The sequence below is a fragment of the Triticum aestivum genome, chromosome 5A (assembly GCF_018294505.1).
Source record: "Triticum aestivum cultivar Chinese Spring chromosome 5A, IWGSC CS RefSeq v2.1, whole genome shotgun sequence".
Lineage (NCBI taxonomy): Eukaryota > Viridiplantae > Streptophyta > Magnoliopsida > Poales > Poaceae > Triticum > Triticum aestivum.
In genome coordinates, this window is record NC_057806.1 from 16336788 (window position 1) to 16408876 (window position 72089).

The following is a 72089-nucleotide window of genomic DNA, read 5'->3' on the forward strand; positions in this document are numbered from 1 at the left end:
ATCATGTAATCGAGTTAGTTTTGTTAGGGTTTGATCCCTAGTATCCACTATGTTGTCACTAGGGCCCGAGTGCCATGATTTTAGATCTGAACCTATTATGTTTTCATGAATATATGTGAGTTCTAGATCCTATCTTGCAAGTCTATAGTCACCTACTATGTGTTATGATCCGGCAACCCCGAAGTGACAATAATCAGGACCACTCCCGGTGATGACCATAGTTTGAGGAGTTCATGTATTCACTATGTGTTAATGCTTTGTTCCGGTTCTCTATTAAAAGGAGGCCTTAATATCCCTTAGTTTCCAATAGGACCCCGCTGCCACGGGAGGGTAGGACAAAAGATGTCATGCAAGTTCTTTTCCATAAGCACGTATGACTATTTACGGAATACATGCCTACATTATATTGATGAACTGGAGCTAGTTCCGTGTCACCCTATGTTATGACTGTTACATGATGAACCACATCCGGCATAATTATCCATCATTGATCCGGTGCCTACAAGTTTTCCATATACTGGTTTTCGCTTATTTACTTTTCTGTTGCTACTGTTACAATCACTACAAAAATACCAAAAACATTACTTTTGTTGTCTTTACTTTGTTACCGTTATCACCACTATCATATTACTTTGCTACTAAACACTTTGCTGCGGATACTAAGTTTCCAGGTGTGGTTGAATTGACAACTCAGCTGCTAATACTTGAGAATATTCTTTGGCTCCCCTTGTGTCGAATCAACAAATTTGGGTTGAATACTCTACCCTCGAAAACTGTTGCGATCCCCTATACTTGTGGGTTATCAGTCCCTTGAAGAATTTGATGGCTGACAGAGCTGTGACCTTCCTCACTACCTCCACCTCTGGCCACTTTGTGAACTTGTCAATCGGGACGTACAAGTACTCAAAGCCCCCGACAGCACGGGGGAAAGGGCCCATTATGTCGAGCCCCCAGACCAAGAAGGGCCAGGAGAGAGGAATGGTTTGAAGGGCTTGAGCTGGTTGGTGAAGTTTCTTTGAATGGAACTTACACGCTTCACACCTGGTGACCAGTGTCGTCGCATCCTGGAGGGCAGTGGGCCAGAAGAAGCCTTGCCGAAATACCTTGCCGGCAAGGGCTCTTGACCCTATGTGGGATCCACATATGCCTCCATGTATCTCTGCCAACAGCCCCAGTCCTTCCTCTTGAGGGATACACTTCAATTTCACGTTGTTCGGTCTCTTCCTGTATAGGACGTCATCAACGAACTGGTACATAGCAGATCGATGGGCTACTTTTTCCGCTTCTTCCTGCTCCTCGGGAAGTTCCCTAGTTTGGAGGAATCGGACGGTATACTATGCCCACGCTGGAGCCTGGGGCTCGACGGCGAGGACTAAAGGCATTTCCTCCGCCATAGGAGCGGCTGTCTCGACGGCAAGAGCTTGACGCTCCGTCGGACCTAGCCGTCCCGTGGTGGGCTCAGTGTCCCCGGCAACATCCTTGCCAGCGGCTCCGGGGAGCTCGGCGGGAAAGTACTTGCCGGGCCCTGATTTCCTCCTCTTGTTTTGCTCTGTTGATGGATCAATGGATGGCTGAGTTAGCTGAAGCACAAAGGTACCTGGTTCCACAGGTAGCTTGAGGGAAGCGCGCTTTGACAGGTAATCGGCGATGTCATTCTCTGCTCAGGGAACATGCTCCGCCTGTATACCATCAAAACGCTCTTGCAGCTTTCTCACTTCATCGACGTAGGCCTTCATCAACGGGCTCTGGTAAAATTTATTGACTTGTTTGACGAAAAGCTGCGAATCGCCCCTGACAATGAGTTTCTTGATTCCGAGGTCTGCCGCGATCCTAAGACCAGCAAGCAGCCCCTCATATTCAGCAGTATTGTTCGTTGATACCTCCCTGGGGAAGTGCATCTGGACTACATACTTGAGGTGCTCTCCGGTGGGCGCGACAAGCAGTACGCCAGCCCCGGCGCCCTGTAAGGAGAAAGCTCTATCAAAGTACATGATCCAGTCGCAACTTGCCTCTTTGCCGGGGAGAGCAGTCTCCCGGGCTTCTTCATTAGGCGTCGCGGTCCATTCTGCAACGAACTCCGCCAATACTCGGCTTTGAATCATCGAGGTACTTTCAAACTTGAGGCCAAAGCTGGACAGCTCTAGTTCCCACTCTACAATTCTTCCCGTTGTATCTGGATTGTGCAATATCCGTTGCAGAGGGAGGCGAGTGACGACAGTGATCTCGTGTGCCTGGAAGTAGTGACGTAGCTTCCTGGAGGCCATAAGAAGGCCGAAGAGAAATTTCTGCACACCGGAGTACCTTGATCTAGCCCCCTGCAAGAGGGAGCTAACAAAGTAGACCGGGTGCTGCATCATTTTCTTCCTTGGCGGCACTTCAACCGGCCGTGTCGTCTCTGTGCCAATGGTATCAGGCTCTGTAACTGCTATCACCTCGTCATCAATTTCTCTCTGTGCCACTAGTGCGGCGCTGACCACCTAGTTTGTTGCCGCCAGGTATAGCATCAACGGTTCTTGTGGCCTAGGCGCAACTAGTACTGGCGTGGAGGAGAGATACCTCTTCAAATCTTGCAATGCTGCTTCGGCTTCGGGCATCCATTCCATCGGGCCCGCCTTTTTCAAAATCTTGAAAAAGGGGAGGGTGCGCTCGGCGGACTTGGAAATGAACCTGCTCATGGCGGCAATGCAGCCAGCAAGCCGACGTACATCCTTGACCCACTTGGGCGCTTCAATATGCTCTATAGCTTTGATCTTGTCCGGATTGGCCTCTATCCCACGCAGTGACACAAAGAACCTGAGAAGCTTGCCGGACGGGACGCCGAAGACGCACTTCTCAGGGTTCAGCTTGAGATTGATCTTGCGTAGGTGTGCAAATGTTTCTTGTAAATCCGGTATGAGGGTTTCCCTGTTCTTGGTTTTGACCACTATATCATCAATATAAGCTTCCATATTTCTATGGAGCTGGGGTTCAAAACCAATCTGGACCGCCCTTGCAAACGTTGAACCAGCACTCTTCAACCCGAAAGGCATCCGTATGAAACAATACGTATCACATGGGGTGATGAATGCCGTCTTCTCTTCATCTTCTCTTGTCATGAAGATCTGGTGGTAGCCGGAGTAGGCATCGAGGAATGATAACAGATCACACCCAACCGTGGAGTGAACAATCTGGTCGATGCGCGGCAACAGGAAGGGGTCTTTGGGACAAGCCTTATTGATATCTGTGTAATCAATACACAACCTCCACTTCCCATTTGCCTTGCGCACTACCACTGGATTGGCCAACCATGTTGGATGGAACACTCCTCTTAACAAACCCGCTGCTTCCAGTTTCCGGATCTCCTCTGTGATGAACTCTTGCCGTTCCAAGGCTTGTTTTTTGACCTTCTGCTTGACGGGCCGCGCATGAGGACAGACAGCAAGGTGGTGCTCAATCACCTCCCTGGGAACGCCGGGGATGTCAGATGCTTGCCATGCAAACACATCGACATTTGCCGGCAGGAAAGGTGACGAGCGGGTCTTCCTATTTGTCGTCAAGGGTGGAGCTTATGGTGAAAGCCCCTCCTGTGTCGTCCTCCTTGACAGAAAACTTCTTGGTTCCCGGCGGTGTGGCCCTGGACTTCTTGTTTCTGCCGGTGGAGCTCTCTGGCACGTCCTCGACGGGAGCACTACACTCCGAAGAGGTGCGCTTGCCGGAGTGGGTGTCCGAGGTCTCACAGGTCTTCTTCTTCTTCTTCTTCCCTCCCGGGGCTCCAGTGGCAGGAGCAAGTGCCTTAGCAGTGGCGGCTGCTGCAACTGCTTGTTGGTATAGTTGGTCAGCGCAAATCAGCGCATCTTTCTTATCGGAGGGGATGGTGATGATCGTCACAGGTCCTGGCATCTTCAGGGTGTTGTAGGCGTAGTGTGACGCCGCCATGAACTTGGCTAGCGCTGGGTGATGAAGCTATGTACCTAGGGTAGGGGCACGGACCTGTCCTAAGAGCCCTACCCAAGGACATCCTTAGAAGAAGTCACCTTTCAATCGACTTGAAGGTACCCACTCGATGGGTTCAAGACATTCGACCAAGAAGCTATCACTCGACCATGAAGCCAACCACTCGACTGCCAGGAGATCTAAAGTCACTCCGCAGGCAAACGGTCGGTCATTAAGTAGCCTTTATGGTCATCCTAGCACTTTATTAGGGGCGTTACCAGTAACACCCAGACTTAATGTACTTTAAACCCTGCATTACTGAGGGCAGGAGAGGGCTAGCGAACTCTATATAAGCCACTCCCCTCCTCAGTATCAAGGGTTCGCACCCCTGTCATTCTCACGCGTATAATCCAGTCGACCGCCCCCGGGCACCGAGACGTAGGGCTTTTACTTCCTCCGAGAAGGGCCTGAACTCGTACATCTTTGTGTGCTTACAGCTTCTACATAGCTAATATCTAGCCTCTCCATACTTACCCCCCTACATCACTGTCAGACTTAGAAACACGACAGTTGGCGCCCACCGTGGGGCAGGAATCTTAGCGCTTGATTGTAGGAGTTGCGATTTTTCCGATCTCCTTGATCATGGTTTCGAGCGGAGTTTTGGTGGAGGGCCGCGAGATCTGTCTCGGCGCGCTCACGTTCATCATCGACGACTCCGCTTGGCTTCAGGAGGCTCCACTCGACGTCGACGCGCTCCCCGTCCGCGGGGCGACGCACTTTCGCGCGTGTGTTTGTGGCATCCTCCTGCGGCAGCCGTCGACCCAGTATCGGTCGGCTCCCGTGTCATCTCCCCACCTCGTCTCTCGCCGGCGCAAGCGCTCTGGTCGATCGAGACTTCAGAGGTGGGTGAGGCATGCGGTGGCTCGCTAGTCGGCCACCCCACAAGTCGCGGCAATCGAGCCCGACGAATCTCTCTACGGCCTGTTCAACCCGTCGACTGGCTCCGCAGAGACCGCATCCGAATGCGACAGCAGTGACCCTGCGGCAGAGGTTCTGGCAATTGATGGGACACGCAGCCCTCCTGGTTTTCCTCGTACCGATGGAGGTGCAGGTGGGGGCGACCCGTCACATCCCCACGAAGAGTATCTTCCCGAGCCTCTCACGTCGCTGCAGCGAGAGGAGCTTCGCCGCCGGAACATGGGTGCACTCCACACTCCTATCATTGGAGAAACCCCCGAGGCTCGGGACTTGGAGGACGCGCGCTTGGCTAACTTGGCCGAGCGCACTCGACTGGAGAATATCCAGTGAGCACTCGACGAGCAAGCGCGTCAGCGGGCACCCGAGTCTAGTCGATGCCAGCTCTTCCCGCCTACGCAGGTATATCGAACTCCCGTTCCGAATTTGGCAACCGCGGCTCGAATAGCAGAATCAATTCAGCCCTCCCAGTCAGAGGCCGGCAGGGGCTTGTTGCAAATCAGAGCGTTGCTCCGAGCAGCGGGAAACAAGAATTCCGCTGTTTCTCAGTCGCGGAATAGGATCCACAGTCGATCCGTTGCAGCGGATACAGTGCAATCGGCTCATAGCCCAAGATCGCCTCCGAGGCGTGAGGGACGTGGAGACCAACACGATCACTACAGAAGAAATGAGCAGTATGATCACCTATTCGATCGTGATGATCGACGTCGAGTGCCAACCCCTCCCCTGAGGAGTGGGTCATATGCGCCTCGACAACAGGATGACAGACGCCCTCATAGTGTTGGGCGGAGGATTCCAATCGACCCCAGGGAACCAGGCTTTGACGCGAGATCCATCCTCGTTCAAGGTTTGGTCGACAGGAACAGGGCTCACCGAGAAGGACATGACAGAGATGCGCCTGCCAGCAGCAGAGTACATTTTTCAGGGCCAGAGTGTTTCAGTCGAGCCATCAGAGCCGCAGTGATTCCTTCCAATTTCAGGTTGGCGACTGGAGTCAGCAAGTTCACCGGTGAGTCTAAGCCTGACACTTGGCTCGAAGAATACCGAGCGGCTGTCCAGGTTGGCGGTGGCAATGATGAGGTGGCTATGAAGCATTTGCCTCTCTTGTTAGAGGGCTCAGCCAGAGCGTGGCTGAATCAGTTAGCACCCAGCAGCATCTACACTTGGGAGGACCTTTCTCGAGTGTTTGTCACAACCTTTGAAGGAACATGCAAGCGACCGGCAGGCCTTACAAAATTGCGGTCTTGCGTGCAGAAACCGAGTGAAACTCTGAGGGATTACATCCAGAGGTGGATCACTTTGCATCACACAGTTGAGAATGTACCAGATAACCAAGCAGTTTGTGCCTTTAAAGAAGGCATCAAGAACAGAGAATTGAATCTAAAGTTCGGTCGGACCGGAGAAATGTCTCTGAATCGGATGATGGAGATTGCCACCAAACACGCTAATGGTGAGGATGAAGATCGACTTTGGAGTGCAAGCAGAAAACAGTCGCCCAGGAAACCGGAGGCAATTCCAGTCGGAAACAGAAGCGGAAGGCCGAGCCAGCCGCTCCTGGGGAGGCCCTGGCCGTAACCCAGGGAAAATTCAAGGGAAAACCCAAGGGGCCCTGAAACCCCAAGAAAGTTAAAGATCAAGATGGAAATGATGTTTTGGATCTGCCGTGTCACATTCACACCAAGAAAGATGAGGAGGGTAAACTCATTTATCCAAAGCATACAACTCGACAGTGTCAGCTCCTGATCCAGCAGTTTCAGGGTAAACAGTCCAAAGACAAGGAAAAAGAGTCGGACAAAGTTGAGGATAAGGAAGATAGTGACGATGGGTACCCCCAAATCAATTCCACCTTGATGATTGTTGCTGATGTTGAAAGCAAAAGTCGACTGAAGGTCATTAACCGTGAAGTGAATATGGTTGCACCGGCAACACCCAGTTACCTGAAGTGGTCTCAGACTGCCATCACGTTCGACCAGTCTGATCACCCTACACACATTGCCACCCCTGGGAGGCAAACTCTGGTGGTCGATCCAGTTGTCGAAGGCACTCGACTGACAAAAGTCCTGATGGATGGTGGCAGCGGCCTGAACATACTGTATGCAGAAACGTTGAAAGGGATGGGCATTCTGATGTCCAGGATTAGTACCAGCAACATGAGCTTCCATGGAGTCATTCCTGGAAAGAAAGCCGAGTCACTCGGCCAGATTGCTCTCGATGTGGTTTTCGGTGATTCAAAGAATTACCGCAAGGAAAAGTTGACATTTGAGGTTGTGGACTTCCAAAGTGCTTATCATGCTATTCTAGGCAGGCCAGCCTATGCACGCTTCATGGCTCGACCGTGCTATGTGTATCTCAAGTTGAAGATGCCTGGCCCCAGAGGTGTGATCACTGTTACAGGCAATCGAAAGAAAGCATAAGAGTGTTTTGAGAAAGTCTCAAAGATTGCTGATGCTCAGATGGCAGTTGTCGAGTTGCAAGAGTACCAGAAGACTGCTGATCCGAGTGAATTGCTGCGAGCCAAGAAGCCTGCTTCAGAATCAGCTTTTCAGTCGTCCGGTGAAACTAAGCCAGTCCACATTCACCCAACCGACCCCAATGCCGCTCCGACTCACATCTCAACGATGCTCGACTCCAAATAGGAAGAAGCGCTCATCCAGTTCCTCCGTGAGAAGTGGGACATCTTCGCATGGAAGCCTTATGACATGCCTGGAGTTCCCAGGAGGCTGGCTGAGCACCGTCTACGAGTCGACCCAAAGTTTAAGCCTATGAAAGAACATCTTCGACGGTCCGCCGTCCAGAAGAGGAAAGCTATTGGCGAGGAGGTGGCTCGGCTCTTAGCAGCGGAGTTCCTCCGAGAGATTTACCACTCCGAGTGGCTCGCCAATGTTGTCATGGTCCCTAAGAAGGACAAGTCACTTCGCATGTGCATTGACTTTAAACATATCAATCGGGCCTGCCCGAAAGATCATTTCCCTCTCCCCCGCATCGACCAGATAGTCGACTCGACCGCGGGGTGTGAGCGTTTGTCTTTTCTAGACGCCTATTCAGGGTACCATCAGATCCGTCTGTATGGACCCGACGAGATCAAAACGGCTTTCATCACTCCATTCGGGTGCTTCTGTTATGTCACCATGCCCTTCGGCCTCAAGAATGCTGGAGCCACGTTCATGAGGATGATTCAGAAGTGTTTGCTCACTCAAATCAGTCGGAACGTGGAAGCTCACATGGATGATATTGTGGTCAAGTCACAGAAAGGTTCCGACCTGCTGACTGACCTTGCTGAAACCTTTGCCAACCTCAGGAGGTATGATATCAAGCTCAATCCATCAAAGTGCACATTCGGAGTTCCAGGTGGAAAGTTACTCGGTTTTCTCGTTTCTGAACGAGGAATCGATGCCAATCCCGAGAAAGTTGGCACCATACTCCGGATGAAGCGCCCTGTGCGTGTGCACGATGTCCAGAAGCTTACAGGTTGCTTGGACGCTCTAAGTCGATTCATTTCTCGTCTCGGTGAAAAGGCGTTGCCTCTTTACCGACTGATGAAGAAGTCTGACAAGTTCGAGTGGACTCCAGAAGCTGATGCAGCGTTTGCAGACCTCAAAGCTCTGCTCTCCACCCAGTCGGTGCTTGCTGCCCCAATCAGTAAAGAGCCTCTGCTGCTTTACATTGCAGCCACGGGACAAGTTGTCAGTACAGTACTCACGGTCGAGCGGGAAGTAGAAGGAAAGGCCTTCAGAGTTCAGCGCCCAATATATTATGTGTCTGAAGTTTTGACTCCTTCGAAGCAAAGATATCCCCATTACCAGAAGCTTGTATATGGGATTTACATGACCACGAAGAAGGTTGCACACTACTTCTCTGATCATTCCATTACAGTCGTCAGCGACGCTCCACTGTCAGAAATTTTGCACAACAGAGATGCAACTGGTCGAGTGGCGAAGTGGGCGATTGAACTCCTTCCCTTAGATATCAAGTTTGAAGCAAAGAATGCTATCAAGTCCCAAGCAATTGCAGATTTCGTCGCCGAGTGGATTGAACAGCAGCTTCCGACTCAAGTTCACTCGAAGCACTGGACCATGTTCTTCGATGGATCTAAGATGCTGAATGGTTTCGGTGCTGGGGTAGTATTGGTCTCCCCCCGAGGAGATAAGCTCAAATACGTTCTCCAAATTCACTTTGATTCCTCCAATAATGAAGCAGAATATGAAGCACTTTTGTATGGGTTGCGCATGGCCATTTCACTCGGCGTCCGTCGCCTCATGGTCTATGGTGACTCAGATTTGGTGGTTAATCAGGTGATGAAGGAGTGGGACGTCAGAAGTCCAGCTATGACTGGTTACTGCAACGCAGTAAGAAAGCTAGAAAAGAAATTCGAGGGGTTAGAGCTTCATCACATGCCCCGACTGAAAAATCAAGCAGCTGATGATTTGGCAAAGATAGGCTGCAAGAGAGAAGCCATTCCCAGCAATGTGTTTTTGGAGCACATCCACTCGCCGTCAGTCCAGGAGGATCCTTTTTCAGAAGAAGCCCCGCCGCTGAAAAGTGCCACAGATCCGACTGAAGTCGAAGTTCCTGCTGTGGTCGACCTAATCATGGAAGTCTTGGCAATCACTCCCGACTGGACGATACCATACATCGCGTATATCTTGAGGAAAGAACTCCCACAGGACGAGGAAGAGGCTCGACAGATCGTCCGTCGATCCAAAGCCTTCACAGTCATAAAAGGACAGTTGTATAGAGAAAGCGCGACTGGAATCGGTCAGAAGTGCATAACGCCAAAAGAAGGTCAGATAATCCTTGATGATATCCACTCGGGGACCTGTGGTCACCATGCGTCCTCTCGGACCATTGTGGCCAAAGCATACCGAGCGGGTTTTTACTGGCCCAGAGCAAATGAAATGGCGAAAGAGATAGTCGACAAGTGTGAAGGCTGCTAGTTCTACTCGAACATGCCGCACAAGCCAGCATCAGCCCTGAAGACCATTCCACTCGTCTGGCCCTTTGCTGTTTGAGGACTGGACATGGTTGGTCCACTGAGAACAGGCAGGAGCGGATTCACACATGTGCTTGTGGCAGTCGACAAGTTCACCAAATGGATTGAAGCTAAGCCTATCAAGAATCTTGATGCTAGAACTGCTATCAGTTTCGTCAGGGAATTAACATTCAGATATGGAGTCCCGCATAGCATCATCACTGACAATGGGTCAAACTTCGATTCAGACAAGTTCAGAAATTTTTACGCCTCTCAAGGCACACGAGTCGACTACGCGTCGGTCGCACATCCCCAGTCGAATGGACAAGCTGAAAGGGCAAATCGTCTGATTCTCAAAGGACTAAAGCCTCGACTGATGCGTGATCTCAAGCATGCAACAGGCGCTTGGGTTGACGAGCTTCCGTTAATTTTGTGGGGATTGAGGACCACCCCGAACCAGTCGACTGGAAGAACTCCGTTCTTTCTGGTTTACGGAGCCGAAGCAGTCCTGCCGAGTGATCTACTTCACAATGCACCCCGAGTCAAACTTTATACCAAAGATGAAGCAGAGCAAGCCCGGCAAGACGCAGTCGACCTCCTAGAGGAGGAGAGGGAAATGGCTATGATCAGATCGACCATTTATCAGCAAGACTTGCGTCGATTCCATGCCAGAAATGTGAAGAGTCGAGCCTTCCAAGAAGGAGATTTGGTCCTTCGAGTGGATCAACAGAAACCACACAAACTTGCTCCTACTTGGGAAGGTCCCTTCATCGTCACCAGGGTCCTCCACAATAGATCATATCACCTCTACAATGTTGATCGCCAGGTCGATGAGCCTCGAGCTAGGAATGCAGAACTACTCCGCCCATTTTACACTTGAATTCTCACTCGGATGATATGTAATAAGAAAAACTTCTTTAGTTTATTTTTATCAAAGACAAGAGTGTTCCAGTTCCTCCTATAATTGCTGTCACTTTTGTTTGCGTATGAAATCCCCCAGTGGGTGACTTAGCTGCGAATCCGTTTCGCCTAAGTTTGCAAAAAAAAAAACCTACCGATTGGTGAGCCAGACTCCCACTCGGGGGCTTAGCTACAGCCCAGTGCTTGCCTAAGTGTATAAAAATCCTACCGAGTGGTGAGCCAGACTCCCACTCGGGGGCTTAGCTGCAGCCCAGTGCTCGCCTAAGTGTTTAAAAATCCTACCGAGTGGTGAGCCAGACTCCCACTCGGGGGCTTAGCTGCAGCCCAGTGCTCGCCTAAGTGTTTAAAAATCCTACCGAGTGGTGAGCCAGACTCCCACTCGGGGGCTTAGCTGCAGCCCAGTGCTCGGCTAAGTGTTTACAAATCCTACCAAGTGGTGAGCCAGCCTCCCACTCGGGGGCTTAGCTGCAGTCCAAGTACTCGCCTAATTTTGAAAAATCCCACCGAGTGGAGAGCAAACCTCCCACTCGGGGGCTTAGCTGCAGTCCAAGTACTCGCCTAAGTGTATAAAAATCCTACCGAGTGGAGAGCGAACCTCCCACTCCGAGGCTTAGCTGCAGCCCAGTGCTCGCCTAAGTGTATAAAAATCCTACCGAGTGGAGAGCAAACCTCCCACTCGGAGGCTTAGCTGCAGCCCAGTGCTCGCCTAAGTTTGAAAAATCCTACCGAGTGGAGAGCAAACCTCCCACTCGGGGGCTTAGCTGCAGTCCAAGTACTCGCCTAAGTGTATAAAAATCCTACCGAGTGGAGAGCAAACCTCCCACTCGGAGGCTTAGCTGCAGCCCAGTGCTCGCCTAAGTTTGAAAAATCCTACCGAGTGGAGAGCAAACCTCCCACTCGGGGGCTTAGCTGCAGCCCAGTGCTCGCCTAAGTATGGAACACGTCCCAATCCGCAAGGATGGCAAGATGCGAATCGACTGTTGCCTTCTCCTTCGGAGCTGCACCACAAATACGAAGTTATTTCGAGTGAAGATCAAGTTCCACTCGACAGATAATTCACGAAGATATTCAACGATAAATCAAGTTCGGATAAGACCCAAAGGTCCCAGACCTCAGATCAAAGTACTCGAGCCCTTGGCTCGACAAAGTTTAACGGTTACAAAATCCACTCGGCATTCCGAGGCAAATTTAAAGTGAAGCATAAAAGTTTTTTACTCCTCAGGCGGAGGACTGGAAGGGGCAACGAACTCGTCCAAGTCGATCCCGTCTGCAATACGGGTGGCCGCAGCAATGAAAGTCTCCATGAAGTCCTGAAAGCTGAGCTTCCTGGTATTGGCAACTTGGATGGCGGCCAACTTTTCCTCTCGCACCTCCTTGAAGTGGACGCGGACGAGAGACAAAGTGACATCGGCACCACACCTTCCGGAGGATTTCTTCCATTTCGTCACTCGACCAGGAACATCATTCAGTCAAGTCATCAAAGACTCGAGATCATTCGAAAGCGTCGCCCTGGGCCAGAGAGACGTGTCGATCCGCGACACCGCAACCTTCAGCCGAGCCAGATAGTCAACCATGCTGGCAATACGAGACTCCAGACGGAGCACGTTCATCACAGCCTCGTCCTTCACGAGAGAATTGGCGGGGTCCAAGCCTGGCTCCACTCGACTGGTCTCCTCTTCAAAGTTCTGGCAGAATTCTGTAAACACGATTCAAGAATAAGACAGTGGCTCTACAGGAGTTTGGTTACTGCAAGCCAGTCAAATGAAGATTGTTACCCTCAAGCATGACGAACAACTTCTTGGCGAGTCCCCCGAGATAAGCCTCAAGATCGTTCTTCTTCCCCACCAACTCGCTTGCCTTGTCATTCAGAGCAATCTTGTCGTTCTTCAGACGGCTGACCTCCTGATTAGCTGCGTCGAGAGCAGCTTTCAGTCTGGAGTTCTCCTGTTCAAGAGTACCGACTGAAGCCAGCTTTTCTTCAGCAAGCTTCATTTTGTTCAAGGCCACCTTCTGCGCTTCAGCAAGATCTTGATCCTTCTTCTTTAGAGCTTCTTCCAGTTTATCTGCGGCACGTCGAGTGAGATCAACATCAAGAATGGACAAGAAAGAAAAGTCACTCGTCAAGAATGGAGAACCTCACCAGCCATACCTTTTGCTTCTTCTCACGCCTTCTGCAAGTTCTCTTGAGCAAGCTTCAAGGCAAGGTTGAGCTAGATCTGCTTATTCTCCAGCTCAGTATAGCGAGCTACAAGTTCACAGGATTTCTGCAAAAAATCAGTTGACAGACATCCAAGATAAGTTGCTCCCGAGTAACTAAGAGACAATGATGGCGTTTCTAAGACTACAGCTGAATCAAAAACATTCGACAGTAGTCTCGGGGACTACACACAGTGGGTGCACTCAGCGTGCCCCCACTGTTTAAAAAAAAGTCGACTGCCCGCAGTCGACCGGATACAGTTCCATTCGACATGGCTCGACCAGACCGAGTGACGAAGTACAACTACAGCAACACAATATAAAGACTATAGTCGACTGCCAGCAGTCCACCGTAGTCTCAGGGACTACACCCAGTGGGTGCACTTAGCATGCCCCCACTCGTCCAAAAGTTGGCAGACACACCCAGTGGGTGTACAGATATAAAGATCTTCGGAAAAGAGATTCTTCAAACAGCATATCGTAACAGACCAAGTGTTGAGTCGAATGACCTGGACGTTGCTCTGAAGAGCCGAACTCACGTCATAAGCTGCTTGGCTGGCTTCCCGAACCACTTTCACTTGCTCCATCATGATCCCCGCCTGGCGTATAGCCTCTTTTGCAGCCCCCGCTTGGTCCTCAGGGACGGGATATGTGGCAAAAAGCTAAGGTGGATTTGTAGTCGACGTCGAAGGCCGCACGCTTGTCAGAGGAACAACGAAAGTCACGGAAGCCCGAGTGGGGTCACCACCATCCCGAGCTACGGCCTCAGACGCCGGAGCAGATTGGGGGGTCTTGCCAGCCAACGCCCTCCTATTCCTTCTCACTCTCAGCGGCACGTCGTCGTCTTCATCCGGGAGGTGAATAACATGAGGAGGAGCTACAAGAAAAAGTCAATCGACCAGAGTTACAATAAATATCCAGTCGACTCAAGGCAGAACATCAGTAATCGTACCAGGGTTGGAAGTAACAGCATCCTGCATCTCTTGATCGTCGTCCTTGGCGGAGAGCTCAGAAGTAGCAGCACTGCAAATCTCGAAAGTCAATCAGTTGGCTCAATGAATCGACCAAGGATCTGTCCACGGTCGACAAAGGAAAACCAGTTCTATTATTACCCAGAAATGGTGGGGACGGTCATCTTCATCTTGGGCAGGGCCTTGGGCGGCTTGGACGGCGTCGCACGTGGGTGCTTGGGAGCCTTTTCAATCGGCGTAGGAGAAGAGGTCCGAGGGCGTTTCGACGACTGCCCAATAGGAGCAGTCGCCTTACCACGTTCCCGCGCCGGATCGTGTGTAAGCTTGGATCGCCTCTCCGAGCGGGGGGGGGGGGGGTTCAACTTCCTCCTCCTCCTCTTCGCTGGAGTCGATGTCCTCGTCTCCCTCTCCTTCGCCGTCGGATTCCCACTCGCCTTGTTCGTCTCCGCTTTCACCTCCGCTCGCCTCCCCTTCCTCAGTCGGCTCCTGTGCTCCGTTGGGTGTCGAGTACATCTCAGTAGTTGCCTGGAAAACAATAGACGAGACAAAAGTCAATCGACCAATTCAAAGAAGACCAATGAGGAAAGCAAGATCTTAGTCAGAAACATAAGGTCAGACCTGGTCCACTTCGTATGTGTTGTCGAGTGGAGGAACCCTCCTGGCTCCTCGGGGGTTGTCTTTGTTCCCTGTGATGCTCGACAACCACCCTTCCAGCATCTCATTAGTGACCTCCTCCGGGTGAATCCGAGTGGTGTCTTCAAGACCCGAGTACAGCCACATCGGGTGGTCACGAGCCTGAAGCGGTTGGATGCGCCTCCGAAGGAAGACCTCCAACAAGTCCATGCCGGTCACGCCCTCGCGGACAAGCTGAACCACTCGACCAACCAGCACTTTGACTTGCGCCTTTTCTTCCGGCGCCACTTTCAGAGAAGCAGGTTTTTGAGCTCGGTCCAGAGAGAAAGGGGGAAGCCCAGTCGACTGTCCTGGGGTCGCCTGGTCTTGACAGTAAAACTAGGTCGACTGCCAACCACGGACCGACTCAGGGAAAGTGATAGATGGAAAAGAACTTTTTCCCCTCGTCTGGATCGCCAGGCCCCCGCACAACTGGATCACCTGCGTCCTTTCATCACTCGACTTGGCCTTCTTGACCGACTGGTAGCGGCAAGTGAAGATGTGCTTAAAGAGTCCCCAATGGGGGCTGCAACCCAAGAAACCCTCACACAAGGAAACGAAAGCAGCAAGATACACGATGGAATTGGGAGTGAAGTGATGGAGCTGCGCTCCGAAGAAGTTCAGAAAGCTCCAGAAAAAAGGATGAGGAGGTAGAGAAAACCCGCGATCGATATGAGTGGCGAGGAGGACGCACTCACCGTCAAGAGGCTGGGGTTCGACTTCTCCCCCCGGGAGACGCGCAGCTTCATGAGGAATGACTCCCCCCTCGACCATATCATCAAGATCTTCCTGCCGAATCACCGACGGCATCCAGTCGCCCTGGGTCCAGCCCTTGGGCAGAGCAGTCCTTGAGGAAGATCCGCCCCGAGCGGACTTTTTCCCTTTCCCCTGCGCCGCCGCCTTCTTCGCGCGCTCCAGAGCGAACGTCTTGTCCTTCACCATCGTCGCCGGCGAAGCTCGAACGGGCCTACGGCGCTAGGGTGAGAGCGGAGGTGGCGGAGGACCTTGTGAAGGGGGAAGGAAAAGAGAGAGCACGCTGTTTGGGAGCCCCGAGCCGGCAGCTTATAAGAGGCCGCTTCCGAGTGGTTGACTGGTAGGCCCAGGCTATCCCGTCAATTCCCGCAGCAGACGCGAGCGCAGTACGTGGCGAAAAAGGTGGCGCGGAAATCGAGGAGCTTCTGCCTTATCACATCCGATTACTGCGGCCACTCCCGTCCCGCGCATTTCCCGAAATTCAAATCCCGCGAAATCCGCGGGTTGCAGAACAATTCGTCAGACAGAAGATCCCTTTCGCACCATCATTCGGAACTTCACAAGCAAAGAAATTCACTCGACAGAAGGCCTGGAATGGATCAAGGCGACTGAAAGAGGTTGACGATGTCATCCGTGACGATTGATCCAAAACAAGGCACTCATGTAGCACAAAGAACCGGTCGGAAAGATCCCCAACTCTTTCCCCACTTTAACCTCAATCCATTCGGGGGCTAATGATGAAGCTATGTACCTAGGGTAGGGGCACAGACCTGTCCTAAGAGCCCTACCCAAGGACATCCTTAGAAGAAGTCACCTTTCAATCGACTTGAAGGTACCCACTCGACGGGTTCAAGACATTCGACCAAGAAGCTATCACTCGACCACGAAGCCAACCACTCGACTGCCAGGAGATCTAAAGTCACTCCGCAGGCAAACGATCGGTCATTAAGTAGCTTTTATGGTCATCATAGCACTTTATTAGGGGCGTTACCAGTAATGCCCAGCCTTAATGTACTTTAAACCCTGCATTACTAAGGGCGGGAGAGGGCTGGCGAACTCTATATAAGCCACCCCCTCCTCAGAATCAAGGGTTCGCACCCCTGTCATTCTCACGCATATAATCCAGTCGACCGCCCCAGGGCACCGAGATGTAGGGCTTTTACTTCCTCCGAGAAGGGCCTGAACTCGTACATCTTTGTGTGATTACAGCTTCTACATAGCTAAGATCTAGCCTCTCCATACTTACCCCCCTACATCACTGTCAGACTTAGAACCACGACACTGGGCGGCCAAGGATCCCGTTGTAGGGCAAGGGGATCTTGGCAACATCGAACACGATCCTTTCTGTCCTGTAGTTCAGATCACTTCCAAAAGTCACGGGCAGCGTGACCTTCCCCTTTGGTTGACTTCTTCCCGGGTTGACCCCCTGAAACGTGCCCGTTTCTTCGAGGTCTCCGTCAGGAATCTGCAGCTTCTCAATCACGGTAGGTGAGATTAAGTTCAGACCGGCCCCGCCATCGACTAGCATCTTTGTCACCTTGAGGTTGTGTATTGTTGGTGAAACCAACAATGGCAAGCACCCGACCGCAGCAGTGCGATCGGGGTGATCCTCAGTGTCAAAAATGATAGGTGTGTTGGACCACTTCAGCGGCTTTTGGGCACCCAACGACGGCTCCGCCGCTGTAATCTTACGCGCCCACTGTTTAAGCTGGCGGTGAGAAGTATGCAGCGAGGTGCCGCCATCGACGCACATGGCCTCCGTAGCTTTCTGAAACTCTTGGTCGCAGGACTCGTCGTCCTCTTCGTGATCGTCGTCTTCTGGCTTTCTATCACGGCCCCGGGTGGGCCTCTCCTGCTGTTTATCTTTGCCGCGACGGCCCGCCTGGCCATCACGCTTCTTGCCGGACCCCTCAGCACCGTCCTGGCCTTTCTCCTTGTCCCGCCTCTCATATTCAGCCCTCTGCTTCTCAGCAAGGAGCTCAACCTGTCGACAGTTCTGGAGATCATGGCCTTTGGTGTGATGGATCTTGCAGTATTGCTTGTCGGAGTTTCCTAGCTTCTCGGCAGCCGCCAAGGCCCGGCAGATGACACACCCGACAATTTCCTTGCCGGGGTCATCTGCCTTGGTTTTCTTGGCGGAGCCGACGTCATCAGATCCCTCGACGGCAAGCACGGCTTTACCTTTGCGGTTCCTGTTGCGATGCCGGCCTTTCTTTGCCGGGGCGGCAGCATCCTCATCTGAAGAGTCGGTTTCCACACCGGCATCTTCGCCGGGGTACTTCCTTCCCTCTTCAGCTCGGGCAGATCTGTCAGCAAGAACATAGAGTTCTGCCACATCTTTCACCTTGTTCATTGCCAGCTCTTTGCGCATCTTGCGGTTATGCATGTTTTGATGGAACGCGCTGATGATGGCGGCAAGGTGAACATCAGGGATATTGTACTGTACCCGGCTGAACCTCTGTATATACTTGCGCAGACTCTTGCCTCCCTTCTGGGGAATGACGTGCAGGTCGCTTGCTTGGCCATGGGCTTGGTGACCTCCAGTAAAGGCGCCCACAAACTCATGGCACAAATCCGACCAGGAGGAAATAGAGTCTACCGGCAAGTGCATCAACCACGACATGGCGTTGGGTTTAAGAGCCAATGGAAAGTAATTCGCAAGCACCTTATCGTCGTGGGCTCCGGCAGCTTGCATCGCAATGGTGTAAATGCTGAGGAACTCAGACGGGTGGGTCTTGCCGTTGTACTTTTCATCAATGTCAGGTTTGAAGGTGTAGTGAGTGGGCCACTGGAACTGCCGCAGCTCACGGGTAAAAGCCGGACAGCCTACCTCGTAAGGTAGGCCTCCAGGGCTCTCCGGGGCCGGGTGGTTCGCAGCAGGCCCTGCTCGCCTGTATGACTGGTGGCGTGCTCCGCGCCGGCGCTCGATAGTGGTTCGAGCGTCTTCATGGGCTCGTTCCCGAAGAATTTGGCACTGGTCATAGTGGGTCCGTGGGTCAGACGACGCTATGGAGATGTCGTCGCCCGTGACGTCGCGACGAGCTGGCGTCCACGGTACCGAGTGAGGAGGAGGCGAATGCACTGTGGTCGCGGCGCCGCCGGCTTTTCCGCCACTGGTGCGTGGGACTCCATCGGAGCGTCGACCCCGGGGCTCCACCGGACTTGGTTCGTCTTTTTGGCCACTGCAACAAGGCTTCGGATAGTGGATCTCCATTCGTTGAGTTTCCTAGTAGTGGAAGGAAAGTCGAGGAGCAACTGCGCGCGCGCCAGGGCCTCTACTGGCGTCGGCGGCAGCGGAACTTGCACGGATCGCGACACGCTTCGACTTCTGACCATGTCAGAAGGAGCTCTATCACGATCCCGCGGTCGCATGCCGTTTTCACCAGCGCTTCGACGAGCGGGCAGGTCTTCTATATCCCGGGGGTGGTGCTCGGGGCTCTTCCCGCGGCGACGCCCGGGATCTCCGACGTGATGACACCATTCGTCGCGCGCTGTCTGGGAGGAGCACGCTGTTGGCGCCGGCGTGGGAGTCTTGGAGGTCCTCGCGTCGCCTTCGGGCGGGGCGGTGGTGACCTTGGAAGGCCCCGCTCCACCCGCGGAGGACCTGGCTCCACCTTTGGATTTGGCGATGTGTGGCCCGTTACCAGGCGCACAAACATCGCCGCCTCCCAAACTCCGGCTGCTGGGGTGGTGCTGGTGTTCGCGAGCAGCGCCCTGGGTCCTTTCTGCGACCGGTCCGCTGCTCGCCCGCGTCGGGACGGGCTGTCCGGCTTCCGACTGGCCAACCGCCACCATCGTCTTCTTCTTGGGCGCCATGATGATGAAGAAGCATCGAACTAACTGCTAAAGCCGATCCTCACAACTGCGCCCCCTACCTGGCGCGCCAAAGATGTCGGTGGAACGACACCTATGGGATCACAAGAATCCCTACTACAGTTATCGGGGCGCGGGGTCGTGAGAAGAGCGGATCAAACAGATAGCACACGGTTCGCTTATCCAGGTTCGGGCCGCGAGGATGCGTAAAACCCTACTCCTGCTTTGGTGGATTGTATATCTGTGTTCTTGAGCTAGCTACGGGGTGTGAGGAGCTCCAAAAAGCCGAATCCTCCTCCTGGTCGCCTCGAGCCTCCTTTTATAGAAAAAAGGGGTTGCCACAGTGGCACACAGAAGGTGGAAAGGGTACAGTGATGCGAGGTTATCCCTCGTATTACATGACAAGCCGCATTTAATGCGTCTTGCTTAGGTGTCCTTGCTTTATCGGGGACGGAGGAGAGATCTGTCTTGTCCGTCGCCGCTCCTCCTCGCGTCGAAAACCGCCCTGGCCAGCGGTGCCCGTGGTGCCATGTAGGCAGGCAGGCAGCTGAGGTGGCGCGTCGGTGGTGTCTTCATGAAGATCTGCATGCCACCACGCAGGTGCCTGCCCAGTCGGATGGGTCGGCAGCTGTACGCGAACGGCGGTGGAGACTTGGTTGGTGTGGGCCTGATGGTGGCCTGTAGACGTCCTCGGCAAGGGCCTTGTCGGGGCCCCGGAACGGGTCTTGTCGTGGCGCCCGCCATTGTCCCCGGCAAGGCGCTTGCCGGGGTTCTTGTGGTCTTCCTTGGCTAGTATCTCGACAAGGGTCGTCGTCTTTTTAGTGCGCATCTGATCTTGAATGTCTTCACAAAGATCTGCATGCCACTACGGGGATGTCTCCCGAATCCTTGCCCCATGGGAGCAGTGGACTCAAGGGTGATTTGCTCCGTAGGCGTGGGGCGAGTTGCCGGGGCTGCTAAAGCCGGCCCCGGCAAGGATCTTGCCGGGGGAGCCCGCCTCGTCCCTTGGTTCTTCGTGGTCTTGGCTTTGGTGTTGCTCCAGTTCCATCAAGCTTCGGTCTTACCCTGGCTCACCCCCCTTGCCTTGCTTGGTGTGGTCGTGGGCGTGGCTCTGACTGGCCGTGCACAGTTATAGGGGTACAAAAAGATGCACCCCTCTTTTTGTACACCGACAGCATGTGTCCAGAGAGGTGAATACTTTGGCCGATCTGTGTGCCAAGAAGGCTTGCGCCTTATTGGCTTTGGAGTGCTGGCTTGAGAATTGCCCTCCTTTCCTAGTTGAGAGCCTAAGGGCTGATTGTAATTACATGCTACTTCGTCAATAAAGCTCCCATAAGTTTCTGGCAAAAAAAAAGATCCTGAATTTCAATTTCGTGAGACCGCTCCATCCGCATTAAATTTTAGCATTCCTGGAGGAGGTCGTTGCCATGTCTTAGCTGCCGTGCCTCTTCCTGTATTTCCACTTCCTGAAGCTCGTTGGGGCTGCTTTGGAATGCTTTGAAGGCCCCGGATAATAGTTTTAACAAACATGTGAGTTGTTAATGGTGACTGGAATTCACTCTCACTAGGTCTTGACCATCAAATTTATAATCTAATCGCTAAATTAATTTTGATAATGTGGATTAACATGAAGCCTATTATGATGCCTTTAATTAGTAAATATAAGATTGCATACCTTGATATGTATGTATACAAATCCTGATTTGTCTAGCATCTTGATCTGGACGGAACAACAGTCCAGGTTGCGTGCATGGCCATGATGTCGAGAATGCTGGGCCACCTGCGTTATTGCTTGCTGGTCATGGGACTTGTCGCAACGGCCGGCTGTCGGGGTACTGCAAGGTGGATTGGTGCTAACTGACCTTCTAATGCACCTGTGTGTGTTTTACGCCCATTTGGATCGTCAACGGAGTCCGACACGCCCGCATGCACAATCAGCAGTTGGAGATTGAATAACAGCGGGAGAAAAGAGAGTTGGTAGACAAATATTACGGAACGTCCAAGCATCCTAGAAGGCAGACCATTGTATCCTTAAACGAATAAAACTACTTCGTTACCTTTTCCAGACCAGAGCACCAGCGGACCTGGCTCAAAAAGGAGATCACAGCCATGGGACACAGCGATGGCTATCGTAAAATCTGAGTTGGACCAAGAGAATGGCTTCCGATTCAATCAAAGTTCTCAAAGGACCTACTCCATCGTTGCATCAACCAACATGAATTGCAGTATGTTGGGGGCACGTAGGATTGTACAATTGGAGAGAAGGGAATCACCAAGGCCGTAATATAGCGTGGTAGTTTAGAACGGCGTGGGGATCTGACAGGAGGAAAACAGGGAGGAGACGTCAATGTTTCCTGGCCCGTAAAGATATTTTTATTTGAGATGGCCCATGCAAGAATTGGCTACGGAGGCATGCATGTGGGATTTTTCAAAAAAAGGCATGCGTGTGGGACAAAAGGCATGGACTCTATGTATAATTCATCTAACGGTTGTAGATAACTTCCATGGAGATCAGATGGACAGTAATTACTTTTTCTAAGAATTAACGTTGAGCTTTCGTTGGTGCTTCCGATTAGTAAATATAAGATAAGATGTATTGTCTTCCTTTGCGCTGTCCAAATCACCCATAAAGTGACAACCATTGCGATGGAATCGTCATGTGATAATGTCTCCATCAACACAAATATCCACTATTTGGCATTTGGTTCTCTCACTGTTGTGATGTGTTCGGTCACCAATTCGTCATGCAGCGCCCATATAGTTCTCACCATATAGCACTCTAGTAATGAGTGACGCCAAGAGTCTTCTGCTCCACAAAGGGCACATCTATCGCTATGGGACATATGTCTATGTTCAAGCTAGTCTCCAGAGATACATCTTGATCTTTGACGGGATCTGTATCTTCCCCAACATCGTCCAACCTTTTGCCTCTGTCCCTGAACTAGAAGATCCCGAATTTCCATCAAGCCAATTCTCCCGAACCATCTTTGTTGCGACCAGCATACGATAGGCAGATCGGACTGTCAGTGATCCACTTTTCTCAAAATTCCAAGCCTAAAAATCATCCATGCGACGTGTACACAGCGGGATGCTCAGAATAGAATCAGCGTCCATCTTCACAAAAGTGTTTCTCATAAGCTGCTTATTCCATGATGCTGATGTTGAGTTAATAAGCTCTTTAACCAACCGTGGAGGTTGATTACTGAGATATGCAATAGGCTTCATGCGCTCGTCTCTCGGTATCCAATTCTGCTCCCATATATGTGTTGATGCACCATCTCCGATTCTCTGTATTAGTCCCGGGCTAACACGTCCCATCCTTCCACCAGTTCACGCCATATTTGGGAGGGGCGTGACCCAAGTGTAGCTTCCATAATTGAAGAATCAGGAAAATAGTGCTTTTAAAATTCTGGAGCTCAAAGTGTTTGGGTCTTGCAAAATCCTCCATACCTGTCTTGCAAGGAGTGCTAGGTTGAAGATTTCCAGATCACGAAAACCTAGACCCCCCAAGAACTTAGGCCGTGCCATCACTGCACATGAGACCCAGCTGCATTTTCTTTCTCCTCTCTTACACCCCCACCAAAATTTCCTAATAAGTGAGTTTATATGCTCGCACATAGCTTTTGGAAGTTTGAAACATGACATCGACTATTACCGGGATGTCCTGGGCCACTGATTTTATAAGAACATCCTTCCCTCCCGCCGAGAGAAGTTTTTTCATCCGTCCCTGAATCATGCTCCATATTCTATCCTTCAGGTACTTAAAAGCCCCATTTTTGGAAGATCCAACATCAGTTGGCATCCCAAGTTACTTATCACTGAGAGATTCATTCGAGACATTCAGCTTTAAGTTTACCTAATCCCTTGTGGCTTGAGAAACACCCTTGCTAAAGAAGACTGAAGATGTATCATGGTCAATTCTTTGTTTGGATGCTGAACAATAGGAATCAAGCAGGTGCGACACTTCCTCTGCCCCTGTAGCATTTGCCTTGAGAAACAGTAGGTTGTCATGCGAAAAGAAGGTGGTTCACTGGCGTGGCCGATGGTGCAACCTTAATCCCACTTAGATTAGATGACTGAACACTCGATTTTAAGAGGCACAAAAGACCCTCTGCTGCTAACAAGAAAAAGGTAGGATGAGAGAGGATCCCCCTGACAGATACCCCTTGTAGGTTTGAACTCTTCCAATCTTGTACCATTAAACAAAACTGAGAAGGTCGCCGAATTGATCATGCTCATGAGCACCTGAATCCATTGGTGGTCGGAACCCAATTTTTCAATTATTCCATGAAGATAGGGCCACTCTACTCAGTCGTACGCTTTCATCATATCCAGCTTCAAAGTGCGAAAACAATTCTTCTTTGCTTTATTCCTTTTCATGAAATGCAAACATTCATAAGTTGCGATGATGTTGTTAGTAATGAGCCATCCTGGTACAAAAGCGAAGTAAGCAACATGTTGGATTAGTTAGCATGAAGTAGACTCACATAAACCAGCCCAATGGCGCTGGCCAGTTATACCCATGTTCAAGATACGAGGCCTAATAAAAACCATGCACACATGTAACCTAACAAATGTTAACCAACTTGTGGTTGGATGGTTAGGAGGACAGTGGTATCGCTAGCTCACCCGAGTTCAAATCCTAGTGTTGACATTGGTACTCGCCTTATTCCTGGATTTATTTCAGACATCCAGTGGTGTTCGTTCAGTGGGAGGAGACGTTCCCGTCGACTGCGAGATGTCTGTGGTGACTTCGTAATTCAGATCTCAAGATGTTGTGGGCCCAGTCTTTTGGAGATGCTCATAGGGATAGGATGTGCGTGTGTGCGTTCATAGAGGTGAGTGTGTGCTCGTGTATGTGAGTAGGGCTGGAAAAAAAACTCGAAGCTCGCAAGCTAAACGAGTAGCTCGTGACTCGGCTCGAATCGACTCGAACTCTAAGAATAACGAGTCGAGCCAAGCTTTATTTTAAGATCGTTTATAGACCAAGTTAAACGAGCCGAGTTCACGAGTGCTCGTGTAACTCGTTAGGCTCGGTATAAAACTCACCCACCCAGCACCACCTTGCATCCTAGGTCAGTCGCATAGGCACAACACAGGGCCCATCCGCATAACACTAGGCCCAACCACCTAGGAGACGCACGCCACAATAGCGAGAGACCAGTCTGTCGGTCCCCGTCCCGTCTTATCTATTTTTGAATCATGAGTTCACGACAGGGGCAGTGCCGCATAAACCCACCTCTCGGGTCATGTTTTGCTAACTTGTTGATTATTGTGGTCATGTACCATTGTATATGTGGAATTAGGGTCATGTACATGTTACTGACTTGCTGATTATTGTGGTTATATACATGTTATTGACTTGCTGACATGTTGATGATACTAACAATTGTAAGTTAAGCTACTTACAATCGTTTGTGAACATCGTACATGCTTAATATGTACATGTTACATTTTCAGTTAATATTTTTTTATCATATTCCTAAGGTTTTATGTTCATACCTATAACGAGCTTAACAAGCTAAACGAGCTAGCTCGCGAGCTAAATGAGTCGAGTCAATCTTGAATTTGAGCTCGTTATAGTAACAAGTCAAGTCGAGCTAGCTCATTAACGAAACAAGCTCTAGCGAGTCGAGCATAGCTGGCTCGACTCGGCTCGAATTCCACCCCTATATGTGAGCGATTTTGATTTTTCCATGTTCAAAAAAAAGTGAACTATACAAATGTGTATTCATAAAATAAATCCGCTCCCCCGGTACAGTTCCGCAGCCATGTAAGAAGTTCCACTAAAAATAATTTAATTTAGTGTATTATCTAAAAAATGAATTTTTGATGGAACCGTCTTCAACTCTCTTTATACTTGGTGCATATAATATTTCACAAAGTTTCTCTATAAACAAATTTCACAACATTTTTGACATGGTCCGGTGATTTCTTAGCAGGAGATATTCAATAAATTATCAGGCCTAAAAACCATTTAATATTATTTGTTGGATAAACCTCAAAGGCCCATTGTTATAGATATACGACATTTTAAAGAACATTTTTTTCTACTTCCAACATGTTTTATATGAATTACAAATTTACAAGACACATTTGTACCACAACTGCAGAGAGGCAGAGAGCTAGTGAGCAAATTTCTACTCCCATATTAAGATGGAACGCACGCTTATGTGCTTGAACGTTACTACAACAGACTTGGCAATACATTAATTAAAGGCTACCGTCCTTTCAGGGGTGAGTTACTCACTTCTTCCAAGTATAGAGCAACCGTAGTTATCTATTTGTAAGGGCATCTCCAACAGCTGTAAGATAGGTATTGGTAAATTTGCCACCTAGGACAAAGTGATGATGTGACATGTAATAAATGTGGAGAGAGAGCAAAGTTGTATGTAGAATAACCAACGACCTTTGCACAAGCTCCAAGGTGAAATAGAGAGCAATCACATTTATTTTCTTATCATATATTGAATACCTTAGATACAATCCATTGGAGTAGTTGTATGATAGCTTGTTGGTTGATGAAATGGACATTTTACCAACAAGACTAACATACAATCTATTGAAGATGCCCTAAACGTTACAAAGTTCCTTCTTTTGCCGGAATTAATGCTTGGACGTTACAAACTTATCTTCTTCCAAGTATAGAACAATGAATTAATTAGTCCTTATCTACTTGTGAACGTTATTAGCAATGAATTAATTGGTGCCATATATTGGAGGGAGCATTCAAACCGCATGACGTTGCACATTTACATAGATACCTACAAATTATCTATATTTGGCAATCCAGGATCGAGCTACAATTAGCCTATAAATACCGTCAGATAGGCCTCCAGTCCACATCGGTCACTGCATACACACACACCACCACCACCATCATCAATAACAACCGCATGGCGTCTTCACTCTTCATCATTGCCATCCTCCTCACCGTCGCCGCAACCGACGCGGCCACCATCACGGTCGTGAACAAGTGCTCCTACACGGTGTGGCCAGCTGCTATCCCGGTGGGAGGCGGGACCAAGCTCGAACCGGGCCAGATGTCCACAATCCACCCGCCCGCCGGCACAAATTCTGGCAGGATCTGGGCGCGTACGGGCTGCAAATTCGACGCCAGTGGCAAGGGGTCCTGTACCACGGGAGACTGCGGCGGCGTGCTAGCCTGCCGTGTCGGCGTGAAGCCACCCGCCTCGCTCGCCGAGTACACTCTGGGGACAGGCAGCAATGCTGACTTCTACGACATCTCCCTCGTCGACGGATTCAACGTGCCGATGAGCTTTCGGCCCCGTCGGCGGCAGCTGCCGCGCGGTTAGCTGGGCCGCGGACATCAATGCAAAGTGCCCGTCGGAGCTGAAGGTGAACGGGGGCTGCATGAGTGCCTGCGGCAAGTTCGGCACCCCACAATACTGCTGCCCGGCGCCAAGTACGCCGGCGACCTGCGGGCCGACGAGCTACTCGCGTTTCTTCAAGGGGCTCTGCCCAGACGCCTACAGCTACGCCTACGACGACAAGAGCAGCACATTCACCTGCGCCGCCGGAACAAACTACCAAGTCACCTTCTGCCCGTAGATCCGCGCCATCATCATGGATATTCATGCATGCTAGGAACTGAATTTGGTTTGATGAATAAATATGTACTGGAAGTCTGGAACTAGAATTGGAATGAATGAATGAATGAATGAAGTAGTTTCCCAAAAAAGTCTTGCCAAATAATTCATAAAACTGAAGCAAATTTCTTCAACGATGTACCACCTCCTCGGGGGCTGACTGCATCCGCACCGATAATGGCCCACGCGACTGCCAGCAAGGAAACTCCGGGTCGACCACGAGAGCCCGATTCCTCAGCAAGCTGCATGACAGCCCGGTGGAGCCCAGTTCCAGACATGGCGCCTCTCAAACTGGTTGTCGCCGCCGAGTCGACGATGAGAATGCGGGCCGGGCATCGTCGATGTCGAGAACAAATTCTTATGAAAACAAATTCCTATGCAATAATTATCATTTTATTATGCTACTCATATTTAATAAACTTTTGCAACTATATAGTAGATGGGCAAATATGAAAAACTCTCTAGGACGCAGAGACATCACACACGTCATGTCCAGATAGTTCTCAACGAAGAAGACCCACCTGGAGAACTATAAAAAAAATTGCAAGCACATATTATGCACTACTTATATTCAGTAAAGAATTATGACTATAGACATGCATTTTCAGTTTAAATTAACATAGCATTGATCCAACCATTCGTCTACTACACAACCGAATATCATCCAAATGTATTTGCAACCAATATTCATCCAACTATCATCCAACCATTGATCCAACCATTCGTCTACTATACAACCAAATATCATCCAAATGTATTTGCAACCAAATATCATCCAAATGTATTTGCAACCAAATATCATCCAACTTATATTCAGTAAATGTGTGTGTGTGTGTGTGTGTGTGTGTGTGTGTGTGTGTGTGTGTGTGCACCGGCGGTGAGCTAGGTCTTGCAGTGGCACCGGCAGGGCTCCTACGCCGAAGATGGACGGGGTGGCGGCTCTCGGGCGTCTAGGGGGCATCTAGTGGTGGCTAGTTGGGGGATGGGATCGGCCTTGCCCGAATTTAGGCCGAGGATCGTGACGGCCATGGCGGCAATGGCGGATGGGGAGGGGGCTTCGAGGGAGGAGAGGGACGAGAGGCGCTCACAACGGGCTCGCCGAGGTCGAGGCGATGCTCTCAACGGGCTCGAGGAGGGGCCGGAGCGAGCGGGACGGCGTCGGCGATCTCCGGCGATTGGAGGTTGAAGACGAGAGGCCTGGCGGCACGGTGGTCGATCTGTTTCGGGCGGTGGCTGGCCCCCGGACAACAGTTATATACGTGGGACATTTAGTCCCGGTTCCAGCCATGCACAGGGACTAAAGGTACCTTTAGTCCCGGTGCGTGCCTGGAACCGGGACTAAATGTGTTTTACAGCGGCCCAAAATACGCGCGGGAGGAGGACCTTTAGTCCTGGTGCGTGGTGGCAACCGGGACTAAAGGTGTTTTTACTTTTTTTTTTGCTTTTTTTACTTTTGTTTCTACTTAATTCTAAAATGATCATAACTAGAGTTTTATAGTTGGATAAATTTTATTTAATTCTAAGTTAATATTGTTTTGATCATAACTAGAGTTTTATGAAATCTTTTTAGTTGATTCTTGATGTCTACTATACAACCTTCTTCTTGTAGACGTTGTTGGGCCTCCAAGTGCAGAGGTTTGTAGGACAGTAGCAAATTTCCCTTAAGTGGATGACCTAAGGTTTATCAATCCGTGGGAGGCGTAGGATGAAGATGGTCTCTCTCAAGCAACCCTGCAACCAAATAACAAAGAATCTCTTGTGTCCCCAACACACCCAATACAATTGTAAATTGTATAGGTGCACTAGTTCGGCGAAAAGATGGTGATACAAGTGCAATATGGATGGTAGATATAGGATTTTGTAATCTGAAAATATAAAAACAGCAAGGTAACTATTGATAAAAGTGAGCCTAAACGGTATTGCAATGCTAGGAAACAAGGCCCAGGGTTCATACTTTCACTAATGCAAGTTCTCTCAACAATAATAACATAATTTGATCATATAACTATCCCTCAACATGCAACAAAGAGTCACTCGAAAGTCACTAATAGCGGAGAACAAACGAAGATATTATGGTAGGGTACGAAACCACCTCAAAGCTATTCTTTCTAATCAATCCGTTGGGCTATTCCTATAAGTGTTTAAACATCTCTAGAGTTCGTACTAGAATAACACCTTAAGACACAAATCAACCAAAACCATAATGTCACCTAGATACTCCAATGTCATCTCAAGTATCCGTGGGTATGATTATACGATATGCATCACACAATCTCAGATTCATCTATTCAACCAACACATAGAACCTCAAAGAGTGCCCCAAAGTTTCTATCAGAGAATCACGACGAAAATGTGTGCCAACCCCTATGCATAGGTTCATGGGCGGAACCCGCAAGTTGATCACCAAAACATACATCAAGTGAATCACGTGATATCCCATTGTCACCACAGATACGCACGGCAAGACATACATCAAGTGTTCTCAAATCTTTAAAGACTCAATCCGATAAGATTACTTCAAAGGAAAAACTCAATCCATTACAAGAGAGTAGAGGAGGAGAAGAAACATAAGATCCAACTATAATAGCAATACTCGCGATACATCAAGATCGTGCCAAATCAAGAACACGAGAGAGAGATCAAACACATAGCTACTGGTACATACCCTCAGCCCTGAGGGTGAACTACTCCCTCCTCGTCATGGAGAGCGTCGGGATGATGAAGATGGCCACCGGTGAGGGTTCCCCCCTCCGGCAGGGTGCCGGAACAGTGTCCCGATTGACTTTTGGTGCCTACAGAGGCTTGCGGCGGCGGAACTCCCGATCTATTCTGCTCCTCGGAAGTTTTAGTGTATGTGGGTATAAATGGGTGAAAGAAGTATGTCGGTGGACCTCCGGGCTGTCCACGAGGTAGGGAGGCGCGCCCTAGGGGGGTGGGCGCGCCCCCACCCTCGTGGGCAACCCGGGACTCCCCTGGTGAAACTCCGGTACTTCATGGGCTTCTTCTGGTCCAAAAATAGGTTCCGTGGAGTTTCAGGTCAATTGGACTCTGTTTGATATTCATTTTCTTCGAAACACTGAAATAGGCAAAAAACATCAATTCTGGGCTGGGCCGCCGGTTAATAGGCTAGTCTCAAAAATAATATAAAAGTGGATAATAAAGCCCAATATTGTCCAAAACATTAGATAATATAGCATGGAGCAATCAAAAATTATAGATACGTTGGAGACGTATCAAGCAACCCCAAGCTTAATTCCTCCTCGTCCTCGAGTAGGTAAATGATAAAAAAGATAATTTTTGATGTGGAATGCTAGTTGGCATAATTTCATTGTAATTCTTATTAATTGTGGTATGAATATTCAGATCCGAAAGATTCAAGATAATAGTTCATATTGACATAAAAATAATAACACTTCAAGCATACTAACTAAGCAATTATGTCTTCTCGAAATAACATGGCCAAAGAAAGTTCATCCCTAGAAAATCATATAGTTTAGTCATGCTCCATTTCCGTCACACAAGAATGCTCTCATCATGCACAACCCCTATGACAAGCCAAGCAATTGTTCCATACTTTAGTAATCTCAAACTTTACAAACCTTTGCGCAATACATGAGCGTGAGCCATGGATATAACACTATGGGTGGAATAGAATATGATGATGGGGGTTATGCGGAGAAGAAAAAAAAGGAGAAGATCTCACATCAACGAGGCTAATCAATAGACTATGGAGATGCCCATCGATTGATGTTAATGCAAGAAGTAGGGATTGCCATGCAACGGATGCACTAGAGTTATAAATGTATGAAAGCTCAACAAAAGAAACTAAGTGGGTGTGCATCCAACTTGCTTGCTCATACGTCTCCACGTATCTATAATTTTTGATTGCTCCATGCTATATTATCTACTGTTTTGGGCAACATTGGGCTTTATTTTCCACTTTTATATTACTTTTGGGACTAACCTATTAACCGGAGGCCCAGCCCAGATTTGCTGTTTTTTTTGCCTATTTCAGTGTTTCGAAGAAAAGGAATATCAAACGAAGTCGAAACGGAACAAAATCAACTAGAGAAGTTATTTTTTGAAGAAAGCTACCGGATAGACTTGGACCCCACGTCAGGAGCAAAGGGAGGTGCTCACGAGGGTGGGGGGCGCGCCCACCCCCCTAAGGCACGCCCCCTTGCCTCGTGGGGCCCTTGAAGCTCCACCGACGTACTTCCTGCACCCATATATACTCACGTACCCTAAAACTTCCAGAACAGAGAATAGATCAGGAGTTCCGCCGCCGCAAGCCTCTGTAGCCACCAAAAACCAATCGGGACCCTGTTCCGGCACCCTGCCGGAGGGGGGGAACCCTCACCGGTGGCCATCTTCATCATCCTGGCGCTCTCTATGACGAGGAGGGAGTAGTTCACCCTCGGGGCTGAGGGTATGTACCAGTAGCTATGTGTTTGATCTCTCTCTCTCTCTCTCTCTCTCTCTCTCTCTCTCTCTCTCGTGTTCTTGATTTGGCACGATCTTGATGTATCGCGAGCTTTGCTATTATAGTTGGATCTTATGTTGCTTCTCCCCCTCTACTCTCTTGTAATGGATTGAGTTTTCCCTTTGAAGTAATCTTATCGGATTGAGTCTTTAAAGATTTGAGAACACTTGATGTATGTCTTGCCGTGCGTATCTGTGGTGACAATGGGATATCACGTGATTCACTTGATGTATGTTTTGGTGATTCTCCGGTAGAAACTTTGGGCACTCTTTGAGGTTCTATGTGTTGGTTTGAATAGATGAATTGAAATTGTGTGATGCATATCGTATAATCATACCCACGGATAGTTGAGGTGACATTGGAGTATCTAGGTGACATTAGGGTTTTGGTTGATTTGTGTCTTAAGGTGTTATTCTAGTACGAACTCTAGGGCTGTTCATGACACTTATAGGAATAGCCCACCGGATTGATTGGAAAGAATAACATTGAGGTGGTTTCGTACCCTACCATAATCTCTTCGTTTGTTCTCCGCTATTAGTGACTTTGGAGTGACTCTTTGTTGCATGTTGAGGGATAGTTATATGATCCAATTATGTTATTATTGTTGAGAGAACTTGCACTAGTGAAAGTATGAACCCTAGGCCTTGTTTCCTATCATTGCAATATTGTTTACGCTCACTTTACCACTTGTTACCTTGCTGTTTTTATATTTTCATATTACAAAAACCTATATCTACCATTCATATTGCACTTGTATCACCATTTCTTTGCCGAACTAGTGCACCTATACAATTTACCATTGTATTGGGTGTGTTGGGGACACAAGAGACTCTTTGTTATTTGGTTGCAGGGTTGCTTGAAAGAGACCATCTTCATCCTACGCCTCCCATGGATTGATAAACCTTAGGTCATCCACTTGAGGGAAATTTGCTACTGTCCTACAAACCTCTACACTTGGAGGCCCAACAACGTCTACAAGAAGAAGGTTGTGTAGTAGACATCAAGCTCTTTTTTGACGCCGTTGCTGGGGAGGTGAGTGCTTGAAGGTATATATTTAGATCTTGCAATCGAATCTTTTTGTTTCTTGTTTAGCACTAGTTTAGTTTATAAAAGAAAACTACCAAAAAAATGGAATTGAGTTTGCCTCATACGCATCATCTTTTTAATATCTTTCGTGAGTATGATGGAAAGGAAAATTGTGCCAAATTGCTAGTGGAAGAATGCATTAAAATGTTTGGCACTAAATATTTGAATGATGAGCATGATTGCAATGTTGTTATTATGAATTCTATGAATATCCATGATGCTAATGATTTGCAAAGCCACAAGCTTAAGGATGCTATGTTTGATGAATATGATATTTTTAGTCCCCCAAGTTTTGATGTGCAAATTTATTATGATGAAAGCATGCCTCCTATCTATGATGATTATTGTGATGACACGTATGCTATAAAGAATAATGATAACCATGAAACTTGTCATCTTGATCTTAATTTTCAATCACATGATAGTTATTTTGTTGAGTTTGCTCCCAGTACTATTGATGAGAATAGATTTGCTTATGTGGAGAGTAATAAAAATTATATGGTTATGCATCATGAAAAGAATGCTTTATGTGCTGGTTATATTGTTGAATTCATTCATGATGCTACTGAAAATTATTATGAGGGAGGAATATATGTGAGGGAGTCCTGGATTAGGGGGTGTTCGGATAGCCGGACTATACCTTCAGCCGGACTCCTGGACTATGAAGATAGAAGATTGAAGACTTCGTCCCGTGTCCGGATGGGACTTTCCTTGGCGTGGAAGGCAAGCTTGGAGATGAGGATATTCAGATCTCCTACCATTGTAACCGACTTTGTGTAACCCTAACCCTCTCTGGTGTCTATATAAACTGGAGGGTTTTAGTCCGTAGGACACAACTCCAATATACGACAATCATACCATAGGCTAGCTTCTAGGGTTTAGCCTCCTTGATCTCGTGGTAGATCTACTCTTGTACTACCCATATCATCAATATTAATCAAGCAGGACGTAGGGTTTTACCTCCATCAAGAGGGCCCGAACCTGGGTAAAACTTCGTGTCCCTTGTCTCCTGTTACCATCCGCCTAGACGCATAGTTCGGGACCCCCTACCCGAGATCCGCCGGTTTTGACACCGACATTGGTGCTTCCATTGAGAGTTCCTCTGTGTCGTCGCTTTTAGGCCCGATGGCTCCTTTTATTAGCAACAACGATGCGGTCCAGGGTGAGACTTTTCTCCCCGGACAGATCTTCGTCTTCGGCGGCTTCGCACTGCGGGACAATTCTCTTGGCCACCTTGAAAGGCGATCGAGCCGAACACCAGCCCCGCACTCTGCAAGACCCATGACTCCCAGGGGCTGGACTCCTCTCCGGACTCTGAGCCGTCCGCGCCCCTGTCAATCGAATCCGATTGGGCGCCGATCATGGAGTTCACCGCTGAGGACACCTTTCAGCACTCGCCCTTTGGCGACATTCTGAAGTCTCTAAAGTCTCTCTCTTTATCAGGAGATCCCTGGCCCGACTACGGTCAGCAAGGATGGGATACGGACAATGAAGAAATTCAAAGCCCACCCACCACCCACTTTGTAGCCACTGTCGATGATTTAACCGACATGCTCGATTTTGACTCCGAAGACATCGACGGTATGGACGCCGATGCAGGAGACGATCAAGACCCAGCACCCATAGGGCACTGGAAGGCCACCTCGTCGTATGACATATACATGGTGGATACTCCAAAAGATGGAGATGGCGACGGAATGGCGGGGGATGACCCCTCCAAGAAACAGCCCAAGCCGTCAGCGGCGCCGCTCTAAATCCCGCCAAAGTAAAAACGGTGATTCCGGCACAGGGGATAATAATACTCCGGATAGCGCCAAAGAACACCCCCTCCAGCAAGATTCAGCGCAGGAGGATGAAGAAGCCAGCCCTCGCGAGAGAGCGGCAGATAAAGAGGTCGAGGATGATAATTATATGCCTCCCTCCGAAGATGAGGCAAGCCTCGACGACGACGAATTCATCGTGCCGGATGACCCCGTCGAACAAGAGCGTTTCAAAAGTAGGCTTATAGCCACGACAAGCAGCCTCAAGAAAAAGCAACAACAACTTAGAGCTGATCAAGATTTGCTAGCTGACAGATGGACTGAAGTGCTTGCGGCCGAAGAGTATGAACTCGAACGCCCCTCCAAGAGTTACCCAAAGCGCAGGCCGCTACCCCGATTAGAGGAGGAAGCACCTACATCGCCAGCGCATGACATGACCGGCCGGCCACCTCGTGGCCATGACAGAGAGGCCTCTCGGCCCTCCACTCAAGCCGCGCCCCGGCGCCGCTCAAAGCAGACTAAGGCACGGGAAAATGCGCCAGACCTACGAGACATACTGGAGGACAAGGCAAGGCAAACAAGATCGATCTATGGATCGCGCGGGCACTCCATGGCACGTGACGGTGACCGTCACTCCGGATACAATATATCCGGCCGGGCCGAACACAACAGACAAAGCTCCTTTGAGCTGCGTCGTGATATAGCTCAGTACAGAGGCGCCGCACACCCACTATGCTTCACAGATGAAGTAATGGATCATAAAATCCCTGAGGGTTTCAAACCCGTCAACATCGAATCATATGATGGCACAACCGATCCTGCGGTATGGATCGAGGATTACCTCCTTCATATCCACATGGCACACGACGATGATCTACATGCCATCAAATACCTCCCGCTCAAACTTAAAGGACCGGCCCGGCATTGGCTTAACAGCTTGCCAGCAGATTCAATCGGTTCTTGGGAGGACCTGGAACCCGCATTTCTCGATTATTTCCAGGGCACCTATGTGCGACCACCGGACGCCGATGACGTCAGCCACATAATTCAGCAGCCAGATGAATCGGCCAGGCAATTCTGGACACGGTTCCTAACAAAGAAAAACCAAATAGTTGACTGTCCGGATGCAGAGGCCCTAGCGGCCTTCAAGCATAATATCCGTGACGAGCGGCTTGCCCAGCACCTTGGACAGGAAAAGCCGAAATCTATGGCAACCCTCACGACACTCATGACCCGCTTTTACGCGGGAGAAGATAGCTGGCTAGCTCGCAGCAACAACTTAGCCAAAAACCCTGGTAGTTCGAATACCAAGGACAAAAGTGGCAGGTCGCGTCGGAACAAGCAAAAGCGTCGCGCTAACAGCGACAGCAACGAGGATACGGCAGTCAATGCCGGATTCCGAGGCTACAAATCCGGTCAGCGGAAAAAGCCGTTCAAGAGAAATACTCAGAGCCCGTCCAGTTTGGACCAAATTCTCGACCGATTGTGCCAGATACATGGCACCCCCGAAAAGCCAGCCAATCACACCAACAGGGATTGTTGGGTGTTCAAGCAGGCCGGCAAGTTAAAAGCCGAAAATAGAGACAAGGGGCTGCGTAGCGACGACGAGGAGGAGCCCAGGCCACCGAACAACAGTGGACAGAAGGGTTTTCCTCCACAAGTGCGGACGGTGAACATGATATACGCAACCCACATCCCCAAAAGGGAGCGGAAGCGTGCGATACGGGACGTATACGCGATGGAGCCAGTCGCCCCCAAGTTCAACCCATGGTCCTCCTGCCCGATCACTTTTGATCGAAGGGACCACCCCACTAGTATCCGTCATGGCGGCTTCGCCGCATTGGTCCTAGACCCAATTATTGACGGATTTCATCTCACAAGAGTCCTTATGGACGGCGGCAGCAGCTTGAACCTGCTTTACCAGGATACAGTGCGGAAAATGGGCATAGATCCCTCGAGGATTAAGCCCACCAAAACGACCTTTAAAGGCATCATACCAGGTGTAGAGGCCAATTGTATAGGCTCAGTCACACTTGAAGTGGTCTTCGGATCCCCGGATAATTTCCGAAGCGAGTTAATCTTCGACATAGTCCCGTTCCGCAGTGGCTATCACGCACTGCTCGGGCAAACCGCATTTGCAAAGTTCAATGCAGTGCCGCACTACGCATACCTCAAGCTGAAGATGCCAGGCCCTCGAGGAGTAATCACGGTCAATGGAAACACCGAACGCTCTCTTCGCACGGAGGAGCACACGGCAGCGCTCGCAGCTGAAGTACAAAGCAGCCTCTTTAGGCAATTCTCCAGTCCGGCCGCTAAAAAGCCGGACACCGTGTAGCGCGTCGGGAGTAACCAACAACAAGACCGCCTGGCACGTTCCGAGCAGGCGTAGCAATGCGGCCCCAACCCCAGCCCGCGCGAAATAGCGAAACCAGTGGTCCGCGTACATCACTACGCTCTTGAAATACCATGGGCACAGGGGCGGGGCACCATCATGACATGCCCACACCACGGCTTCAACCGTGCTAGGGGCTGCCGGATTTTTATTATTTAATTTTCTCTTACTTTCAGGACTCCATACTTCGGACGACCTCTTCGGCAATTCAACTGCCACACAAACGATGCAAGATCCAGGAAAGCAGACAAGCCATGCCGCATTATGGAACTCCCAGGTGGTCTCTATTAAGAGCAGTATACCCAACTTGCATACAATTCCGTGGCCTGCCCCTGGATAGGACATGTGAAATAATCCAACTTTCAGCTTATCGCACTATTTGTATCGTTCTGCTTTGATCGCAGCCTTTCTATAAACAATGCATAGCTTTTGTCTATTTTTTGCATTACTCTCTTTTTTATATATGTTTATTAATGACATGTTGCACCCGTACACTATGGTACGGCAAATACGCCAGGGGCTTCAGTACCCCTCAATATGGTGTGAGAAGTCCGTACACTTTCACAAGTGCGGCACCCCGAACTTATAGCACTATATGCATCGGCTCCGAATCATGATTTGGGTCAATAGGTGGGTTTGTCCGGCTCCTATGTTTTGGTGCCTTATGTTCCGCTATATCGGCTAAGGTAGCACTAGGAGAACTACTGCGATTGTGCCCCAGTTGAGCTGGGCTGAGCACCTTAGTAGAGAAAGCTAAAACTGACTGTCATGATGAGGCGAGAGACCGGTCGCTGTTCGAGAGGTTTTTCGAGTCCTTAAAGACTTATGCCGCTTCGAGCGAGGAACCGGCTTTGTCCGGCCAAGGCGTGGATAGCGCCCCGAAGTCGGTCTTCCGGATACTAGGGGCTTCGCCGAAATTTAAAATTATAGAGTTCTATGGCTAAGTGAGAGTGTTCAAGCATTATAGTCCGATTGCCTTGTTCGTTGTGCTGAACGCCTCCCTCGAAGGACCCAAATATGGGAAAAGGAGCGCTCAGGTTTATCCCGAACACCCCAGCACTAGTGGCATGGGGGCAGAAGCCGACGACTAGACATCTCTCAATTTTTGATAAACGGCCGCACAGAAAGTAATATTTTAAATTAAAAAAGCATTGCTTAGCGCATATGAACAAGTTTTCAGCGCACAGGACAATACGAGCGAGTTCATTCAAAATTACATCCCTGGTACATTCATCTGCCATAAGGCGGGCACCCGGCAGAACATCTTTATAATAGTTCTCAGGCTTGCGATGCTCCTTCCCCAGCGGCGGCCCGTCCCTCACAAGCTTCTCACCGTCCAGCTTACCCCATTGCACCTTTGCACGGGCAAGGGCCCTACGAGCACCTTCGATGCACACGGAGCGCTTGATGACCTCGAGCCTTGGACAGGCCTCCACTAGCCGTCGCACCAGTCCAAAGTAGCTCCCAGGCAGGGCCTCTCCAGGCCACAGCCGAACTATGAAGCCTTTCATGGCCTGTTCGGCTGCCTTGTGGAGTTCGAACAGCTGCTTCAGCTGGTCGCTCAAGGGCACAGGGTGTCCGGCCTCAGCGTACTGAGACCAGAACACCTTCTCCGTCGAGCTGCCTTCCTCGGCTCGGTAGAATGCGGCGGCATCGGACATGCTACGGGGAAGATCTGCAAACGCCCCTGGAGACCTCCGGATTCAGGTAAGTGACAAGTAATTTACTTTTATATGTCTGCTTTGCATAAAGAATGCCTTACCCATCGCTATATTTTTCACCACATCCAATTCCTGGAGGGCCTTCTGGGATTCGGCCTTGGCAGACTTGGCAGCCTCAAGGGCCGCCGCAAGCTCGGACGCTTGCGTTTTCGAGTCAAGCTCCAAACTCTCATGTTTTTTCATGAGAGCCTGAAGCTCTCGCCGCGCCTCCTCAAATTTCTCCCGCTCAGTGCGCTCCGTGGCCGCTTTCTTCTCGGCCTCGGACAGCGCCTGCTTGAGGGTTGCCACCTCAGTTGTGGCCCCTATAATAAGCAGCATAATCCTGTCATTGTTTGCAATTGCATCTTTTTATACATATTTTTCTCTAAGGTATCTCTTACCTTCCTTCTCCTCAAGCTGCCGCTTGGCAAGGCCGAGCTCTTGCTCGGTCTGCTCGAGGCCCTGCTTCAGGGCACCCACCTCCGCAGTCAGTGCGGCGGTGGTTAGCAGCGAAGCCTGCATACGCATATGGACTCTTTTTTGTTAGTCTCCTGCGAAATTTATTAGATCCTCTATTCGGCTTTTCTTTCCGAACGCCAAACAGAGCATAAGGGGCTACTGTCTATGCGGTAATATTTTTACATATTTTTTACTTACCTCGAAGCCTGTTAGAAGGCTAGCACAAGCTTTAGTCAGTCCGCTCTTGGCGGACTGAACCTTCTGGATCACCGTACTCAGATAGTATGGTGCTCCTCGTCGATGGAGGCGCCCTTAAGCACCTCCAGCAGATTGTCCGGCGCCTACGGTTAGACGGAGGCCGCCGGCTCGGTAGGCTTGCTCCTCTTAGAAGGAGGTCGCCTGCCGCAGTCAGGAACCATTGAGGATTCCTGCGCAGTGTCCGGCACAAAGCCAGACTTGGAGCCCTGGGGGGTCTTGTCCCCTTTACTCCCGGAGTCCGGGAGGTCGCCTCTCGGCTCTTCCAGCAACACCTCCTCCTGATCCGCAACTTGTTGAGACACCACTTCGGCGTCATCCGCGGCGGGGGGGGGGGAGGTAGCGGGCGGAACTGAATTCAGGTCCGTTGAATCCAGGGAGCCGCTCGATGATTCGTCGAGCCCGTCCTTGGGCGGGCTGCATGATTATATTCGGCGTTAGGGAAAGCTGTGCAACAAAGGAATATCACGAGTAACTCTGGTATCCGAATACTTACGATTCCGCTGGGCGCTTGGCCCTGAGCGGCCACTCCTCTTCGCCCTGGGCGTCAGTGGAGTAGTCCGGAGGAGAGGTCTTCCTCTTCTTGGACCCTTCGGCCTCCCCTGCTGGGGCGGCCTTCCTCTTCTTTCCTCCCCCCGCTGGAGGGGGAGAGGTTTCTTCTTCCTCCTCCTCGTCTCCACGAGGAGAGGGCGTCTCGGAGTCGTCGGACGATGAGTCCGACACCACCATACGCCGGGCACTCTTTCGAGTCCCCTGGCCTTCTTCTTGGCCTTCTTCTCCGGCACCACATAAGGTGCCGGAACTAGTAGCTTCGCTAAGCGAGCACTGGCTGGGTCTTCGGGCAAAGGAGCCGGACAAAAAATCGGTCCGGACTTCACCTGCCAAGCCTGTCTGTCAGGACCCCGACTCGATGCCACATAGGTCTAGCATGTAACACCTCATATCACTTTGCGGCCTCACGCACGGTATTCCCACGGGTGTCGTCTTACCTTTGCCCGGGACCGTTTGCGCCTTTTGGCACACGTATATGATAGTGTCGCTAGCATCCATATGATAAGGAGCCCGGGCTGACATGGCTAGTCGTAAACCCAAAGTGGCACAGACTTACAGGGACAGGCATCCATGACCCAGCAACGGACGTGTCGGTCATCAGCAAGTGGGTCCGGGCTGTAGCACTGGGCTAGCAGGACTCCGGTAAACCGGGCTGTAGCGGGCTAACAGGACTCCGGTACTCAATGCGTGACATTTCCCCGAAGGGACAGACACAGGAACGAAGAAGGACACATGCCGGCCAGCCTAAGTGTTCCAGAGCAGTAGCAAGCTACCATGGCTCAGTGGTAACACTAGGAGACATTTCCCGGTAAGAGAGGCTACTAAAGATAAACAACTAGATAGTCAGATCCCACACATACCAAGCATTTCAATCATACACACAATATGCTCGATATGTGCAAATACAACAAGGCATCACAACATGACTCTACGACACAAGTACTTTATTTAAGGCCCAGAGAGCCATACATAACATACACATAGGTACGGTTCACACGACCCAGCATTCAAGTCATACAGTCATACAAACCAGCAACGGAAGTAACTTGTCTGAGTACAGACAACTAGTAAAATAAAAGAGGCTTGGGAAGCCTAGCTATACTACGTGGTCCTTCACAAGCTCAGGATCACCACCTGGGCCTTAGCCTACTCATTGATGTCAATGTCTACGAAGAACCCATCAGAAGGGGTTGCAGCGTCTTCTGTAAAAATGTAAATTATAGCAACATGAGTACAAAGGTACTCAGCAAGACTTACATCAGATCCTACATACATGCACATTATCAAGAAGGGTTGGTGGAGTTATTGCAGCACGCCAGCTTTGACTCTTGGCTAGGCTATCCTACGAGACTCCAACTTGAAATGGTTTTGCGCACACGAGTCCACTACTCACCACTTCAATACACTACCGAGGATCCACCTCCGTCTTCCTACGGAAGAGCCATCCTCGGCACTCACACTTATCTTGAGGCTTTTAGTAGTTTCCATTTACTTGTCTATGAACTGTATAGGCAACCAAGTAGTCCTTTACCGCAGACGCGGCTATTCGAATAGATCATGTTAACCCTGCAGGGGTGTACTTCTTCATACATGTTTCCACCACTTAGCGTCTGCACACGACATGTGCTCGGCAGACTTCAAGCGAAAGCCGACGTGGGTGTAGACCACGACCTACCTAAACACCTAAGTCTCCAATCCAGGTTTATCGCCTATCCAGGTTCCATCCGCAGGGAGTCCGGCCGAGGTTTCCCATACGGCCCCGAACAATGTGTACAGGGTTCCGTGACACCTAACGGGTGCCCGGTATTCCCGGCCACGTACCTACCGCATCACAGCCCACCCCTACGGTCAGCGCTGTCCACGGCCTCCAGTAGGCTACAAACACCAGAAACTACTTGCAACTCCTGGACAGAGAACTAGGGTGAATAAGAAGTCGAGCGGGGTCATATTTCAGGGCCCAATGCATGGTAGTAGCTGTAGCTTAAATCACACATACAGATCTCAGTGCTTAAGGTCGGCTTCAATGAAACAACCCACCATGTACTCCTACATGGCCTCTCATCGATACCTTTACCAAATCGTGTTCACTACACCACTCTCATTACCGACATAATCATTTCACTCTAGCCCATCACCCAGATGAATCAGACCTGACACGACTCTAAGCATAGCAGGCATAGCAAGGTAGGAACAACACATACATATGGCTCAATCAACTCCTACACATGCTAGTGGGTTTCATCTAGTTACTGTGGCAATGACAGGTCATGCAGAGGAAGTGGGTTCAACTACCGTAGCACACAGCAGTTTGAAACGCGTTGTCTTAATGCAGTAAAAGAGAGCAGGAGCGAGAACATGGGATTGTATCGATATGATCAAATGGTTGGTTGCTTGCCTGATGGTTCGATGCACTGATACGGTTCTTCGTTAGGGTAATCACGGTACTCCTCGGAGGCAGAACCTGCCGCAAAGAACACCGATACACAACCATCACCAAACAATGTGCGACAATATGATGCATGCATGAAACATGGCAATATGAATGTGTTGGGCTAATGCAACTAAGACCAGAAGGGTTTGAACCAATTTGAACCAAAGATTCAAATTTCAAACTCATACATGGCCCTTTAAAGTGTTTTATCTTGTTCTGCATTAAACATCAAGTTAACTTGTTTAATCATGCATGAAAATAGTACAGATGGATAGATTGGATTTTTCTGATCATTTTTCATATATAACTTGTCTGATTTGGAGTTACAGATTAAAAGTTATGAATTTTTGAAGTTTAAACTATATTCTGGAATTTCCTATATTAGAATAAATCCAGAAAATTAATTACTGCGTCAGCCTGACGTCAGTGTGACATCAGCGGGTCAACGGGGCACGGTCCGGGTCAAACCTGACAGTGGGTCCCGCGTGTCAGTGTGATTAGTTAAACTAAAATTAACTTAAACTAATCCTAAATAGTTAACAGGGCTGGGCCCCATCTGTCATTGACTCAGGAGAGTCAACCAGGGCCCACCCGTGGTCAAACCCAGGTCGGCTGCACCGGCGTTTAGCCGCCGGCGAGCCCGACGCGGCGGCGGAAGTGGTTTTGGCCGTTCCGGCCACCAAATGGGTCGCGGAGGCCATCGGAGTGGAGCTGAGGACGAGCCGCAACTCTTGGTGGAGTCCGTTGGGGTCGGGGTGGCCGGAGTTGGCGCTGACGACGACTTTGGCGGCCACCGGAGTTCGGCCGAAGACGAACTTGACGCTAGAGGGGTCGGTGAGGTGCGGGGAGTAGTTGGTTAGGTGCTACGTGACATGGTGAACATGATGGACACCAGTTTGTGGCCAGAGGGTGACCGGGAGCACGTCGGCGACGAGCTCCGCGGCGGTAGGTGCGGTTGAGCTCCGGGAGGTCGCTACACAGCTCGGGAGCAAGAAAAGAAGGGAGGGGAAGACGGCTAAGCTCACGGGGAGTTCGACGAAGCACTTGGTGCGGCCGGGGACGGGCCGGAGCGACGTCGGCGTTGAAGGGGATCTCCGGCGACGGCGGTTCGGTCGAGGTCGATGCGGTGGGCTCAGGCCTTGCGAGCACTCGGGGCTCGGCTTGCTCGAAGGAGAGGAGGGTAGCGGAGCTCCTGGACACGGCGGCACGGTGTGGGGTTGACGGAGGGCGTGGCTACGGTGAGGGGGTGGCGGCGATGGCGTCGGCCATGGCGGGGGAGCGCGAGAGAGAGGAGTTGGGGGAGAATGGAGGTGTCCTGGAGGTTCACGGCGCGGCGTGGAGCTCATCCATCCAGCCCCGAGGCGAGGAGGTGAAGCAGGGCGACGGCCAGCTGCGTGGCGTGCGCTGCGGTCGCCGTCGGGCACCTGCCTGCCTGCCTGGCCGGCAAGCAGCTCGCTGGAGCGGCGCTGGGCTGGGCCGGCAGGTGGGCCGGGTGCTGGGCGCCAGGTAAGTTTTTGCTATTTCTCCTGTTTTCTATTTTTTTAATACTCCTGTAACTTTGTTGACTTATTAAAAATACTTAGGCAACTCCTAAAATCACCAAACTACTCCTGGTCCATAGTTGGATTATTTCCAACATGAAACATTTTAGTTTGGATATATTTGAGCATCTGAATATTTTATATAATTTTAAATGCCCAAATTCAAATATCTATGATTTAATTCAAAGAGCCTAAGATGACCTAGGAAAATGTGCATCACTTTTGGCAGAGGTTCTGAACCAAGACAAAAATGATGGGTATTTTAGAAGGGCATTTTAGGTTCATTGAAAAAGTTTTTAGTAAACCCTAGTTGGTTTCAGAGGGGGCTGGGGGTTCTGTCATCCCCATTTCAGGTTTCTGATGAAAGAATAAACATGATGCAACACTCTAATGCATGAACTAGCTAGGGTGTGACAACTCACCCCACTCAAAAGAATCTCGTCCCGAGATTTGGTTTCCTCCGGAAAGAGTGCGGGATACTCGAGTGGAAGACGATCCTCCCTTTCCCAAGTTGCTTCATCCTCAGAATGGTGCGACCATTGAACTTTGAGAAACTTGATATTATGACGTCGAGTGGTACGCTCGGCCTGATCGAGGATACGAATGGGGTACTCTCGATACGTGAGATTATCTTGGAGATCAAGCGTTTCGTGGTCCACTCCACGGATAGGATCCGAGAAGCAATGCCTGAGTTGAGAAACGTGGAAGACATCGTGGACTCTGGAGAGATGCGGAGGTAGTTCCAACTGGTAGGCAACTTCTCCTCGTTTAGCGAGAATGCGAAAAGGTCCAATGTAACGAGGAGCCAATTTGCCTTTGATACCGAAACGATGGGTTCCCTTCAGAGGGGTAACCCGAAGGTAAGCCTTCTCGTCAACCTCGAAAGTCATAGCCTTATGTTTTCGGTCATACTGACTCTTTTGACGAGATTGGGCTGTTTTCAACTTTTCACGAACGATGCGAACTTGCTCTTCTGCTTCCTGAATCATATCCGGGCCAAAGAATTGTCTTTCCCCAGTTTCTGACCAGTTAAGGGGTGTTCGACACCGTCGTCCATAGAGAACTTCAAAAGGGGCTTTACCCAAGCTAGATTGATAGCTGTTGTTGTAAGCAAATTCGGCAAATGGAAGGCATTTCTCCCACTCCATTCCGAATGAGATAACAGAGGCTCGAAGCATGTCTTCTAGGATCTAGTTGACGCGTTCTACCTGACCACTCGATTGAGGGTGAAAAGTGGTGCTAAAGGAAAGGCGGGTTCCCATAGCATTTTGGAAACTTTCCCAAAATCGAGAGGTGAAAAGACTTCCTCGATCCGAGTTAATTTCCAAAGGAACACCATAGAGAGACACTATTCGGGAGATGTACAGGTCTGCTAACTGACTAGCAGTTATACTCTCACGAACAGGTAAGAAATGGGCTACCTTGGAAAGACGATCGACCACGACGAAGATAGCATTATTCCCTCTCTTGGTCCTGGGAAAACCGGTAATGAAATCCATACCAATTTTATCCCATTTCCATTCAGGAATAGCTAAGGGTTGAAGGGTGCCAGCAGGCCGTTGATGCTCTGCTTTTACACGACGGCAGACGTCGCAATTAGCAATATACTGAGCAATTTCTCTCTTCATCCTAGTCCACCAGAACCTCTGGCGTAGGTCCTGATACATCTTGGTACTACCGGGATCAATGCTGAGAGGAGATTCATGAGCCTCCTTAAGGATCAACTGCCGTAGATGCTGGTTCTTGGGAACCACTAAACGGTTCTCAAAGTACACAACACCATGATCATTTGTGGAGAAACAACTAGCACCTCCGCTAGCAATGTTCTCCTTGATTTTAGATATTCTCTTATCTCGCTTTTGAGCAGCGATAATTTGATCCGTAAGAGTAGGTTTCGCCACCATGGTGGAAAGAAATTCTTGAGGAACAATGTGAAGGTTAAGCTTCCGAAATTCCTCATGGAGAAGCGGTTGACTTTGTTGTAACATCAGGTTGTTACAATAAGATTTACGACTTAGCGCATCAGCCATGACGTTGGCTTTCCCTGGGGTGTAAGTTATTCCTAAGTCGAAATCTGTGATCAACTCGACCCAACGTCTTTGCCTGAGATTCAAATCCGGTTGGGTGAAGATGTACTTCAGACTTTGGTGATCAGTGAATATTTCGCAACAATTACCGAGGAGGTAATGTCGCCAGGTTTTAAGTGCATAGACTACAGCTGCAAGCTCTAGATCATGAGTAGGATAATTCTCCTCATGTGGGTGCAATTGCCGTGAAGCGTAAGCAATTACGTGTCGATCTTGCATGAGAATACAGCCTAGTCCTTGTCGCGAGGCGTCGCAGTAGATAACAAAGTCCTTAGAGAAGTCTGGCGGTACCAGTACGGGAGCAGAAGTCAGGCGTCTTTTCAGTTCCTGGAAGCTGTGCTCACATTGTGGAGTCCATTCGAACTTTTTATCTTTCTTGAGGAGTTCGGTTAGAGGTTTAGCAACTTTGGAGAAGTTCTCGACAAAGCGACGACAATAGCTCGCTAGGCCAAGGAAACTCCGAACTTGCTTGACCGATTCAGGTGGAGTCCAATTAAGGACGGCTTGAACTCGCTCAGGGTTAACAGCAATACCTTTACCAGATATTACATGACCCAGATAGGTCACTTCTGACAACCAAAATTCATATTTAGAGAATTTGGCATAAAGGCGATGCTCTCGAAGTTTATCAACACTAGCCTTAGATGTTCGGCATGTTCTTCCTCCTTCTTGGAGTAGATGAGTATATCATCGAGGTAAACCACGACGAATTTATCCAAATACTCCATGAAGATTGAGTTCATTAACCGAGAAAAGGTGGCTGGAGCGTTGGTTAAACCGAAGGACATGACGGTGTACTCGTATTGGCCATAACGAGTAACAAAGGCCGTTTTAGGAATGTCCCCGTTCCTGATTTTGATTTGATGGTAGCCCAACCTCAAATCCATTTTGGAGAAGATTGAGGATCCAGCGAGCTGATCATACAGGTCGTTGATCCTGGGGAGCGGATATTTGTTCTTGATTGTGACCAAATTGACAGGTCGATAATCTACAACCATCCGGTCCGTACCATCCTTCTTCTTGACGAAGAGGATGGGGCAAGCCCACGGAGATGAACTAGGTCGGATGAAACCCTTTTTCAAGGACTCATCGAGTTGTTTCTTAAGCTCGGCTAGTTCGAGTGGTGCCATCTTATAGGGTCTTCTAGCAATCGGGACGGTTCCTGGAATAAGGTCTATTACGAACTCAACATCCTTGTCAGGTGGAACACCTGGCAATTCCTCTGGGAAGACATCCGGGAAGTCACGGACTACCGGAACGTCCTCAAGGTCTGGCAAAGGGCTGGCGTTAAGAGAATATAACTGTCGCTTGGCTGTTCGGGTCAAGACATTGACTATCTTTCCCGAGGGATGGGTGAGTCGAACAGTCCTAGAGAAGCAACCAATTTTGGCATGATGAGCTGACATCCAGTCCATACCCAAGATGATATTAATATCTGAAGATTTGAGAGCTATCAAAGATGCAAGGAAAACAAGTCTGTCGACTTGGATTTCATTTCCATAACTTACCCTGGAGGTTTGCCATCTAGAACCGGGAGTAGAAATTTCCATAGTGGATGGCATGTCACAGAATGCGGTGTTATGCAAACGAGCATAATTTTCGGATATAAATGAATGAGAGGCTCCTGTATCGAAAAGAACAGATGCCGGGTGGCAATTAACAAGGAGCATACCGAGAACAACGTTGGGATCCTCTTGAGCTTCTTCGGCAGAGATACAGTTGACATGGCCACGTGTAGCGGTGGCCGGCTTGGCGTGGAACACTTTACCTGTCGGCTTGCCACGGCCAACAGCTTTAGCAGATTGGTTGGGGTTGGTTTGGGGACACTCGCGCATATAGTGGCCAGATTCCCCACACTTAAAGCAAGTCACGGAACTGGTACGTGGAGGAGCACTGTTGGTTGGACCACCATAGGGCTTGGCTGGTGCAGACTATTGAACGGGGCGAGGCGCCTGGAAGGATGGCCTCGGTGTGAACCTGGGTGGCAGGGCAGTGTTGGGCACCCACACGCGGCGCTTCTGAGGGCCATCACCGGATGAGGGACCCACGTCACGGCCATGCTTGCGTGTTGCGTCATAATCAGTCTGACCAGTCTCAGCACTGATGGCCTTGTTAACAAGCTTCTGAAAAGATGTGCACTCATGCAGACGGAGGTCACGGCGAAGCTCAGGACTAAGTCCCTTACGGAACCTTGCTTGCTTCTTGGCATCAGTAGAAACTTCCTCAGTGGCATATCGTGCGAGGTTACCGAACTCCCTGCTGTAAGCATCCACAGAGAGTCGGCCCTGAGTGAAACTGCAAAATTCCTCACGTTTACGGTCCATGAGACCCTCCGGAATGTGATGTTCACGGAAAGCCTCGCTGAATTCAGGCCAAGTAGTGACATGGCCCGCTGGGCGCATAGCTCCATAATTCTCCCGCCATAGACCGGCGGGGCCTTCAAGATGATATGCAGCAAAGGTGACCTTGTCAGCCTCAGCTACTAGCGCGGAATGCAGTTTGTGAGAAATACTGCGAAGCCAGTCATCAGCGTCGAGAGGCTCGACGGAGTGGTGGAACGTGGGTGGATGTAACTTGATGAAATCACTGAGTGACACCAAGTTATCTCTCTGATGGTGTGCGGTGTTCTGTTCAATACGCTCCAACAAACGGTTGGTCTCCCGCTTTTTTCTCTCAGCTTCCAGCATAACCTCGGCTAGGGAAGGAGGATGAGGCAGATTTGCATTCCTGACTTCACTGCCTTCGGCCTGCTCTTGAGGAGCAGGGTTATTGCGCGTGTTGACCATCCTAGGTAAACAAGACAATGATTTAGTCAGAATGATAAGATTCCGACATAGGATACAGAATGTAAGGAATAACTCGGAATGCAAGATGATCATCCGTATGACATGGTAGATACAGAAACTACTTCTTTTACTCCATCGTCATACACACCATACAAGGTTTAGTACAAGACCAAACAAGGTACTATTATGGTGAAAAGAGGATTACATCTCATCGGAGGCACTCCGAACTCCTATACATTATTTTTCTACACCTCCGGAAGGCGGTACAAACTAGGTCATATCCCACGAGTCACACAGGACGATAGACGACACAGCTAGTACGAACTAGTGATACTACCACTAACTCAGATCGATCTGTAGTAGTCCTCGTAGAGGTCACCTCCATAGCCTGGAAGCTCAACATGATCATCCGGGAACAGACGATCTCGCTGAGCTTGCGGACCATAGGGGCTAGGATGAGGTCTTGGACCAACAGACGATGGCCTGCGGGGACCACGAGGTGGGGTGATGCCTCCTACATCACGCCAACCCATCACGTCTGGCAGAGCAGATCTCACAGGATAGAGATCGCGCATATCCGAATATCCAGCTTGCACCGCCGGTGCAAACCGAGTCAATGTGGCCCAATGGTCAGCACGGGTATTGAAAAGCTCTAGCCTCAAGGCCCGATTTTCACGGTCCTTATCCTCGAACATCTCAGCAGTGGTGCGAGTCCGTGAATGCTCCTGAGTGGGGTCAGCATAGATAGCCTGGAGATACCCTTGTGCTCCCGGAAGTGATGCTGGCATATACCGGAAATCAGAATCCCAAAATAGGCCAGTCCTGACTCGCATGATGGTCATCATAGAGTAGGCGGCATCCTGCACAGCCATCTCAATAGTAACCCCGAGTCCATAGGAGCAGTGAAGGGGCTCGGTGGATCCAGGATAAGATGGAAATATCCTGACAGTGCAGAGATACTGGCTTTGATTAAAGTCTCGAAATTGCTCTTCGACCGTGTACTCAGGATACCAACGGTATCCAGCCTCAGTCATTACCCTGACCAACATGGCGGTATGGCCGGGTACATCTAGGAATCGAGTCAGGCGAACCACTTGATTGAGGTCGCGAGTGGCCATCTGAAAGCACAACCATAATGCAAATGCATTAGAATTCGTAGCAAAATTTTGACAGCATAATGGCTGTAAATGCTCAAAAAAGGATTTTGAGACATTTGACAAAGGATTTCATACACACTCAACAACATCATATCAAAGTTCTGAGTCCATCCCAGCAACATAATGTGGTAGTAGAACTGAACTAGGCTTGTATCCATCAAACCTATAAGGTACTACTGATTAGTAACATGTGAACCTGATAGAGAGAAAAGATCCTAATTCCTTAACCCCCGGTGGAAGAATAGACTGACTCAGATCAGAATGTCATAAGATAAAGGAGTAAAAAGAGCCTTACGTTCCAACCCACAAACAATTCCCCTACATATAACTAAAGAATTTCTAGACTCAACATCGACTAGTTTGGCTTGGAGAACCTACAGGCAGTCCGGCTCTGATGCCAACGCTGTCAGGACCCCGACTCGATGCCACATAGGTCTAGCATGTAACACCTCATATCACTTTGCGGCCTCACGCACGGTATTCCCACGGGTGTCGTCTTACCTTTGCCCGGGACTGTTTGCGCCTTTTGGCACACATATATGATAGTGTCGCTAGCATCCATATGATAAGGAGCCCGGGCTGACATGGCTAGTCGTAAACCCAAAGTGGCACAGACTTACAGGGACAGACATCCATGACCCAGCAACGGACGTGTCGGTCATCAGCAAGTGGGTCCGGGCTGTAGCACTGGGCTAGCAGGACTCCGGTAAACCGGGCTGTAGCGGGCTAACAGGACTCCGGTACTCAATGCGTGACATTTCCCCGAAGGGACAGACACAGGAACGAAGAAGGACACATGCCGGCCAGCCTAAGTGTTCCAGAGCAGTAGCAAGCTACCTTGGCTCAGTGGTAACACTAGGAGACATTTCCCGGTAAGAGAGGCTACTAAAGATAAACAACTAGATAATCAGATCCCACACATACCAAGCATTTCAATCATACACACAATATGCTCGATATGTGCAAATACAACAAGGCATCACAACATGACTCTACGACACAAGTACTTTATTTAAGGCCTAGAGAGCCATACATAACATACACATAGGTACGGGTCACACGACCCAGCATTCAAGTCATACAGTCATACAAACCAGCAGCGGAAGTAACTTGTCTGAGTACAGACAACTAGTAAAATAAAAGAGGCTTGGGAAGCCTAGCTATACTACGTGGTCCTTCACAAGCTCAGGATCACCACCTGGGCCTTAGCCTACTCATTGATGTCAACGTCTACGAAGAACCCATCAGAAGGGGTTGCAGCGTCTTCTGTAAAAATGTAAATTATAGCAACATGAGTACAAAGGTACTCAGCAAGACTTACATCAGATCCTACATACATGCACATTATCAAGAAGGGTTGGTGGAGTTATTGCAGCACGCCAGCTTTGACTCTTGGCTAGGCTATCCTACGAGACTCCAACTTGAAATGGTTTTGCGCACACGAGTCCACTACTCGCCACTTCAATACACTACCGAGGATCCACCTCCGTCTTCCTACGGAAGAGCCATCCTCGGCACTCACACTTATCTTGAGGCTTTTAGTAGTTTCCATTTACTTGACTATGAACTGTATAGGCAACCAAGTAGTCCTTTACCGCGGACGCGGCTATTCGAATAGATCATGTTAACCCTGCAGGGGTGTACTTCTTCATACATGTTTCCACCACTTAGCGTCTGCACACGACATGTGCTCGGCAGACTTCAAGCGAAAGCCGACGTGGGTGTAGACCACGACCTACCTAAACACCTAAGTCTCCAATCCAGGTTTATCGCCTATCCAGGTTCCATCCGCAGGGAGTCCGGCCGAGGTTTCCCATACGGCCCCAAACGATGTGTACAGGGTTCCGTGACACCTAACGGGTGCCCGGTATTCCCGGCCACCTACCTACCGCATCACAGCCCACCCCTACGGTCAGCGCTGTCCACGGCCTCCAGTAGGCTACAAACACCAGAAACTACTTGCAACTCCTGGACAGAGAACTAGGGTGAATAAGAAGTCGAGCAGGGTCATATTTCAGGGCCCAATGCATGGTAGTAGCTGTAGCTTAAATCACACATACAGATCTCAGTGCTTAAGGTCGGCTTCAATGAAACAACCCACCATGTACTCCTACATGGCCTCTCATCGATACCTTTACCAAATCGTGTTCACCACACCACTCTCATTACCGACATAATCATTTCACTCTAGCCCATCACCCAGATGAACCAGACCTGACACGACTCTAAGCATAGCAGGCATAGCAAGGTAGGAACAACACATACATATGGCTCAATCAACTCCTACACATGCTAGTGGGTTTCATCTAGTTACTGTGGCAATGACAGGTCATGCAGAGGAAGTGGGTTCAACTACCGTAGCACACAGCAGTTTGAAACGCGTTGTCTTAATGCAGTAAAAGAGAGCAGGAGCGAGAACATGGGATTGTATCGATATGATCAAATGGTTGGTTGCTTGCCTGATGGTTCGATGCACTGATACGGTTCTTCGTTAGGGTAATCACGGTACTCCTCGGAGGCAGAACCTGCCGCAAAGAACACCGATACACAACCATCACCAAACAATGTGCGACAATATGATGCATGCATGAAACATGGCAATATGAATGTGTTGGGCTAATGCAACTAAGACCAGAAGGGTTTGAACCAATTTGAACCAAAGATTCAAATTTCAAACTCATACATGGCCCTTTAAAGTGTTTTATCTTGTTCTGCATTAAACATCAAGTTAACTTGTTTAATCATGCATGAAAATAGTACAGATGGATAGATTGGATTTTTCTGATCATTTTTCATATATAACTTGTCTGATTTGGAGTTACAGATTAAAAGTTATGAATTTTTGAAGTTTAAACTATATTCTGGAATTTCCTATATTAGAATAAATCCAGAAAATCAATTACTGCGTCAGCCTGACGTCAGTGTGACATCAGCGGGTCAACGGGACACGGTCCGGGTCAAACCTGACAGTGGGTCCCGCGTGTCAGTGTGATTAGTTAAACTAAAATTAACTTAAACTAATCCTAAATAGTTAACAGGGCTGGGCCCCATCTGTCATTGACTCAGGAGAGTCAACCAGGGCCCACCCGTGGTCAAACCCAGGTCGGCTGCACCGGCGTTTAGCCGCCGGCGAGCCCGACGCGGCGGCGGAAGTGGTTTTGGCCATTCCGGCCACCAAATTGGTCGCGGAGGCCATCGGAGTGGAGCTGAGGACGAGCCGCAGCTCTTGGTGGAGTCCGTTGGGGTCGGGGTGGCCGGAGTTGGCGCTGGCGACGACTTTGGCGGCCACCGGAGTTCGGCCAAAGACGAACTTGACGCTAGAGGGGTCGGTGAGGTGCGGGGAGTAGCTGGTTAGGTGCTACGTGACATGGTGAACATGATGGACACCAGTTTGTGGCCGGAGGGTGACCGGGAGCACGTCGGCGACGAGCTCCGCGGAGGTGGGTGCGGTTGAGCTCCGGGAGGTCGCTACACAGCTCGGGAGCAAGAAAAGAAGGGAGGGGAAGACGGCTAAGCTCACGGGGAGTTCGACGAAGCACTTGGTGCGGCCGGGGACGGGCCGGAGCGACGTCGGTGTTGAAGGTGATCTCCGGCGACGGCGGTTCGGTCGAGGTCGATGCGGTGGGCTCGGGCCTTGCGAGCGCTCGGGGCTCGGCTTGCTCGAAGGAGAGGAGGGTAGCGGAGCTCCTGGACACGGCGGCACGGCGTGGGGTTGACGGAGGGCGTGGCTACGGCGAGGGGGTGGCGGCGATGGCGTCGGCCATGGCGGGGGAGCGCGAGAGAGAGAGGAGTTCAGGGAGAATGGAGGTGTCCTGGAGGTTCACGACGCGGCGTGGAGCTCATCCATCCAGCCCCGAGGCGAGGAGGTGAAGCAGGGCGACAGCCAGCTGCGTGGCGCGCGCTGCGGTCGCCGTCGGGCACCTGCCTGCCTGCCTGGCCGGCAAGCAGCTCGCTGGAGCGGCGCTGGGCTGGGCCGGCAGGTGGGCCGGGTGCTGGGCGCCAGGTAAGTTTTTGCTATTTCTCCTGTTTTCTGTTTTTTTAATAATCCTGCAACTTTGTTGACTTATTAAAAATACTTAGGCAACTCCTAAAATCACCAAACTACTCCTGGTCCATAGTTGGATTATTTCCAACATGAAACATTTTAGTTTGGAGATATTTGAGCATCTGAATATTTTATATAATTTTAAATGCCCAAATTCAAATATCTATGATTTAATTCAAAGACCCTAAGATGACCTAGGAAAATGTGCATCACTTTTGGCAGAGGTTCTGAACCAAGACAAAAATGATGGGCATTTTAGAAGGGCATTTCAGGTTCATTGAAAAAGTTTTTAGTAAACCCTAGTTGGTTTCAGAGGGGGCTGGGGGTTCTATCATCCCCATTTCAGGTTTCTGATGAAAGAATAAACATGATGCAACACTCTAATGCATGAACTAGCTAGGGTGTGACAACTGTCAAAGGAAAGGGGGAGTTTAGATCCCGCATAGAGTCAAACTATGAAAAAAAACTAACATCATGTAAAAGGTGAAAATAGCTTACCTCGCCAGCAGGGCGCTGCGAGCTGAATCCGCGATCCTCTGAAGCGGATGCGGGGGCCTCGGCGCTTTTGGTTAGCACCTTCCAGACGTCTTCGTACGTCGTGTCGAAAAGCCTGTTGATGGTTTGGTGTTGCGCCGGGTCGAACTCCCACAGATTAAAATCCCGTTCTTGACACGGAAGGATCCGGCGGACGAGCATAACCTGGACTACGTTGACAAGCCGGAGCTGCTTGTTCACCAGGGACTGGATGCATGTCTGCAGTCCAGTCACCTCTCCTTCGTTGCCCCACGACAGGCCCGTCTCCTTCCAGGACGTGAGCCGCGTAGGGGGTCCGGATCGGAACTCAGGGGCCGCGATCCACTTCGGATCGCGCGGCTCGGTGATATAAAACCACCCGGACTGCCACCCCTTCAGAGTCTCCACAAAGGAGCCCTCGAGCCATAGGACATTGGCTATCTTGCCCGCCATGGCGCCTCCGCACTCCGCATGGTTGCCGCGCTCCACCTTTGGCTTGACATTAAAGATCTGGAGCCAGAGGCTGAAATGGGGGCGGATGCAGAGGAAAGCCTCACACACGACGATAAACGCCGATATGTTGAGGACGAAGTTCGGGGCCAGATCGTGGAAATCCAGGCCATAGTAGAACATGAGCCCCCGGACAAATGGATGGAGAGGAAAGCCCAGTCCGTGGAGGAAATGGGGAAGGAAAACTACCCTCTCATGGGGCCTAGGGGTAGGGCGGAGCTGCCCCTTCTCAGGAAGCCGGTGCGCGATGTCCTTGGACAAGTATCCGGCCTTCATCAGCCTTTTGACATGGCCCTCCGTGACGGAGGAGACCATCCACTTGCCTCCCACTCCGGACATTGCTGGAGAAGGTTGATGTGGGAAGTGCGGAACTTGGGCGCTGGAGCTCGAGTGCGCGGAAGATGGATAGGCAAAGGAGGAAGAAGGCGTAGGTAAGAAGGAGGATCCTTATCCCCTTATATGGGTGGATGCGGCTATGCGTCCCCACCAGCCTGGTAAAACTCGCTTGCCTCCCAAGCGCCGTGATAAATGGCGCGGTTGGGTTACCCACGTCCGTATTGATGAGAATCCCGTAAATGAGGGACACGATCTCTGCTTTGACTAGACGTGCCAAGGAAACCGCCTCGCAAAACGCGCTGAGGTGGAGAAGTAAAAACGATTCAAATAAGGGCTTGGCCGTGGTGTGATGTCACGCTACGGAATATGTCAGCAGATTAGATTTGTGTTAATATTATTCTCTCTATGGCAATACGTGGAAATTTATTTTGCAGAGCCGGACACTACTCTTAGTGTTTACAATCTTTTATGAAAAACTTGGAGGAGGAACCCGCCTTGCAATGCCGAAGACAATCTGCGTGCCGGACTCGTCGTCATTGAAGCCTGGTTCAGGGGCTACTGAGGGAGTCCTGGATTAGGGGGTGTTCGGATAGCCGGAATATACCTTCAGCCGGACTCCTGGACTATGAAGATACAAGATTGAAGACTTCGTCCCGTGTCCGGATGGGACTTTCCTTGGCGTGGAAGGCAAGCTTGGCGATGTGGATATTCAGATCTCCTACCATATGCATTGTAACCGACTTTGTGTAACCCTAACCCTCTCCGGTGTCTATATAAACCGGAGGGTTTTAGTCCGTAGGACACAACTCCAATATACGACAATCATACCATAGGCTAGCTTCTAGGGTTCAGCCTCCTTGATCTCGTGGTAGATCTACTCTTGTACTACCCATATCATCAATATTAATCAAACAGGACGTAGGGTTTTACCTCCATCAAGAGGGCCCGAACCTGGGTAAAACTTCGTGTCCCTTGTCTCCTGTTACCATCCGCCTAGACGCACAGTTCGGGACCCCCTACCCGAGATCCGACAGTTTTGACACCGACAATATGCTTGTAGGAATTGCAATAATATCAAGTTTCATCTCTGTGTGCTTAAAGTTTTAAAGTTATGCTTGTTTTACCTTCCTTTGCAAGTTGATTCTTGTTCCCATAAGTTGTTTGCTCACAAAATCCCTATGCATAGGAAGTGGGACTTAAATGTGCTAGTCATATTCTTCATGATGCTCTCTTTATGTTTCAATTCTTATCTTTTATGCGAGCATCATTGAAATCATCATGCCTAGCTAGGGGCGTTAAACGATAGCGCTTGTTGGGAGGTAACCCAATTTTATTTTAGTTTCTTGCTTTTTGGTTCTGTTTAGGAATAAATAATCCATCTAGCTTCTGTTTAGATGTGGTTTTATGGTTTAATTAGTGTTTGTGCGAAGTAGAACATTTGGGAAGACTTGGGTGAAGTCTTTATGATCATGCTGTAAAAACAGAAACTTTAGCGCTCACGAAATTAGCTTCAACTTTTTACTGGAGAGTTCTATTTAGTTGATTCTTTTTGCAGATGATTACTAGACAAATTACTAAGGACCACCAATTTATTTTAGAATTTTTGGAGTTACAGAAGTATACGTTTGATACAGATTATTACAGACTGTTCTGTTTTTGACAGATTCTGTTTTTCGTGCGTTGTTTGCTTATTTTGACGACTCTATGGCTAGTAAAATAGTTTATAAACCATAGAGAAGTTGGAATACAGTAGGTTTAACACCAATATAAATAAAGAATGAGTTTATTACAGTACCTTAAAGTGGTGTTTTGTTTTCTTTCGCTAACGGAGCTTACGATATTTTCTGTTAAGTTTTGTGTTGTGAAGTTTTCAAGTTTTGGGTAAAGATTCGATGGACTATGGAATAAGGAGTGTCAAGAGCCTAAGCTTGGGGATGCCCAAGGCACCCCAAGGTAATATTCAAGGATAACCAAGCGTCTAAGCTTGGGGATGCCCCGGAAGGCATCCCCTCTTTCGTCTACTTCCATCGGTAATTTTACTTGGAGCTATATTTTCAGTCACCACATGATATGTGTTTTGCTTGGAGCGTCATGTCATTTCCTTTTGTTTTGCTTGCTTTTTGAATAAAGTACCAAGATCTGAAATTCTTAAATGTTAGAGAGTCTTCACATAGTTGCATAATTATTCGACTACTCATTGATCTTCACTTATATCTTTCGGAGTAGTTTGTCGTTTGCTCTAGTGCTTCACTTATATCTTTTAGAGCACAATGGTGGTTTTATTTTGAAGAAATAGATGAACTATCATGCTTCACTTAGATTATTTTGAGATTCTTAAATAGCATGGTAATTTACTTAAATAATCCTAATATGCTAAGCATAAATGATTTGTAAAAAATTCTTATGAGTGTGTTGAATACTAAGAAAAGTTTGATGCTTGATAATCGTTTTGAGATATGAAGATGGTGATATTAGAGTCCTGCTAGTTGAGTAGTTGTGAATTTGAGAAATACTTGCGTTAAAGTTCGTGATTCCCATAGCATGCACATATGGTGAAACGTTATGTGATGAAGTCGGAGCATGATTTATTTATTGATTGTCTTCCTTATGAGTGGCGGTCAGGGACGAGCGATGGTCTTTTCCTACGAATCTATCCCCCTAGGAGCATGAACGTAATACTTTGCTTTGATAACTTCTAGATTTTTGCAATAAGTATATGAGTTCTTTATGACTAATGTTGAGTCCATGGATTATACACACTTTTTCCCATCCTTCCACCATTGCTAGCCTCTCTAATACCACGCACTTCTCGCCGGTATCATACACCCACCATAAACCTTCCTCAAAACAGCCACCATACCTAACTATCATGGCATTTCCATAGCCATTCCGAGATATATTGCCATGCAACTTTCCACCGTTCCGTTTATTATGACACGCTCCATCATTGTCATACTGCTTAGCATGATCATGTACTTGACATTGTATTTCTGGCAAAGCCACCGTTCATAATTCTCTCATACATGCCACTCTTGAATCATTGCGTATCCCGGTAGACCGCCGGAGGCATTCATATAGAGTCATATTTTGTTCTAAGTATTGAGTTGTAATTCATTTGTTGTAAGTAAATAAAAGTGTGATGATCATCATTATTAGAGCATTGTCCCAGTGAGGAAAGGATGATGGAGACTATGATTCCCCCACAAGTCAGGATGAGACTCCGGACGAAAAATAAAAAAAGAGAAAAAAGAGGCCATAAAAAAAAGAGAAAAGGCCCAAATAAAAAATTAAAAAAATGAGAGAGAAAGAGAGAAGGGGCAATGCTACTATCCTTTTACCACACTTGTGCTTCAAAGTAGCACCATGATCTTCATGATAGAGAGTTTCCTATGTTGTCACTTTCATATACTAGTGGGAATTTTTTATTATAGAACTCGGCTTGTATTTCCAATGATGGGCTTCCTCAAAATGCCCTAGGTCTTCGTTAGCAAGCGAGTTGGATGCACACCCACTTAGTTTCTTTTGTTGAGCTTTCATATACTTATAGCTCTAGTGCATCCGTTGCATGACAATCCCTACTCACTCACATCGATATCTATTGATGGGCATCTCCATAGCCCGTTGATACGCCTAGTTGATGTGAGACTATCTTCTCCCTTTTTGTATTCTCCACCACCACCATCTATTCCACATATAGTGTTATATCCATGGCTCACGCTCATGTATTGCGTGAAGATTGAAAAAGTTTTGAGAATGTCAAAAGTATGAAACAATTGCTTGGCTTGTCATCGGGGTTGTGCATGATTTCAATACTTTGTGTGGTGAAGATAGAGCATAGCCAGACTATATGATTTTGTAGGGATAACTTTCTTTGGCCATGCTATTTTGAGAAGACATAATTGCTTTGTTAGTATGGTTGAAGTATTATTATATTTATGTCAATATGAACTTTTGTCTTGAATCTTTCGGATCTGAATATTCATGCCACAATTAAGAAGAATTACATTGAAATTATGCCAAGTACCATTTGGCATCAAAAATTCTTTTTTATCATTTACCTACTCGAGGACGAGCAGGAATTAAGCTTGGGGATGCTTGATACGTCTCCAACGTATCTATAATTTTTGATTGCTCCATGCTATATTATCTACTGTTTTGGGCAACATTGGGCTTTATTTTCCACTTTTATATTACTTTTGGGACTAACCTATTAACCGGAGGCCCAGCCCAGATTTGCTGTTTTTTTTGCCTATTTCAGTGTTTCGAAGAAAAGGAATATCAAACGAAGTGAAACGGAACGAAATCAACTAGAGAAGTTATTTTTGGAAGGAAAGCTACCGGATAGACTTGGACCCCACGTCAGGAGCAAAGGGAGGTGCTCGCGAGGGTGGGGGGCGCGGCCCCTGCCTCGTGGGCCCCCCGAAGCTCCACCGATGTACTTCCTGCACCCTTATATACTCACGTACCCTAAAACTTCCAGAACAGAGAATATATCGGGAGTTCCGCTGCCGCAAGCCTCTGTAGCCACCAAAAACCAATCGAGACCCTGTTCCGGCACCCTGTCGGAGGGGGGAACCCTCACCGGTGGCCATCTTCATCATCCCGGCCCTCTCCATGACGAGGAGGGAGTAGTTCACCGTCGGGGCTGAGGGTATGTACCAGTAGCTATGTGTTTTATCTCTCTCTCTCTCTCATGTTCTTGATTTGGCACGATCTTGATGTATCGCGAGCTTTGCTATTATAGTTGGATCTTATGTTGCTTCTCCCCCTCTACTCTCTTGTAAAGGATTGAGTTTTCCCTTTGAAGTAATCTTATCGGATTTATTCTGTATAGATTTGAGAACACTTGATGTATGTCTTGCCGTGCGTATCTATGGTGACAATGGGATATCACGTGATTCACTTGATGTATGTTTTTGTGATCAACTTGCGGGTTCCGCCCATGAACCTATGCATAGGGGTTGGCACACGTTTTCGTCGTGATTCTCCGGTAGAAACTTTGGGCACTCTTTGAGGTTCTATGTGTTGGTTTGAATAGATGAATTCAGATTGTGTGATGCATATCGTATATTCATACCCACGGATACTTGAGGTGACATTGGAGTATCTAGGTGACATTAGGGTTTTGGTTGATTTGTGTCTTAAGGTGTTATTCTAGTACGAATTCTAGGGATGTTTGTGAGACTTATAGGAATAGCCCACCGGATTGATTGGAAAGAATAACTTTGAGGTGGTATCGTACCCTACCATAATCTCTTCGTTTGTTCTTCGCTATTAGTGACTTTGGAGTGACTCTTTGTTGCATGTTGAGGGATAGTTATATGATCCAATTATGTTATTATTGTTGAGAGAACTTGCACTAGTGAAAGTATGAACCCCAGGCCTTGTTTCCTATCATTGCAATACCGTTTACGCTCACTTTTACCACTTATTACCTTGCTGTTTTTATATTTTCATATTACAAAAACCTATATCTACCATCCATATTGCACTTGTATCACCATCTCTTCGCCGAACTAGTGCACCTATACAATTTACCATTGTATTGGGTGTGTTGGGGACACAAGAGACTCTTTGTTATTTGGTTGCAGGGTTGCTTGAAAGAGACCATCTTCATCCTACGCCTCCCACGGATTCATAAACCTTAGGTCATCCACTTGAGGGAAATTTGCTACTGTCCTACAAACCTCTGCACTTGAAGGCCCAACAACGTCTACAAGAAGAAGGTTGTGTAGTAGACATCACTTGCTCACGAAGACCTAGGGCACTTGAGGAGGCCCATTGTTGGAATATACAAGCCAAGTTCTATAATGAAAAATTCCAATAGTATATGAAAGTGACAAAACAAGAGACTCTCTATCATGAAGATTATGGTGCTACTTTGAAGCACAAGTGTGGAAAAAAAGGATAGTAGCATTGCCCCTTTTTATTTCTCTTTTTTTGCCTTCTTTTTTTTCTTTGTCCTTTCTTTTTTTTGGGACAATGCTCTATTAAATGATGATCATCACACTTCTATTTATTTACAACTCAATGATTACAACTCGATACTAGAATTAAATGATGATCATCACACTTATATTTATTTACAACTCAATGATTACAACTCGATACTAGAACAAAGTATGACTCTATATGAATGCCTCCGGCGGTGTACCGGGATATGCAATGAATCAAGAGTGACATGTATGAAAGAATTATGAATGGTTGCTTTGCCACGAATACTATGCCAACTACATGATCATGCTAAGCAATATGACAATGATGAATGTGTCATGATGAACGGAATGGTGGAAAGTTGCATGGCAATATATCTCGGAATGGCTATGGAAATGCCATAATAGGTGATGACCCACAAGTATAGGGGATCTATCGTAGTCCTTTCGATAAGTAAGAGTGTCGAACCCAACGAGGAGCAGAAGGAAATGATAAGCGGTTTTCAGCATGGTATTCTCTGCAAGTACTGACATAAGTGGTAACAGATAGTTTTGTGATAAGATAATTTGTAACGAGCAACAAGTACAAAAGTAAATAAAGTGCAGCAAGGTTGCCCAATCCTTTTTGTAGCAAAGGACAAGCCTGGACAAACTCTTATATAAGGAAAAGCGCTCCCGAGGACACATGGGAATATCGTCAAGCTAGTTTTCATCATGTTCATATGATTCGCGTTCGGTACTTTGATAATTTGATATGTGGGTGGACCGGTGCTTGGGTGATGTTCTTACTTGAACAAGCATCCCACTTATGATTAACCTCTATTGCAAGCATCCGCAACTACAACAAAAGTATTAAGGTAAACCTAACCATAGCATGAAACATATGGATCCAAATCAGCCCCTTACGAAGCAACGCATAAACTAGGGTTTAAGCTTCTGTCACTCTAGCAACCCATCATCTACTTATTACTTCCCAATTCCTTTCTCTAGGCCCAAATAATGGTGAAGTGTTATGTAGTCGACGTTCATATAACACCACTAGAGGCTAGACAACATACATCTCATCAAAATATCGAACGAATACCAAATTCACATGACTACTAATAGCAAGACTTCCCGTGTCCTCAGGAGCAAACGTAACTACTCACAAAGCATATTCATGTTCATAATCAGAGGGGTAATAATATGCATAAAGGATCTGAACATATGATCTTCCACCAAATAAACCAACTAGCATCAACTACAAGGAGTAATCAACACTACTAGCAACCTACTAGCACCAATCCCGGACTTGGAGACGAGAATTGGATACAAGAGATGAACTAGGGTTTTGAGAGGAGATGGTGCTGGTGAAGATGTTGATGGAGATTTCCCTCTCCCGATGAGAGGAGCGTTGGTGACACTACTAGGGAAAACCTTATACACAGAATCTTAGCAGCAGCGCGGTCTAAAAACAGGCGCTACTGCTAATTAGCAGCAGCGAGCTTTAGAAAAGAGCGCTACTAATGACTGAGTAGCAGTAGCGCTCTAGGTGAAAAGAGCGCTACTACTACTATAATTGCCACGGTGTTGCCTCCAGGCTAGATATAGTAGTAGTGCCCTTCCCACGGACGCGCTACTGCTAAAGAACTTAGTAGCAGCGGTTTTCCTCAAAACTCGCTCCTGCTAAGTATCACCGCAACTAATTAAGTTTAGTCCCATACTACTAAGCGAACAAGGTGTTTACCACCTTAAATATGTTGCTTCTCAACCTATCTCGAGCACTTGGTCTTCATTGAACTATATGTGTCTGATTTGTGGTTGCAATATGAATCCTCGCCTGTACCTATACAGGTACAGTGAGGATTCATGTTGACTATTTAGATTATACACAAAAAGATCAATGATGACCAATGTATATTTTTGATGTTTTTACTAAACAAAAGAAATAACTGCTTCCATTAGCAGTAGCGGTTTTCTCTAAAACGCGCTATAGATAAGTTAGCTACATCGCGTTTTCTGTACGAGCGCTACTGCTAGTTCGAGTTAACCACCATCCGAATCAAAATTTCGCTAAGTCCTCCTCCCCCCCCCCCACGGGCCTGTTCCCCTACTCTTGTCGCCGCCGCCCGAGCCCGAGGGCGCCTGCCCTCACCGCCGCCGCCGCCGCCCGCCCTCAACCTCACCGCCGCCGCTCTCGACCACACTATCGCCGCCCTCGACCTCTCTGCCGCCGCCCTCGACCGAGCCCGCCGCCGAGGACCGCCGCCTCCCGATCCCGAGGCCGCCCTCGCCGCCCCTCCGTCGCCGAGCACCTCCCCGCCACCGTCTCTCCCTCTGTAAGCCCCCCACCCCCTCTGTCTTTGCTTAGTTAGTAGATGATTTTAGTAGTAGTAGATGTTAATTTAGGGTTCATAGATAATGATTTTTAGAAGTAGTGGATATTAATTACTAGTAGTGATAGTAAACTAGTTGTACAATTAGCAGTAGTAGATGTTAATTAGTAGTAGATGTAGTAGTTAGATGTTAATTAGTAGTAGTATATGTGCTAGTTTCTTTCTATTTATAGTAAGTTTATATTTAGTAAGAACGAGTTGAATTAATAGAACTAGTTTAGTTTTAGTTGAACTAGTTAAGTTTTAGTTGAACTAGTATAGTAAGTAAATTAATAACTAGTTGAACTACTTCATTTTTAGAAAGAACTAGTTTTTTCTTTTTATACTAAGTTTATATTTAGTAAGAACTAGTTGAATTAATAGAACTAGTTTAGTTTTAGTTGAACTAGTTAAGTTTTACTTGAACTAGTATAGTAAGTAAATTAATAACTAGTTGAACTACTTCATTTTTACAAAGAACTAGTTTTTTTTCTTTTTATACTAAGTTTATATTTAGTAAGAACTAGTTGAATTAATAGAACTAGTTGAATTAATAGAACTAGTTGAACATGCCATATTTGTTGTTATTTTTAGTTTAAGAAATTATTTCATGTTTTGGTTACACCTCCGAGTGTCCTATGTTTTGCTGGAGTGTTGATTAATTTCCGTTCCGGCAAATTTCAGACGCTTGATATGTCCTTTTTTAGCAAAGGTCATGCCGGATTTTTCCGTGAATTCTGGCATGACTTGTGCTAGAATATGTACAAGTTTAATTTTTGAATTATGAACATAGGAAATGTCGTACTCGGACAACGACAGTCTCCTGGGGGAGTGCAGCTGGTGCCACGATGATCGAGGTATGTGCGACAGGTTCGTTGAGCTGGATGGAGATCGACGCTTCAGCATTAAGCTCGAGGAAACCTTCGATGTTGAAACGGTACGCAACAACGACAAGTGTTTTTTTTCATAATTAAGCATGACTTCAACTATTTTAACGTCTAATTTTCAGCTTTTACAATTCGACTAGTTTATCCCATGCCATGCAAGACGCTATGTCTTGGAGAGGATGGGTTTTGAAGACCATGAAAATTTTCAAACAAAGAAAATACACCTAAGGACCCATCATGATATCGATTTTGAAGTAAATCTGTACAATGCTCAGAGCGTAACCCATTTTGGTTGCCAAAATTGGGAAGCACTTTGCAAAATATATGGTTTTTATGAGGGTATGATTGTCACCATGGATCTTGGTGATCCTGACATCGAGCAAGACAATATGGACATTTGGGTCCTTGTTGATACGCTTCCGATTCTACCGCAATGTGAGTTTCTCAAACATAGTTATTAACTAATTTATATTGTTTATTTCAAAATAGTTGACAGCTTATTTCCATTGACAGCTTATTTTGAATCTTCAAAGAATGTGCAGAAGATGGTAGACAAAACCCACTACACTGATGGCTCCGAATTAACTTATAAGGAGAAAAGTCATCTGATTGCTTATTGTACTTTTTTTGAGAATTACAATACCTATTATCGAACTCCTCCAAATTATGGTGAATATGTGCCACTAGTGCACGTGTTGAACCGCGGTAACTTCAATGGAGATACCCTAGTAAGATTTTTTACTATTACGACATCCGTGCATATTTTGTATACTTCTAAAACTAGTACATCATTGCTAACTACGAAGTTATTACTATGTTTTTCAACAGAAAATACCGATGAATTGTGTGCCTCATCTGATGTATCAGAATGGTCGCCTTGCAGTTATGAACCTACAGCCAGGTCATTCTAAGGAGCTCCTCTGTGCATATCGGATTTCTAAAAGCGGTGAACACATGCTAATCAAAGAATGGAAAAAATGTTTGGACATTCGCAAGTAGGTTCTTGGAAGTAACATTAAGCGAAAGGCAAGAATTGGAGACAGGATAATCTCCATTCTCCATAATGGAGAGTCAGGGGCTATCTTGTTTTTTGCTATTTTACCTTAGAGAATATAGTAGGTCCTAAGAGAATGTAGTAGGTCCTATGAGGTACAATATGTTTATATGTGATACAATGTGTTAGAGTTGAAGATGTGAGGAGTACTTGTGATTACAACTAGTGACCAATGATATGATAATGATGATGATGATAAGTTGTTAATGATATGATGATGATGATGATGATGATATTTATTATATCACTCGGTGAAAGAACTGCGGATTAGTTTCAAATGGATGGATCCAAAGTGACCATTGGTTACTTTGGATCCATCCACTTGAAACTAATCCAAGGTTCTTTCACCTAGTGGTTTAATAACTCATTATGATATAAAACAATCTCTAAATTGCTACTGTATGAAAAATTGTATACAGGTATAAGAATACGACCTAAAATTCAAGAGAAATGGAATAGGGTATGATAGTAGTAGCGATTGTTTTCGAAAGCGCTACTAGTAATTAGCAGCAGCGCTTGGCTAGGCAAGCGCTACTACTAAGTAGATATAGCAGTAGCGAGTGCCTGTAGGCGCTACTGCTAAGCATTAGCTGTAGGGCCTTATCAGTAGCGCGCCTACCCGCGCTACTGATAGGCCAAAAACCAGCGCTACTGCTAGGCTTTTCCCTAGCAGTGTGATGACGATGGTGATGATTTCCCCCTCCCGGAGGGAAGTGTCCCTGGCAGAACAGCTCTGCCGGAGCCCTGGATTGGTTCCGCCAAGGTTCCGCCTCATGGCGGCGGAGTCTCGTCCCGAAAGGTTGCTTCCTATTTTTTACGACGAAAGACTTCATATAGCAGAAGATGGGCATCGGAGAGCCACCAGGGGGCCCACGAGGTAGGGGGCGCTCCCCCCACCCTCGTGGACAGGGTGTGGGCCCCCTGGTCTTCATCTTTGGCGAGGATTTTTTTATTATTTGTTATAAGATATTCCGTGGAGTTTCAGGACTTTTGGAGTTGTGTAGAATAGGTCTCTAATATTTGCTCCTTTGCCAGCCCAGGATTCCAGCTGCCGGCATTCTCCCTCCTTAAGTAAACCTTATAAAATAAGAGAGAATAGACATAAGTATTGTGACATAATGTATAATAACAGCCCATAATGCAATAAATATCGATATAAAAGCATGATGCAAAATGAACGTATCAAGTCCCCCAAGCTTAGACCTCGCTTGTCCTCAAGCGAAAGCCGATAACAATAAATATGTCCCCATGTTTAGAGGTAGAGGCGTCGATAAAAATAAAATACGGACATGAAGGCATCATGATTATTCTCATAACAGCAACATATATAGATATTGTCATATGATTACTTATATTCAATTAATAATCCAATCACAATGTAGAAGTATGAATCAGAAACCTTATTGAGAACCAACAAACTATAATCTCAGTCATTGAAGCAATTGCAATTTATCATAACATCAGAAAAAGTCTATGTCAGAGCTTAAAAGGAAGTCCACATACTCAACTATCATCTAGTCCTTCATAATTGCTAACACTAACGCAATACTTGTGGTTACGGAGTTTTAGTCGGACACAGAGAAAGATAGGGGCTTATAGTTTCGCCCCACAACCTTTTACCTCAAGGGTAATGTCAACAATAATAACTCATGCTCCCCTACATCCAATTAGATATATATATATATCAGGTTATTTCCAACATGCTGAGCTTGCCAAAGGATAAAATGAAAAAGGAAAGGTGAAGATCACCATGACTCTTGCATAAGGTAGAAGAAAATAATAAAAGATAGGCCCTTCGCAAAGGGAAGCAGAGGTTGCCATGCGCTCTTATGGTTGGATGCATAAAATCTCAATGCGAAAGAACGTCACTTTATATTGCCCCTTGTGATATGAACCTTTATTATGCAGTCCGTCGCTTTTATTACTTCCACATCACAAGATCGTATAAAACTTATTTCTCCCACACCAATCAATCATACATATTTTAGAGCATTTTTTATTTCTTTGCACCGATGACAACTTACTTGAAGGATCTTACTCAATCCATAGGTAGATATGGTGTACTCTCATGGCAAAACTGGTTTAAGGGTATTTGGAAGCACAAGTAGTATTTCTACTTGATGCTGAGAATTTTGCTAGCATGTTAGAGGATCCATGACAACATACTTTATCTCAGATATAAGAGAACATAACTCATTACGTTGTCTTCCTTGTCCAACATCAACTCTTTAGCATGTCATATTTTAATGAGTGCTCCCAATCATAAAAGATGTCAATAATAGTATATTTATATGTGAACCCGTCTTTCCTTATTACCTCCTATTAATTGTAACGATGACCAAAGCTATGTCTGCCAACTCCCAACAACTTTTAATCATCATACTCTTTCTATGTGAAGTCATTACTCTCGATAAGATCAATATGAACTCTTTGTTTCTTTTTATTTTTTTCTTCTTTTCTTTTATTCACTCAAGATCATGGCAAAACAATCAAGCCCTTGACTCAACACTAATCTTTATTATATAGCTCACGGACTCGATTACAAAGAGAGATCATGCCATAAACTTTATTCTACTAGATCAAGATACTACTAATAGGATTGAACTAAAAAAACGGTAAAGATAGGAGTTGTGATTGTGATACGATACCGGGGCACCTCCCCCAAGCTTCGCAGTTGCCAAGGGGAGTGGCCATACCCAAGTGATTATATCTCTTTTGTTGATGAAGGAAGTGGAGGTGTCGTTGATGATGCAGGCTTGCCCTTCTCTTTCTCCAACTTGCGTCTGAGGGTGAAATTATCGATCCTCAACTCATAATTCTCGATCTTAAGCTTTATCGACCCTCAACTTTCTGATCTGCATGGCTGTATTTATTGCTGAGTTATAACTACAACTGTTTTGATTGCATATCGTCCCTGGACTCCCCATTGCAACATCGCTGCATTCACGTCCTACATGGCAATTGATTATTGACATGTGGGTAATTAAGCGACCTAACTGGAAGGACAGGGGCATAGATGGAAAGACTGCAGGCTATGGATGGCTTTTTATATGCAGACTTTTAAGAAAGAAATTAGGAAGGCTATACAGGGAAAATGCGTGAAGGTTCTCGCAGGGTGTGTTCCTTTAATCTCACCAACCAGTTAGCTTAGGATGTGCGAATCAACCTGTGGTTGGATGGTTAGAGGGACAGTAGTATTCACAGCCCATCAGGGTTTAAGTCCTGGTGCTCACACTATTCCTGGATTTATTTTAGGATTTCTGGCGTTGTGCTTTCAGCGGGAGGAGACGTTCCTGTCGACAACGAGGCGCCTATAGTGACTTTATAAATGTCAAGATGATATACCGGCTAGGTCTCTCATAGGTGCTCATAGGGGTAGGAATGTGCATGTGTGCATTCATAGGGGTGAGCGTATGTGCGTATGTTTGAGCACTTGCGTCTGTACTATGCTAAAAAACAGATAGCTCGGAATGTGTGTTATGCTATATGTATATAACCTAGTTTCCGCTGTAAAGGGCCTGTGCGTTGCAATGTGAAAACCCGCGAAAGTTGACCTCGGTACCAATTGGCAGTATCTCACAGACCTGCGAGGGCCCCACTTGCCACCCTTCCTTCCCACCGACACGGAGCCTGCAAGTATACTCTTCATCCACGTGTTGCGTGGCTCAGACATGGATGATAGTCCGGTTCTTCCCTACTGAGCAATCTTCACTTACCTTAATAGTCAAGTGGAAACCGATGTTGGGCAACCGAGGAAACCCCTCCTCTGCCTCACCAAACAGGCGCACTAAGGTCCTCGTCGACGCCCATGGCCAGCTCGCGTTCCTCTTCCTCGACGGCCAGCAACCAGGCTCCCTCTTTCCCAGTCTCCTCTCGTCCCTCAACCCATGTCCCGAACATTCCTCGTCGAGGTATGCGCTGCCATGTTAACCACAACTTCTGGACGTACTTGCAATTGCGACACAAACGCCTCAGACGCCACCCATAGGAGGATGATGACAATGGTGTACTCTTCTCGTGCATCAGACAAGCTCCCCATGTCGTCCTTGTCGACCACCATGATTGCCATCGCTAGCCTCGACCGAGGTGGGGCGAGCTGGAGTGGTTGAACACGCAGCTCCATGCTTTCGCTGGTCTTCATGGTCAGAATGCACAACAACGCGTGCACCGTCAGGCGGTAGTGCAAACGCCAACACGTTTGGCATGGCACTCCTCCGAGGTCGAGTGCGCTCAGTCAAGCCACAGCTTCGACACTCTAAGAGAATAACGGACTGTTGTTCGGCGGCTAATCGCCAGTGGCGCGGGGTGCACGGCAAGCAGCATGCCAGCGGCGTGGTCACCGCTTTGCGCTAATATCTCCTCGTGCATGTGTTTTGAGCTAGATGGTGTGTGTATTCAAATGTGTTTGTTTGCCCGTTTAGCCGGTATAAAATAAATTCTAGCGAGCCTGGCGAGATTAATCTAGGTGTGTACAACTTTGGACGTTCATGTTTTTTAGCAAGAGATGTGATCATGCACATGGACGCCTCGGACTCACGGGAGGTCGCCGTCCCGTGCCTGTCTGCGGCCTTGATGGTTGGCAGAGTGCCCCGCCACGGCATCTTCCTACGCCATCGCCTTGCTCTCCGTCTAGGACATCTTGGCTGGTAACCGCATGCCATGCATAATCTCCTTGTGGCGCGTATGTATACGAAAACAGTAGCCCTAGTTTGCTCCACCCCACAAACCCGTAACCACCAAGAAAAAAAATCAATTAGACATGTTCCGACTTAGTAGTTTTCTTTTTTCGGGCACATGCGCTAGGCGGGTGCTGGTATATCGATCACGATGGAGTTTCAATTTTTTTTGCGGATGAGCACCTTCAAGAGACTGAGCCGACACATTATTCTGAGATTGATGAAGTCGCCACAGATGCTTTTATAGTTGATGGGAACGTCTCCGCCCACTGAACACGCATTGCTGCAAAGCCTGAAATAAATCCAGTAAAATGAAAGCACCGGTGTCAAGTCTTGGACTTGAACTCCAGTGGGCCGTGGATATCACTGTCCTTCAAATATTATATTCAACCATAGATTGGTTTGCCAACCATCAATCTTTGTGGTTAACATAAAATTACAGGTTCATTGCAACGGGAGAAACAAAACCTTGCACGTAACCATGTAATTTGTGAACGCACGCTATGATGCAAATGCTAGTATTCATGGACCATGGTTGGCCCAATCTTGAAATTGGGCCCCACCAATAATGATGAGTTGATATAAAATAGTTCTTTTATAGTGCATCCGGTCTACATGAACCGTCAGTCGGAGCGGATTCGACGGTCCGGGTCCAATGCAATACGCTGACATCACATGTATTATAACAGAGCCCGAGTGGCATTTTCAGGAAAAAAATCAAACTGATTAGGTTTTCCCTCTAAAATATTTCGGGGGTGTTCTAGGTACAAATTTCAGAGATACTTTCGGTATGATTTTTATCCAGTTCGTTCCTGTCACTACCTCGTCACTAGGGTTTCATCGTTTGACGGAGGTAGGGTTTCATGCCTCGCCTGCAGGATCGAGTCGCGCATCGCGCCCCCTCCCTCCCTCCACCCCAATTTCCTCACGCTTTCGCACCCACTTTTCACCGAAGAAAACGAGAAGAGGCTGACTGCCCTCCCCGCGGTGGCCGCCGGTGAAGATTGGGCGCCATTGCACCTCCCAGTCCTCTATGCGGGTACCTATAGCCACGAGGTGACTCAAAACCTCTTTCCCACTCCCCACGTGGTTGTTTGCGTCCTCTAGTTCACCTCTCAGCCATGGTTGCAGCTTGATCTGGCCATGCATCTCCACCAAAGGCAAGGTGGTTGGGCATCTAGATGGATCATGTTCTCACTGCTGGCGGGGTACTACAAGACTGGATGTACCCGGCCAGCCTCGACAGCCCGCCCCATTCGTCCGACCTCATCCACATCATGGCAAGATCTACCAATGTTTGATTGTTGCACATGTATTCTTATACATTTCATTCAAGCTCTATTCTTTCAATTTGGCTGATAGGTGAGACGTTGGATTTGGAGATCAGGAGAGATGATAATCTATTAATTCTGGAATGTACTATAGACAATTCATAGCTTTTGTTGCTCAATATTTATGATGCTCGTTGCTGATTGTGCAATTTGTGAATGCACGCTATGATGCAAATGCTAGTTGTCATGAACCATTGTTGGCCCAATCTTCAATTTGGGCCCCAGAATTAGGGTCGATGATGACAAGAATGATGAGTTGATTTAAAATAGGGTTCTTTGGGATGCTTGTTCGAAACAAAATCAGCCTCTAATATGTACTAATACTGCGTTACTTAATTGGAACCCGGGAGTATCTAGAATAAACTTACTTACCTACAACTAATTATTTCCTTGGTAAATTTGTTGACACCTTTTTGAACAGCTATTTTTTTCTGAAGCCAGTTATATCCGTTGATTCTAAAACTGGGTCTACATTTTGCAACGAAAAAAGAATACCAGAAGAGAAAATGAGTACTCAAGGAACCGAAATTACACGTAAAAAATTCATGGTGTAGACTAGATTTATAAACTATCATGTGATAAATATAACTATGAAATCCCTTCTTTCGTCAAGTACCTGCATACGTATCAATCAATCTGTTCGATGGATCCGTTCCCGCACGTATCGATTGATAGATATGTTTATTCTAATTATGCCAATTCACGTAGTACTATTGAGACTTGAGATCAGTAAGGACACTGCATAATTAAGCAAGCACACTGCCAAATTAGAAGAAAGCGATAAATAAACGAAGACAAATAGAAAAAGAATAAACAGCGTGGAAGGTTCTAAAACCGGTCTCATTGTGGCCACCCTCGCTGAATCCTTAGCCACGGCGAATGGCAATGAAGAAGCAGTACCTAGACGTGGCGTAGTATGGCGGATGGCGACGATAGTAGAATCGAGCCATAGCTGGCGGAAATCGACCG

At 48.0% G+C, this 72089-nt stretch overlaps 1 pseudogene; it reads left to right on the plus strand.

Annotated features, from left to right (window-relative positions):
* The first annotated feature begins 26043 nt into the window (after positions 1-26043).
* LOC123106361 (protein P21-like) lies at positions 26044-26814 on the plus strand (annotated as a pseudogene).
* Positions 26815-72089: the final 45275 nt, after the last annotated feature.